Genomic DNA, 71719 nt, shown 5'->3' with positions numbered 1-71719 from the left:
TCCCTCCCTCTCGCTCCAACTCTCCCCTTGTCTCTCCCTCCCTCTCGCTCCAACTCTCCCCTTCTCTTCCTCTCTCTCGCTCCAACTCTCCCCTTCTCTTCCTCTCTCTCTCTCCAACTCTCCCCTTCTCTTCCTCTCTCTCTCTCTCTCTCCAACTCTCCCTTTGTCTCCCTCTCTCTTTCTGTCCCTCTCTGTCCCTCTCTCTCCATCTTTGTCCTTGTGTCTCACAGGGCTGGAGTAGTGCCTATTCCATAGAGTCTGTCATCATGCAGATCAACGCCACCTTAGTGAAAGGAAAAGCTAGAGTCCAGTTTGGAGCCAATAAGGTGAAGGTGATTTCTGATCCACAAACACCTTCTTCTTTTAACCAAACTTCAATTTGAGCACGCTTTTTGTTTTGTGGCCCTGGTTATTTATAACAGTATATAACATATTATTGTAGCATATACAAAATATTTAGAACATCTTGTTTTTAGGTTTTGTTTCTTTCATTTTGTTCATCAATAACACCATTTTTATAATTATTAGTAAACTAGGATGGATTTGAGACCATGCAGATCAGAAAGCAATCAAGAGTTTTAAAAAAAACACTGAATTATACTTTAAATTAGTGTATAAATGTATAAGTGTAAATGTCTTTGCATTTTGCCAACTTTGTAAACTGAGCAGTATAGTTTTCCACAAGTGTTTCTCTGTTTTCTTGACCCCTGTACCTGTGTGTCTAATGTGGTGGTGCCTCAGTCATAAATGCTGCGTTTTAACATTCATGTCCCCCTCTCTTACAGAACCAGTATAATCTGGCCAGAGCACAACAGTCCTACAAGTCCCTGGTACAGATTCATGAAAAGAATGGTAGGTCATTTCGAGGTTTGGATTTCCACAAGTGCTTGAGTAATACTCACCAGAATTGGGATAAACACTCATCCTAATGGATTATGCAGATCTTCATATAATGATCCTGATCTTCGCCGGTGCCTTGTGATTTTGTCTTTAACATAGACGTCCTTATTATGCACACCATTCTTTAAATGGCTTCAGTGATGAAGTTTTGCAGAGTGGAGTGTTTGTTTGAAATGTTAAATTGCTCACTTTTCGAATTCGTAAATTCGATATCTTGGGGAATGTTCACATCACATTATCAATAAACTCCTAAATAATCCTGAACTAAGAGGTTAATCATTGGGTTCTCTGGTGGCACGCTGCTGGCATTACAGGTGTTATTGTTGTTTGACTGTCATTTCTTGTCTTTGTCTCCTCCTCAGGTTGGTACACCCCTCCAAAGGAAGATGGCTAAAGTTAGGCCCTCTAGGAGCACAGGTTTTCAGGTCAAACCTTATGCTTCTTTTCTTTCAGTTTTGTCTTTCCTCTTTTCTTTTTTTTTTGTGTCGTATTTCCCTACTTCACTGACTCTTCACTGGGAGCGAGGGGACCCCCCCTCCCCCCTGCTGTCTCCATGGAAACCAACTTCCATTGTGTTGGTTTGAAATGGCTGCTGCTCTCTCGTCACCTCTGGCTCAAAGTGAGGGACCAGGCGTTTGGGCAAAGGTTCAGAGGTCAGACCTCATCTCCTCCTCCGCTCCTCCGCCTGGCCAGTATTCAGTAGCGACCGGGAGAGCAGGAGCTGTGGAGACCTGGCCGTCGTCCTCTTCCCTATCGACGTTTGAGACTTCCCATTTCCAGTGTGGGGCGGTGGTGGGCTTGGAGTGATGGCCACTCGGGTCGGGGAAAGAAGGTCACTGCCACAGCTCTGGATTCTCTCCGGTCTTCTTCTGGACGGCGGGGTTCACCGAGAACCAACGCTTGGGAAGCTGTGGGGACACGCTACAGTGGCCAGCCCCTCCCTCCAGAGACACTGGTCTGGGCTCCTCCGAGGCTCGGACCGTGTGTGAAATGTTCTGGTACATATTTTTGACATTGTTACGGGACTATTATATACTTGTATTGTACTCTCCATTGTCTTAATGATCATAGTGTTGACACCAATCATGAAGTGGAGAGAGCGAGAGCGAGAGGGAGAGGGAGAGAGATGGCGTGATGACTTCAGTTTATATTCAGTTGAGTAGCCGAAAGCTCATCTATTTAGCTTTTAGCATGTAGCTAATCCCGCAAAAACACACAAGCACAGGCTTCAGAAAGCTGAGTGTTGCATTGTACCATAGCTAAAAAGTACCCCTGCACAAGTGTGTGTGTGTTTGGCATTAATCAGATTTTAATAGTAATACTGAGATGGAAACGTGTGTGTGTGTGTGTGTGTGAGTGTGAATGTGTGTGCGTGCGTACGGAGAAAGGCTGGGAACCTGGCTACTCAGCTTCACAAGAGTATGCTTCACTCCTGGGATCTTCAGAGACTTATGGGCCTAGAGGCCGACGTTTGCGTCAGGCCTGGACACAAGCAGAGGAGGGTAGCTAGTTATAACCCTGTTGGCCCGTCTCGACGCGTTCGAATGTGGGATCTGTCTCATCCGTAGGCCGATCTAGAAGTCTCTCCATCTAGTTCTCTCACGTTCCATCAATAAGGGTGGAAGGGTGTGCTGTATCCTAATATTCATACTAATAGGCCAACTCATCACCACCTTAAACCTTCTCACTGGCGTAGTTCTGTACAGAAATATGGTTAAGCCGTAGGTTTTCTGTTTTTTGACAAGCATATCTGCTTACTGCACTAATCTCATACAGTAGAGTGGAGAGGATAACTCCATATAACAGGACACTTTTATCACAGTACAGTGTTAAGCTGTTAAGATGCACATTATAACAAATAACAATAACTTGTTACATTGCTGGGTTAGGTTTGTTTTAAGACATTAAAACGTACAGCATGCATCATTGTCGTTTTGAATTGCAGTTGGAGATGGAAAATCTTGTTGTTCACTGTTGCTTGGAGTTTAAAAGAAATCAAAAGACAAAGGAAAAAAAAAAAAAAAAAGTGTGTTGAGAAGGCCGTCTCTTCAGACACCCCTCCATTTTCTTCTGTAGAACCTCAGGAACAAGTTTAGCCTTTAAAAATGAACGCCATGCAAAGGGGTCTTCCTCATCTCAGCACGAGCCTGCTGTTGCTGTCCTCACTGGAACCGCACGCATACACACACACACACACACACAAACATACACACACACACACTCACACACTTTTACACACACTCACACACACACACACACTCACTCTCACACACACACACACACATACACACACACACTTTTACACACACTCACACACACACACACACACACACACACTCACTCTCTCACACACAAACCACACACTCTCACACACACACATACACAAATGTACACACACACACACACAAATATACACACACACACACACACACACACACTCTCACACACTTTTACACACTCACACACACACACACACACACACTCACCACACACTCTCACACACACACATACACAAATATACACACACACACACAAATATACACACACACACACACTCTCACACACACTCACTCTCACACACACAAACCACACACTCTCACACACACACATACACAAATATACACACACACACACACACACACACACTCTGGGGCTGTGTTGGCGTCGGCGTCCATGGTCTCAAAGATAACTATACTCTTCATGCTTATTTCTGTTTTTATTTCCAAATATGCTCTTGGACCGTGACCCTAGGAGTGAGAGGAATGTTAAGTGCTCTTGTTCCTCTGGATTGGTATTTGCACAGTATGCTAAAAATGTGCCTCTTAGGTCAAAGTGGAAGATAATGTCATATCCAAACACTGAATTTAACCTTGTTGTATCATATGAGTTAAGAATATAATGTCTGTTGAGCCGGGTGTGAAAAGCTGTTCAATATTTCTTAGTGAGCTCTGGTTGACATAACAACATAACATCACATAACCTCATGGTGATAACCAGCCAACAATGGCTGCCGGTTTGACCTTTGAACTGTTCCCCGTGATGATGACCTCTGAGTCTGATCCAGGAGGGATACGTCTTATGTGTAACTGGCCGTGTTAAGATGGCGGTTGGTGAAAGTCTTATCGATGTTAGCCAAAACTAGCTGGGCAGCATAGCCTGGTCTCCTCTCAAAGCTCTCTTTTCATTGATCACCTAATTCTCACATTTAAAGGTTGTGCACCCATCACCCTGATTTAAAGGCATATCAGCCAACCCCACAGGTATGTTGGACAGTCTGGGAAATGGACCAGATTGGATCTTCCTCCATTTTTCCCCCCCAAAACTTTCATACAGGTTCTACAAGCTCCTGAGCCGTGGCGGTCATCTGTAAGCCCTCCTCAGAGAAATATAGGTCCATTGCTAGCTTGTCTTTAGTACCTGGGCAGTCTCTCTTCTGAAGTCCATGTAGATCAATTATGGAATTCTGATCAGGTGCCATCTATTGATTGGTAGTTAAGCTGTTAATCTTTACACCGTTGGGCATGTTCTGGGTTTGGCTTGGTTATTTTCTTTTCCATTGCAAGTGAAATTTTGACCATGTACAGAATTTGTAAACTTGTATCAAGTTTATGAATAAAGAATTTTACGATGATTTGCTTGTTCACTGACTTTCAATGAAATGTAGTTTGTTTGTGAAATGTGTTTTTGATTTGATTTTGGTAAACAAAACTAAAGATTTTTTTAATTTAATTTTTTGTATTCATTCTAGTAGCTTATTTTTTTTTGAAAATGGATGGTTCCTGTAACCGAGCCATTGAACATTCAATGCTCCGGATTACAGTGGAATATAATCATTTCACTCTTCCCATAAAATTACGTCATTCATTGTTAATTACAGCACAACCCAGAACTGCCAATTCCACTTCCTTGAGAAGCCCAGCGTAATCTTCAGTTCCCTCTCCACTCCTCAATCCCATCAAGCGCAGTCCCATTAGAGACCACGAGACTGAAATAATTTGTCAGTCTTACCAGGCTTAGCTCTGTTAATGAGATTCAAATCAGTCTTGATGATCAGCAAGTCTGTCATGCAGACAAAAATCCCTCCCGCTGAAGAGTTGAAAAAAGAAAAATGTTTCATTCCAGAACACTCAGTATAATTTGTGTGCCCTGTCCAGCTTACTGTTATTATGAGGTTAAAACGGCAAGAAGTTAGGAGATGGCTTCACGATGAGCTGCCATACTTCAGCCCCCCCCCCCCCATATTATTTTGATGTAAATGTTGCTGTATATGATAGCAATGCAGCGCTACCAGCTAACAGTAATTTTACATTTACATATGATGTCCTTTAGGAGTGTGGATTAAAAGAATTGCAGGGAGGGAGTGCAGTCAAGATTTTTGTTCTGTGCCCTAGATTCCACTGCATCAGTGTCAGAGCCCTGAGTGTATTATAAGATACCAATGAACCAATGAACTCAGGTCTGTGCAAAAAGCGTTTTCTCATTGATGCTTAGGGTTTATAGATCAAGCTGCATGGCAATGTGATTTCATCCACATCTTTATCTGGTCAGAGGGTTGCATTTCACTTCAGTAAGGCAATGGAACTACTCACTGTCCTCCTCTGCCTGTCTCTTCACCTAGCAAGTAAGTGTATTTCTTAATCACCTGTTTCGCACATTAACGGCTATCTCGTGTTGCAGAAGTTCTGTAGTCTGTCATAGTTACTCGGACCTCTGAGGGGAATGATGCCATGATTTATCACGGTGATGTTTGAATTGTGAAAATGGGTGAAACACCACATTGGGTTCTTACGTGGCTTAACACATTTCTGTGTAATATGCAGTCTCACTAAGCTGTTGCAACCTGTAACAGCACATACAGGTGACTGACAGACAGGTGTGAAACGCCACATAAAGGTGACTGACAGACAGGTCTGTAACAGCACAAACAGGTGATTGACAGACAGTTGTGTAACAGCACATACAGGTGACTGACAGACAGGTGTGTAATTGCACATACAGGTGACTGACAGACAGGTCTGTAACAGCACATACAGGTGACTGACAGACAGGTCTGTAACAGCACATACAGGTGACTGACACACAGGTCTGTAACAGCACATACAGGTGACTGACACACAGGTCTGTAACAGCACATACAGGTGACTGACAGACAGGTCTGTAACAGCACATACAGGTGACTGACAGACAGGTCTGTAACAGCACATACAGGTGACTGACAGACAGTTGTTTAACAGCACATATAGGTGACTGACAGACAGGTGTGTAACAGCACATACAGGTGACTGACAGACAGTTTTTTAACAGCGCATACAGGTGACTGACAGACAGTTGTGTTACAGCACATACAGGTAACTGACAGACAGTTGTTTAACAGCACATACAGGTGACTGACACACAGGTCTGTAACAGCACATACAGGTGACTGACACACAGGTCTGTAACAGCACATACAGGTGACTGACACACAGGTCTGTAACAGCACATACAGGTGACTGACATACAGGTTTGTAACAGCAGTAGCACATACAGGTGACTGACATACAGGTGTGTAACAGCACATACAGGTGACTGTCACCCAGGTGTTTGTACTCCAGGTGGCCAGAGTGCAGAGGAGCGCCTCATAGACTGGCTTCTAGGTGGAGATCGCTACAGCAAGCTCATCCGACCTGCTGCCAACCACAGCGAGAGGGTGACTGTCAGCCTGCAGGTGTCTCTGGCACAGCTGATCAGTGTGGTAAGTTGCCACGGTGACCTCCCTCGCCTTCCTTCTGACGTCCTTAATTTTCATGCAAGGTTGAGTTTGGAAGGCGATTGTAATGATGGAAAGAACAGCTACAAAATGGGCGTTAAAAAAGGGCGTGTTACATTTGTGAACGTTGGGTTATTTCAGTGTATTTCAATTTCTTATATTTAATGTATTGGTTTTAGTAGGTGTCAATTTCAGTGTCTGTTGATTTTAACGTGTCAGTTTCCTGCTGTTCTTCTATTGTTTTTAATCTGTAGAATGAAAGAGAACAAATCATGGTAACCAGTGTCTGGCTCACTCAGGTTTGCATTTTGCTATTAATTAGCATTTCAATGTTACCTTATTTCCTAAAAGCTAATGTTAAATCATTTTTCAATAACCTACTCTTCTGATGAGAAATGATCTGTATGTCATACTAACCTGCCAACTGTGGAATGCTAATGGTTCATTTGTATTAGAGCTGGCAGGACTTCAGACTTACATGGGACCCCTCTAAGTATGAAGGAATCACAAAACTCAGAGTGCCCTCTAAGCATTTATGGCTGCCTGATGTTGTTCTTTACAACAAGTACGTTACATCGAGTACTTTCATTGTATTGAAATTGTATCTGGTTGCTTGTTCTTCATACTTTTTTGAACATACTTACTTGTTCTTCATACTTATATGAACATACTTCATACTATGTTTCTCCGTTTCTTCCCTCCCAGTGCGGATGGAGAGTATGAGGTAAGGGTCTTCACCAATGCAATTGTGTTTGCCAGCGGACTGGTGTACTGGCTGCCTCCCGCCATTTATAAGAGCGCGTGCAGGATCGAGGTCAAGCACTTCCCTTTCGACAGGCAAAACTGCACCCTCAAGTTCCGTTCCTGGACATACGACCACACGGAGATCGACATGGTCCTCCGAGACAGGATGGCCGCCATGGACGACTTCACCCCCAGTGGAGAGTGGGACATCCTGGCCTTGCCCGGGAGGCGCACAACGAAGCCCACCGACCCCACCTATGTTGACATAACCTACGACTTCATCATCCAGAGGAAGCCCCTGTTCTACACCATCAACCTCATCATCCCGTGCGCGCTCATCACGGCCTTGGCCATCCTGGTCTTCTACCTGCCGTCTGACTGTGCGGAAAAGATCACCCTCTGCATCTCCGTGCTGCTGGCCCTCACCGTGTTCCTCCTGCTCATCTCGAAGATCGTCCCGCCCACGTCCCTGGACGTGCCCCTTATCGGGAAGTACCTGACCTTCACCATGGTGCTGGTGACCTTCTCAATCATCTCCAGTGTGTGCGTGCTGAACCTGCACCATCGCGCCCCCAGCACCCACACCATGCCCCACTGGGTCAAGCAGCTGTTCCTGGTCAGCCTCCCAGCTCTGCTCTTTATGGAACGCCCAGAGAACTACACTGCTAAACAGCGTCTCCGGACGCAGAGGGCCCAGAAGGGTAGTCCCGCAGCGCCCGGGACAGAGAAGGATTCGTGGGACTCGGCGAGCACCACATCCTCCAGCTCGTGGTCTGATTCGCTCAGCTCCGCCACTGAGGTGGATGCCCAGGACCGCAGCTATGACGACATGCGGAGGTACTCAGGGTTTGCCGGAGAACCGATTAAGAGAACCAGACGTCCGCCGCAGCGTGGAAAGCCTGATCAGAACCCTACATTAGATAAGGCTCTAGAGGGTATCCAGTTTATTTCTGATCGTTTGGTCGGGGATGAGGAGGACGAGTTGGTAAGTTCCTTGAGATGAGAAAGAGATGTCCTGACAGGTTCCAAGTCTCAAAACTACTTGCCAGTGAGGAGTTGAACTTTTGATAAAACTAAATATTAAGGATTCAAAAACTGAAAAAGTTTTGTTGTTACACATGAGGTCCATACTTGGATTTTTAAGTTTCATGATAACATGATCAAAAGAATGAATAAAACATAGATACATACAATTAGTACACAGATGATTTTGTGTGTCCAGCTTTACGGGCTCTGTCTCACGCATTTCACTGATAGAGCAGATAGATGGAGTTGATATGAAACATGCTCAGAACCTTTCTGTACTATATTGACTCGGGAACCTTTGTGTACTATACTGACCCAGGAACCTTTGTGCACCATACTGAGCCAGGAACCTTTTTGGTGTGTTTCATAAGTACTCACTGGCTACCGTTATACTGACACGTCTCAACACTGCTCTTACTGAGCGAGATTCCTTCTCCTGTTATCCAAACTCTCCAGGTCATCCAGGACTGGAAGTACGTGGCGATGGTGGTGGATCGCCTCTTACTGTGGGTCTTCGTGATCGTGTGTGTGGCAGGAACCCTGGGCCTATTCCTGCAGCCCTTCTCCCAGCCGCACATCGACCCTCTTCAGTTGACCAGTGACTGGACCGACAGCACGTCTGAGGAAACCTAGCCTTGCGTAGTCAGACATACGTAGGCATACTGGTGCACAACTCTGGAGACTTCTGTGGTGAAAAGTTGACTAAATGTGGGAACAATTACAGAATTCATACCATTTTACATTGAGTTATTACGAGAGCTATTACACTTAGGGTTATTATGTAAAATAAGTACCACCTTTCCCATTTTGTTGACAATAATGACAAATTGTTTGCCCAGCATTCTTTGTCAAACTTGCGTGTGCTTGGGAGTGTTTGTTTTCCTCTGAGCAAGCAAAGCAAACAAGATTGACCTGAACGCTCACATGAGGCATATCTGTGGGAAATAACTGCATCATCTGATAACATGCAAGTAGCAAATGTACTAATCTATATAGATACACTTGTTGGTAAAATCCTGAGTCATATGATTTTGTATTTTCTTTACACTTCATTGATGGTTCTCTCCCCAAAACAGGTGTAAGCTGGATCATTTTCTATTATGTTGGAAGGTCAATTGAATTAGAAGTTATATCTAAGCTGGGGATTTATAAATAACATTTAGTCCATCTATGACTTCTCTGTTTAGTTAATTTACTGGAAACTCATCAATGTGATTGGATGTTGACATGATATGCTTTGAAGGGTCAGGAAGTGACGTTAGAGTGTGGAAAGTGAAAGAGTGAGAAGTGATCCATTAAACTGTTCAAAGGCATCCTTGTCTCCCTCCAGTTCGTCTAATAAGTAAGGATTTCACACCTAAACGAACCCAACACAAAAGGTTACACAAGTATAAATCAGTCAAGTAATAGCTTACTGCAACTAAAATATGATATCAATTATAGCTGACATGTATGAAGGTTTATTTTGATAGAAAAATAAATATGGTGATAAAGCTGTGCGGTGAATTTACGGGAAAACTTGTCCAATGTATAAAATGAAGCACGGTAAAATTGTACACTTAATCTAGCTCATTCTGATTTCATCGGTGAATTCTATCATGACCTGAATGCATAGATTGTTGGGTTGTAGGAGTAAATTTGGTATTACAAATGTCTTGTAGGCTATATTTGCAGCCCTGTTATTTCCAGTAGTATTCTCCCCTGTAAACCCACATGATGTGATCAGATCAGCACGAACAAACGATGGAAATAAGAAAGTAAATATTGAACATTTAATCTAAAAAGCGTTTTCGATTTCAGTCGTTTCACTCATTCTGCTCTCACTGATTCAAAACATGGGTTTTTAAACTTAATGTAGGCTATTCTCGTGACTGATGAGAAACCTGAAGTTTTATAGCGACCTGTGTTTTATCTCTTTTCGAGTTGCCATCATTTACCTACATTACATTCGGCGAATATCTCGTCAGAGCCTGTCACAGAGCCTGTTCAACCGCTTTCGTGCAGAATATCTGCGTCAGGGATTAGTGTACCTGAAGCATCAGCGCAGACAATTCCCGGACGTGTTTGAAACCATTCCCGCAGGAAGCGCCTGGTCATTACAGACTGACTGGTAGGCTAAACAGGGGAGGGCTGTACTTCCGTCAATGAAAAACAAGTGGGGGGCGGAGGTTTTCGTGTAGTTCAGTTTAAGTCATTAATACAATTCATCCTGAAAAACTCTCAAAAGTTCAGGCCTCTCTCCCAACGGACTCTTCTCAGTAGGCTACAGGCTGGCCTCTGCAGGGTGAGAGCTACACTTCAAATCACTTTCACGTCTGCTATCCTGTCCTCAAGGGGCTGGCTGCTTCACGGACGTTTTTGTTTATTTCGCAAACTGTAACTAACTAGTTTTTATAACTATGAGGTTAGCAAGCTCATTATTTCGCAGGGTTTTAATTCAAAAGTAGGAATTACACCAGCTATCACCAGCGACTAATTTTCATAGCCAATCGACGGGCAGTGGAGTGGTCACCGTGGGACCCTGAGGAACAAATAGACACACGCAACGCCAACACACAACATCTTACCAAGTATGCTAAAGGGCGCCATGATAAGTGCCAGGTTTCTTCACATTCAGTGAGATTCAGTGAACTGTTTAATATTGTTGACTCATATACATCAATGAAATGGCGAGTTTGTAAGTGGGAGGCCAAATCTGCAGAGATCGATATTAAGAGATAAACCAAAAATATAGATATAAATGCTTTCCAGTTTCATTAAAAAAGTAAGTCAAATGTCCATAACAATACTTCTTAAGTTTTCTACTAAAAATATCACGATAGCAGTCATAAAGTAAGTTTATTTATATATTTATTTTTTCCCACAAAATTGGCAATTATCTAACCTTACACTCAAGGAGCAAAACATCGGCCCGGATTTGCACCACTGTAAGCACAATGTCACACTTTTTGTAAAATATTACACACAGTAATTTGCAAAACACTAAACACACCTGTTACATTAGACAAGTATATCTAGATGTCACTTAATCCAAAACACTGACTGTCAAATGACCACACCTACAGTATGAGCCATTGGTAAAACACAGCCATCAAGTGCGCAAACACATGATTGCTTTATCGTAGACACAGCAAACAGGTTATAGAAATGCAGCAGGTGAGTTCACCTGTCTTCAACCAAAATGGAAAGAGTCAGAAGAAGAAGAGTGAGGTTGAGAGGGGGAATCCATGGAGGAGGAGAAGGAGGAAGAGGCGGAGACCTGAAGCAGGAGGAAAACTTGCTCAAAGAAGAAGAGGACCAAATTTATCAGATTCATTTGAAAGGAGGAAGTGGGTCCATATTCACACAAGAACAAGAGAGAGATCATAAACATGGTTTTGGCCAATAATGCTATCAGGGTCAGAGAAATTCAAGCCAACATTATCGTTGACCATGCCAATTTCAAATATGTCCATCAGGTCTCTCAGTCAACACTGGCAAGCATTCTGAAAAGACATCAGATTCAAATGAAACAACTTCTATCTGTACTGTATTTTCAGTTTTTTTCAGCTCTTTTTTCTTTTCTTTCACTGTAATTGTAACCTGTACTGTATACAGAATTTTACAATTGTCTAATATTTGCTGAGCTTACAGTGTTATGCACACTACTGTAGTAGCATGAAAAGTGGGACATGTTTTGTTGTGATTCTCTATGTTGACTCATTTGGGTATATGGAGAAAAATACATTATATTTTCATCAGTCTGCAGTATTGGTCTTGTCTGGTGTTTGGTGAATTTATTGTTTATTTGCACTTTCTCTGTGTACTTCACTTACACTACTCTGATCACTGAGAAGTAGAATTGCGAAAAGGGTTTTAAGTTTGCAACAGCAGTGGGTAACTGGTACAAACAGAATTAAGTCATATGCAACATGTGTGTTTCATATGGTAACAAAATATGTGTTTTTTATAAATAAGTGTATAGTGTTTCATTTTGCAAAGGAACTGAGGTGTTTTGCTAATTAGGTGTCTTGTTGTGCTTATTGTGTGTATTGTTTTGAAAAAAAAATCAAAATCGTGCTTAAACAATCGAGAAAAACTGTATTTGTTCTCAGGCCATGTAGTAACTGGTCATCTGTCTTATTTCCTTTCAGGTCGGTGAAGATGCATCACATCACTTGGACAGCCTTGCTGCTGTCAGTCACTCTGTCTGTGAGTTCTGGAGGTAAAGTGCTGGTGTTCCCGTTAGATGGCAGCCACTGGGTGAACATGAAGGTCATCGTTGAGGAGCTGCACTCCCGAGGCCACAGCATTACTGTAGTGCGAGCCTCAGACAGCTGGTACATTAAAGAGGAGTCTCCCCATTACAGTGCCATCACCATCCCATCCCCTGGAGGCTATGATCAGGAGTTATTTGGCGCCTTTGTGAAGAGACTTGTGCACATTAAGAGACAACAGCAGTTCTGGAGTCGAATAATGGTTGAGTTTGAAGCAATGGAAAAGTTCACAGAGATGCATCGAAAGATTTGTGACCTGACCACTATGATGTTTGAAGATGAGGCTCTCATGAAATCCCTCACGGATGGCAAGTTTGACGTCGTCCTGACTGATCCAGGGTTAGGTGGTGGGGTGTTCTTGGCCCGACGTCTCAGTCTCCCTCTAGTGCTTAACGCGAGGTGGACGGCCCATGGTGAGGGACACTTTGCCATCGCTCCGTCTCCGCCCTCCTATGTCCCCTACCCAGGACTGGAGCTGACAGACAAGATGGCGTTCTCTCAGAGAGTTCAGAACATGATGACGTTCATCTTTGCTTCATCTCAGATTGCAATGAATGTTGCTCCCCACTACGCCTCTCTGAGCCATCGTTACTTTGGTCCTGATGTTGACTACTTCTCCTTGTTCCAGGATGCTGATATCTGGCTCATGAGGAATGACTTCACCTTTGAGTTTCCACGTCCAACCATGCCTAATGTGGTGTACATGAGTGGGTTCCAATGCAGGCCTGCCAGAACACTTCCTGTTGACCTGGAAGAGTTTGTCCAAAGTTCAGGGGAGCATGGGGTCATCATCATGTCCCTGGGTAGTTTCCTTGCAGAGCTCCCTAGTGACATCACTGAGGAGATTGCGGCGGCTTTTGCTCAGCTTCCCCAAAAGGTCATCTGGAGACATAAAGGGGCAAAGCCCTCGACTCTTGGCAACAACACCTTACTAGTGGACTGGATGCCCCAAAATGACCTGCTGGGACACCCAAAGACTAAAGTGTTTGTAGCCCATGGGGGCACCAATGGTGTCCAAGAGGCAATCTACCATGGGGTCCCGATAGTGGGCCTGCCTCTGATGTTTGATCAGCCTGATAATCTGTCCAGAATGGTGGTTAGAGGAACCACTAAGGTAGTGGACATTGCCACTCTGGACAGAGCAGTGTTTGTGGAGGCGTTAAGGGCAGTGCTGTATGAGCCGTCTTACAGGGAGAACATGCAGAGGCTCTCCAGGATCCACCATGACCAGCCCATGAAGCCTCTGGGCCGCGCCATTTTCTGGATAGAGTTCGTCATGAGGCATGGAGGCGCCCCTCACCTGCGCACACAGTCCTTCAGGATGTCCTGGATGGCTTATCATTCTATAGACGTCATGCTGACTCTGCTGATGGCGTTGCTGCTCTTAGTGATAATTATGTTCCTGGTCATCAAGAAATGCGTTTCAGTTTTATTCAAAAAGAAAGTCAAATGGGAATAGCAATATTTTTTCAGTTTTCTACTAAAAATATCACAATAGCACTCATAAAGTAAGTTCATGTATATATTTATCTAAGCCCACAAAATGGTAACACTGAGTTTTGCATTGTCCATATTTACTGTCAGTGCCTGTAATGCAGTGTGCAAGGACAATTGGTAAAGCATCTCTACTGTACTCTGTTTAGGGGAAACGTGTGTTTAAACCAGTAGTAGGAGATGTTGGTAATTAATCTCTACTCCAGTGGTTCCCAAACTTTTCTGGCTCACGGCACCTCTAAACATATCTCTCTCCATCCACGGCACCCCTATTATCTATGTCATATTTGTACTTTATGCCATTTGATTTAGTGCAACACGGAGGTCCTGTTCAACTGACAGCCTTTGCCTCAGGTGTAGGAGGGATTGTGGACAGTGCAACACGGAGGTCCTGTTCAACTGACAGCCTTTGCCCTCAGGTGTTGCACTGTCCACAATTAACAAACTCTGCAGTCAAAGACGGGCACATGTGTCCCATTAAGTTTAGCATGGTTGTCCAGTTCTTTGCAAAATAAAGTTCTCTGTAAATTTGTCCTCATCCACATACTGTATCTCACGTTAGCGATCAGCTGGCAAAGGCCACTAGCATCAGTGGACTTGTCTATTTGAAGCGCAAATGTCCCCCTTAGCCGTAGTTTCTCACTCAGTAAGATTCCATGTTCTCCAACATATCATCAATGCGACGTTTGATCGTGTTTTCAGAGTGTGTGCTTTTTAGATTTAGCAAGCAACTCGGCACTTAAAAAACTAGCCTTTTGTGCCTTCTCAGACATACGCACGGTAGAAAGCGTTCGCTCTGTGTGGTATTCTGTGTTTTAAGTCTTTCAAAATATTCTAGTCTTTGTTCTGGTGTGTCGGATGCTTGGTCTCCAGGTGCCTTGCCAACTTGCTAGGCACCATGGCTGCATTAGCCAACGTCTCCCTGCAGAACTCGCCACACTAAGTGAACATGGAGGTACGGGTCGTTATAATGGCTCACTTTTCTATTTGCTAAATTCGATTCCGATGTCTGTTACTGTGGAGATGGATGCACTCTGTTTAAAAATGTATCCATTGCGCCTACCTTCACTCCTCCATCTGCTGTCAATACGGAATAACGAACAAAGCCAACGAGAGAGCTGTTGTTGATGTTACGCCCTGAATCAACTGTAAACTGTAGCCTATTGTTGTTTGTGCTGCAAATACATTTTGTTAATTGATATAATTACAATAAAATACATTTTGAAATTGATATATATTAAATGATCAAGCCTTGGGCCATTCCACGGCACCCCTGAGCATGTGTCACGTCACCCCAGGGTGCCGCGGCACCCACTTTGAAAACCCCTGCTCTACTCTACTGTTTAGGAGAGACGTGTGTTAAGATCAGTGGTACTAGATGTTGGTAAAGCATCTCTACTATACTCTGTTAAGGGTTGACGTGTATTTAGACCAGTGGTAATATATGTGGAAGAGTTGCAAATATCACTTCCTGTTTACATGCTATAGTTGCCTCTCTCCATCAGAAACATGCAGCTACTGGTTTGTGCCCTCCTCCTACTAGAGGCACTCTGCAGTCATGTGTTTTCCTTGAGAATTTCCACTTTCTTTGCCTTTGGTATCAGATAACAGCCTGCCCGTGTGAGTCGAACGCAGCAGTGCAGGAGATCGGACATGTGGACATGTTTTCCCCAGTAACTGCAACAAGGCGAGGTCATTACACAGCCGGCACCCAGTTGAGGGTTTATACTTTTGTGCACTTAAAAGTAGGAGGGTTTTTGTGCACCGATTTGACAGAGATTCCTGTGTAGTTTTGGCTAAAAGACTACAGTTCATCCTGAATAAGACTCTTCAGTCTGACTCCTGATAGTGCTGGAGCAATCTCCGGCTGGAGCTGACCTCTGCTGGGTGAGTGTTAAACTGAATACACATGCAGTCTTCCATGCTCACCTGTGTGCTGTTCAAGACGTGCTTACACACACATACAACATTTCGGCAGGCAGTAGGCTACCTGAAAAGATGTCAGAACTCTCCATAACTGCTCCTGATCGGAATGATGGTTTAAAAAATAACAGCAGATCAGGTATGATAACTATGAAGTACTCTCGGAGGACATTTTTGATTAATTAGTTACTCATGTGCTTGGCTTTTGTACATATATTGAGTGCTATTTAAAGTGAATGAATACTTTTATGAAAGTAAAAGGTTAATCTATTTTAAATGTATTGTTTTATTAGAAACAAGTATTAATCTACCTTCACCTTTTTCACATTCTTAACACATTTTGATACAGTGGTGTCCACTCTGCTTCCCTTTCTATCTGTCCAATAAAAACCATGAATAAATGTACAAAAGTGCAATTGAACATGTCTGTACAGAGCCTGGAAATGCTCCGAGTAGAGTTGCGAAAGGGCGGAACATTTCTGGAAACTTTCCATGGGAAGTTAAGATTGGGAAGTTTGGAATTTTTTCACAATTTCTTTTGCAAAAGTTAGCCTTTAACAAGGAACTTCAATTTAGTTGAAAACAAGACTAAACAAACCTAGCTCAGCTGGACCCTGAATGGAGTTGTCTGTCAGAAACGTAAACCTATGACTTTCCCATGGAAAGTTTCCAACTTTGAATATTCCCGGAATTTTGCAACCCTAGCTCTTAGTATCCAGGTACTCCATCTGGGCCAACTGCCTGCTGTGCATACCCACATTCACCCCTCATGGGCAGAGAGAGGCTGGTCTCTTGACAGGTGCTCCACAATGAGTGACAGCAGTGACGTCACTGCACTGTGTTTTGTGCACGTATGCATAAGCCACCGCCCTTACCTTTACCTGATGGCTGCTGATACTTTACCAGCTCTGAAAATGGCACGCCCCTCCAGTTTCACCGCATTGTTTAGTCTAGGATTTGTGGAATTGGTCTTAGCTTAGCATGCTTTATATTATATTCACAGGCCATTGACTGTTTTTTTATTTGAATCATTGAAGATTAACACTATTCACAGGCCACGTAGTAACTGGTCGCCTGTCTTATTTCCTTTTCAGGTTGGTGAAGATGCATCACATCACCTGGACAGCCTTGCTGCTGTCAGTCACTCTGTCTGTGAGCTCTGGAGGTAACGTGCTGGTGTTCCCAGTAGATGGCAGCCACTGGGTGAACATGAAGGTTCTCGTTGAGGAGCTGCACTCCCGAGGCCACAGCATCACTGTAGTGCGAGCCTCAGTAGGCTGGTACATTAAAGAGGAGTCTCCCTATTACAGTGCCATCACCATCCCCACAACTGGAGGCGTCAAGGAGGAGTTCTTTGGCACCTTATTGACAAGATTGCTGAATATACGCAAAGACCAAAAGTTCTTCTGGAGTCGCTTGATGCTCGACTTTGAAGCAATAGACGTGTTTTCAGGATGGCATCGGCAAATGAGTGAGATGATGGCAATGATGTTTCAAGACGAGGTCCTCATGAAATCGCTCACAGATGCCAAGTTTGACGTCGTCCTAACAGATCCAGCAATGGGAGGGGGAGTACTCTTAGCTCGACGTCTCAGTCTTCCGTTGGTGTTAAACGTGAGGTGGACTGTCCATGGCGAGGCCCACTATGCCATTGCTCCCTCCCCTCTCTCCTATGTCCCCTACCCAGGAGCTGAGCTGACAGACAAGATGACTTTCTCTCAGAGAGTTCAGAACATGCTGACATATGCATTTAGTTTATTTCAGATGCAAATTATGGTTGCTCCCCACTACACAGCTTTCTGCAAACGGTTCTTTGGTCCTGATGTTGACTACTTCTCCTTGTTCCAGGATGCTGATATTTGGCTCATGAGGAATGACTTCACCTTTGAGTTTCCACGTCCAACCATGCCCAATGTGGTCTATATGAGTGGGTTCCAATGCAAGCCTGCCAGACCACTTCCTGTTGACCTGGAAGAGTTTGTCCAAAGTTCAGGGGAGCATGGGGTCATCATCATGTCCCTTGGAACTCTGTTTGCAGAGCTCCCTAGTGACATCACTGAGGAGATTGCTGCGGCTTTTGCTCAGCTTCCCCAAAAGGTCATCTGGAGACATAAAGGGGCAAAGCCCTTGACTCTTGGCAACAACACGTTACTGGTGGACTGGATGCCCCAAAATGACCTGCTGGGACACCCAAAGACTAAAGTGTTTGTAGCCCATGGGGGCACCAATGGTGTCCAAGAGGCAATCTACCATGGTGTTCCGATAGTTGGCCTGCCTCTGATGTTTGATCAGCCTGATAATCTGTCCAGAATGGAGGCAAGAGGAACCGCCAAGGTATTGGACATTGCCACTCTGGACAGAGCAGTGTTTGTGGAGGCGTTAAGGGCAGTGTTGTATGAGCCGTCCTACAGGGAGAACATGCAGAGGCTCTCCAGGATCCACCATGACCAGCCCATGAAGCCTCTGGACCGCGCTATTTTCTGGATTGAGTTCGTCATGAGGAATGGAGGCGCCCCTCACCTGCGCACACAATCCTTCAGGATGTCCTGGATGGCTTATCATTCTATAGACGTCATACTGACTCTGCTGATGGCGTTGCTGCTCTTAGTATTAATTATGTTCATGGCCATCAAGAAATGCTTTTCAGTTTTATTCAAAAAGAAAGTCAAATGTGAATAGCAATATTTTTTCAGTTTTCTACTATAAAATATCACAATAGCACTCATAAAGTAAGTTTGTGTATATTTTTATCTAAGCCCTCAAAAAGGTAACACTGAGTTTTGTATTGTCCACATTTACTGTCAGTGCCTGTAATGCAGTGCGCAAGGAAGCTTGGTAATTTATCTCTGCTCTACTCTGTTTGGGAGAGACGTGTGTTTAGATCAGTGGTAGTTGATGTTGGTAAATAAAAAGTTGCAAATATCCCTTTGTGTTTACATGCTATAGTTGCCTCCCTTCATCAGAAACATGCAGCTACTGGTTTGTGCCCTCCTCCTCCTAGAGGCACTCTGCAGTCATGTGTTTTCCTAGAGAATTCCCACCTTCTTTGCCTTTGGTATCAGATAACAGCCTGCCCGTGTGAGTCGAACACAGCAGTGCAGGAGTTTGTGGACTTTGGACATGTTATCCCCAGTAACTGCAACAAGATCCAGCGGTCATTACACAGCGGACACCCAGTGGAGGGTTTTTACTTTTGTGCACTTACAGTAAAAGTAGGAGGGTTTTTGTGCACCCAGTTCACAGAGATTCTCGTGTAGTTTTGGCTTAAGGACTGCAGTTCATCCTGAATAAGACTCTTCAGTCTGACTCCTCATAGTGCTGGAGCAATCTCCTGGTGGAGCTGACCTCTGCTGGGTGAGTGTAACACTGAATACACATGCAGTCTTCCATGCTCACCTTTGTGCTGTTAGAGACGTGCTTACACACACATAGCATCGTTTCGGTAGGCAGTAGGCTACCTAAAAAGAGATTAGACAAAATGGTCACTAAAACTGATATACGTACATGTACATCTCAGCTCTCTATAAGTGCTCTTGATAGGGAAGATGGTTAAAAAATAACAGCAGATCAGGTTTAATAACTTTGAAGTACTCTCTGAGGAAATTTTGTATTAAACTGTGTACTACACTGACAGTTACTCATGTGCTTGGCTTTTGTACATATGTTGAGTGTTATTCATAGTGAATGCATTTGGTCAAGTGTTACTTTAATTTTCCAAAAATCTTAATCTCTTTTAAATGGATTTTTTTTCCGTAACAAGTGTTAATCTACCTTTACTTATGTCACAAATCTGCCTTTACATGAGACATTCTTAACACACTAATAAAAAGTGTTTATATACTGTACCTTCACCTTCTTAATACATTTTAAAACAGTGGTGCCTGTTCTGCTTAACTTTCTACCTGTCCAATGAAAACTATGAATAAAAGTACAATGGCAAATTTCTGACTTTTTACAAACATGTTTGACCAATTAAGTTGTGTGGGATTTTTTTTTAGAATCAAATGATTCTTATCCAGTTATTTATATGTTTTTTTTTTACCCTTTCCCACCACAGCTGATCATGGAAACCCTATTCCATTAACTTAATTTCAGTCCTCAATTGTGTTCTGTTAGATACATTTATATCAAGACCTTAATATTAATGAAACAGAGACCAGCAATCAGAATTTCAATCAGCGCTTTATCTTTTGCAAGGGAGGGAGAGTGTCACAACCAAATATATGAACAAACTCCAAAGATGAACTGGGCGCAGCCAGTGTAGTTCATATAGTTCCTCAATACATGTTTCATAAGCAGGCACAGGACATTATTCTGAGACAAGACGTTGACCCTTGTCTGATCAGTAGGTGTCTGACAGCAATAACAACATGTATCACTTCAGCAAAGTATCACAATCATTAATATCGCAAGAATTGGTTCCTTAATTCAGTACATGTAAGATTTCAGATTATAAATTATTCAGATTATTTAAAAGAAAATGATAAATCTATTTTATAATCTGAAAATGTACATGTACTGAATTAAGGAACCAACTCTTGCGATATTAATGATTGTGACAATTTTCTGAAGAATAACAATGTATTAAATTCCTCTATCAGTTCTCTACCCAGTGTTGATTTAGACGTTCTGCTGTGTGTACAGGTCTGTCTGTTCCCCTAGTACTGTTCTACACCCACATCACGGCCTTCTCCATTAGGCACATCGGCCTCTGACTGTCACATGATGTTTGAAGTAAAGCATCCCAATCAGCTACCTATAGCCCACACTGCCCTTCAACAGCTCTTAGAAGCTTTGTGTGAACCGAATGTCTACTAAACTGTAGAATACAGGTTTGGCAGAATTCAGCGATGAAACTGATTCACTAACAGTTCTCACTCAGTAGGGTACAATTAATGGTTAAAATAAAGTAGTGATTAGCATATCAGTATGTGAAACAGATAATTTAGTTGTGGTATTTGTTGTTACAAACATCATGTTAAAAAAAAAAAAACTCTGTCAGACCCGTAACCCCAGTAAACTCTGTTATTTGTAGGTAAACTGATGGTGTTTCAGTTTAAGAAGCAAGCTGGATTTCAGGTGGGCTAACACCAGTCTTTCAAAGCACTTGGCTGTGATGGGAGTGAATGTGGCTGGACAGAAGTCCTTCATTGCTGTGGAGTGCTTCGGCAGTGACGGGTAGTTTGTGGGTCCCCGGGTCAGGGGAAGTTTGAACCTGTCTGTACAGAACCCGGCCAGCTGCACTGCAAATGCTTTAAGTACCCGTCCAGGTACTCCATCTGGGCCAACTGCCTCCTGTGCATTCACACATTGACCGCTCATGGGCAGAGAGAGGCTGGATTATGTGCACGTATGCACGTATGCATCTGTTTGAGGGTTGACATCGAGGATTTTTAGGAATTGGGCTTGCTTTACATTATTTTCACAGGCCACGCAGTAACTGGTTTTCTATTTGAATACGTGAAGATTAACAAAATTCACAGGCCACGTAGTAACTGGTCGCCTGTCTTACTTTCTTTCAGGTTGGTGAAGATGCATCACATCACCTGGACAGCCTTGCTGCTGTCAGTCACTCTGTCTGTGAGCTCTGGAGGTAACGTGCTGGTGTTCCCGTTAGATGGCAGCCACTGGGTGAACATGAAGGTCATCGTTGAGGAGCTGCACTCCCGAGGCCACAGCATCACTGTAGTGCGAGCCTCAGACAGCTGGTACATTAAAGAAGAGTCTCCCCATTACAGTGCCATCACCATCCCCACCTCTGGAGGCTTTGATGAGGAGTTCTTTGGCACCTTTGTAAATAGACTACTGAATATACGGAAAGAACAAAAGTTCTTCTTTACTCGCTTGATGCTTGAGTTTGAAGTAATCGATAAGTTCTCAGAGATGCATCGGCAAATGTGTGAGATGATGGCAATGATATTTCAAGACGAGGTCCTCATGAAATCGCTCACAGATGCCAAGTTTGACGTCGTCCTAACAGATCCAGGGATAGGAGGTGGAGTGCTCTTAGCTCGGCGTCTCAATCTTCCATTGGTGCTTAACGCGAGGTGGACTGTCCATGGCGAGGCCCACTTTGCCATCGCTCCCTCCCCTCTCTCCTATGTCCCCTACCCAGGAGCTGAGCTGACAGACAAGATGACTTTCTCTCAGAGGGTTCAGAACATGCTGACATATGCCTTTGGTTTATTTCAAATTGCATCCGTTACTGCTCCCCACTACACAGCTTTCTGCAAACGTTTCTTTGGTCCTGATGTTGACTACTTCTCCTTGTTCCAGGATGCTGATATCTGGCTCATGAGGAATGACTTCACCTTTGAGTTTCCACGTCCAACCATGCCCAATGTGGTCTATATGAGTGGGTTCCAATGCAAGCCTGCCAGACCACTTCCTGTTGACCTGGAAGAGTTTGTCCAAAGTTCAGGGGAGCATGGGGTCATCATCATGTCCCTGGGAACTCTGTTTGCAGAGCTCCCTAGTGACATCACTGAGGAGATTGCGGCGGCTTTTGCTCAGCTTCCCCAAAAGGTCATCTGGAGACAAAAAGGGGCAAAGCCCTCGACTCTTGGCAACAACACCTTACTGGTGGACTGGATGCCCCAAAACGACCTGCTGGGACACCCAAAGACTAAAGTGTTTGTAGCCCATGGGGGCACCAATGGTGTCCAAGAGGCAATCTACCATGGCGTGCCGATAGCTGGCCTTCCCTTAGTGTTCGATCAGCCTGATAATCTGTCCAGAATGGAGAGAAGAGGAACCGCCAAGGTAGTGGACATTGCCACTCTGGACAGAGCAGTGTTTGTGGAGGCGTTAAGGGCAGTGCTGTATGAGCCGTCCTACAGGGAGAACATGCAGAGGCTCTCCAGGATCCACCATGACCAGCCCATGAAGCCTCTGGACCGCGCCATTTTCTGGATAGAGTTCGTCATGAGGAATGGAGGCGCCCCTCACCTGCGCACACAGTCCTTCAGGATGTCCTGGATGGCTTATCATTCTATAGACGTCATACTGACTCTGCTGATGGCTTTGCTGCTCTTACTACTCATTATGTTCATGGCTATCAAGAAATGCTTTTCAGTTGTGCTAAAAAAAAGAAAGTCAAATGTGAATAATCTTAGTTTCTTTCACTTTGTTTTTAAAAGTCAAGTAAAGTAGTATAATTTATGAATTTGTTCTGCCAATAATGTCACAATAGCACTGATGGAGTGCATACTTTTTATCTTAACCTACAAAATGGTAAAGGTTGTTGGATTTAGATGAATTTTATATATGTGAGACCATAACGTTACATACCAGACTGCATCTCAAATAAGCCTATACACCTAATATGTTAATTCTACATTATAAGAATTGTACATTTCTATAATGTAAAGAGAAGACTTTCCTCGTAACACAGACCTTTTTTCGCAGAAGAAGACCCTGCCTCGTGGCATGCGATTGTCTTCTACAAGGTTACTATGGCTAGTGTCGGAATAAACCTATTCTTTCGCTAAGCCCTCTTCCACAAGTCTCTTACTCCGAATTAGCTAACTTGAACAAGTTTGGGCCTTGGCGAATTCGTCAGGGAATTTCGCCGAAGTACACCAGACTCTTTCACGCTGAATATTGCCTGCATTTGGTTTTGTTGTCTGTAAAGCACTGGAATTGTGGAAATGTGTCTTTGGAAAACGCTACTTAGTGTTCACTCCACAAGGTTAAACAGAGGTTGAACTTTCTTAATTTCCCCATTTAATATACATAATGTTGTGGAAAAATTAATTACTTGTGTAAAAACGTTACCTCTCACTCATATCTTATGTGTTAAGTGTTAGGTTTCCTTTATTGAATCCACAGAAATGTATGAAAACTGGGGTAAATAATACAAAATATATAAAAATTGGGAAGCTGGATGATTCGTTTAAAACATATTGTAGACATTTATCATTTTGCATTTGATGTGTAGTTCTGAGTCACTCTATTAATCGTTCTGAGCATGGGTTTGTAATTGAATGTATTCTCCATTTACAGCTTCAAGTAGTGAGTAATGTGAACTTGTCTGATCTGTGATCTCTTTTCAAGATGCCCTCAGTCATCTCTCTCTACAAACACTCATCAACTAACACAGAGTCTGTTTCCTCTACACACACTTATCAACTTACACAGAGTCTGTCACTCAAAAAGGCAAATTGTGAAAAATATAATAATAACAAAGGAGGTGAAATAAAATACACCAAATGCAGATACTGGGCGTCTCCCATTCACACACACAAACACAAGAAGCACTTTTAGACTCATCTGTTTTCAGTGAAAATATCCACATCTATTGCCTTGGGGATCAGATTACAGCCTGCCCTTTGCCAGCTAATGCAGCAGCGCAGACAATATTTGTACGAGTTTTCACCCTGTAACGGCAACAAAGTTCAGCGGTTATTATTTAACCTGCGCCCTTGGAATGACTTGCACTTCTGTAATACAGAGGTTTTGTTAAGGCGATCTGCTGAAGTTTCCATGTAGTCTAGTTCAGTTAAGTAGTACAGTTTATGCTGAATAACTCTTGCCTTCTCTTCAAACAGACTCCCCTCAGTGCTGGTAAGTTCTCTAACAGCAGCTGAGATTGACGTCTGCTAAGTGAGCGTTATACCGACCAACACGTGTCTCATCTTGGATTTGATTTCGCCTGCTGCAAAAATGTACTTGTCGTGTTGGACATTATCTGATTGCATTTAGAGTTTCATTTTGAAATTCCTTCTTCATTTAGAAAACAGTATTCTCTAAGTACATATCAAAGACCAGTCTTTTACTAAGTAGCCTAAGAAGTATCTCTTAAAATGGCTTTAACAAGTATGTCTAAAAATGTTTTATAGAATAAGTCTTTTTTCTTTCACTGCATAAGAAGAAAGAAGCAAATAGCTCCAATCACAATAGCCGTGTACATTCCCGTTCACCGAGTGTATGCGCTGGACGAGGGTAGTTGGTGTAACCATTAACCACAGCTCTTGTGTAATAGCTGTGAGTCAAAGTCAACGTCAAAGTAGCTTTATTATCAATTACTTCAAATGTCAAGACATACAAAGTAATCAAAAGAACGTTTCCCACTCTACTACGGTGAAACATATAAAGTGCACAGGCACAACAGATAAGACAGGACCTTACCTTATACTAAATAGAACATACAGACAAGACATTACATAATACAAGTAGAAGCACAGTGAGACCCCCTCTGATCTACTCTAGTGGATGACACTGCAAACATGTTATCTTACAGAGCTCAGTAGCTGCTCTTCTATTTGAATCAGTGAAGATTAACACTATTCACAGGCCATGTAGTAACTGGTCGCCTGTCTTATTTCCTTTCAGGTTGGTGAAGATGCATCACATCACCTGGACAGCCTTGCTGCTGTCAGTCACTCTGTCTGTGAGTTCTGGAGGTAAAGTGCTGGTGTTCCCGTTAGATGGCAGCCACTGGGTGAACATGAAGGTCCTCGTTGAGGAGCTGCACTCCCGAGGCCACAGCATTACTGTAGTGCGAGCCTCGGACAGCGTGTACATTAAAGAGGAGTCTCCTCATTACAGTGCCATCACCATCCCCACTGCTGGAACCTTTGTTCAGGAGTTCTTTGGCACATTTTCCAAAAAAATGCTGAATTTACGGAGAGAACAAAAGTTCTCCTGGCCTCAATTGATGCTTCAGTTTGAAGTAATTAACATGTTCTCAGAGATGCATCGGCAAACGTGTGAGATGATGGCAATGATGTTTCAAGATGAGGTCCTTATGAAATCGCTCACAGATGCCAAATTTGACGTGGTCCTAACGGATCCAGCAGTTGGTGGTGGAGTGCTCTTAGCTCGACGTCTCAGTCTTCCGTTGGTGTTAAACGTGAGGTGGACTGTCCATGGTGATGCCCACTATGCCATCGCCCCCTCCCCTCTCTCCTATGTCCCCTACCCAGGAGCTGAGCTGACAGACAAGATGACTTTCTCTCAGAGGGTTCAGAACATGCTGACATATGCATTTGGTTTATTCCAGATGCAAATGATTGTTGCTCCCCACTACACAGCTTTCTGCAAAAGGTTCTTTGGTCCTGATGTTGACTACTTCTCCTTGTTCCAGGATGCTGATATTTGGCTCATGAAGAATGATTTCACCTTTGAGTTTCCACGCCCAACCATGCCCAATGTGGTCTTTATGAGTGGGTACCACTGCAAGCCTACTAGAACACTTCCTGATGACCTGGATGAGTTTGTCCAAAGTTCAGGGGAGCATGGGGTCATCATCATGTCCCTGGGAACTCTGTTTGCAGAGCTCCCTAGTGATATCACTGAGGAGATTGCAGCGGCTTTTGCTCAGCTTCCCCAAAAGGTCATCTGGAGACAAAAAGGGGCCAAGCCCTCGACTCTTGGTAACAACACCTTACTGGTGGACTGGATACCCCAAAATGACCTGCTGGGACACCCAAAGACTAAAGTGTTTGTAGCCCATGGGGGCACCAATGGTGTCCAAGAGGCAATCTACCATGGTGTTCCGATAGTTGGCCTTCCCATAGTGTTTGATCAGCCTGATAATCTGTCCAGAATGGTGGCAAGAGGAACCGCTAAGGTATTGGACATTGCCACTCTGGACAGAGCAGTGTTTGTGGAGGCGTTAAGGGCAGTGTTGTATGAGCCGTCCTACAGGGAGAACATGCAGAGGCTCTCCAGGATCCACCATGACCAGCCCATGAAGCCTCTGGACCGCGCCATTTTCTGGATAGAGTTCGTCATGAGGCATGGAGGCGCCCCTCACCTGCGCACACAGTCCTTCAGGATGTCCTGGATGGCTTATCATTCTATAGACGTCATACTGACTCTGCTGATGGCTTTGCTGCTCTTAGTGATAATAATGTTCCTGGCCATCAAAAAATGCTTTTCAGTTTTATTCAAAAAGAAAGTCAAATCTGATTAATATTATTGTCTTTCACATCGAGAAGTTAGAAGTCAAAGTTATTAAAAAATGTTTAAAGTTATTAAAAAGTTCAGTGAATGGTATTTTTTTCCGGCCATAATGGCACAATAGTAGGCTACTAATGGAGTAAATACTTTTCATCTTAACCTACAAAATGGTAACAATGAATTTGTCTGCATTTGGTTTCGTTGTCTGTAAAGCACTGGGATTGATCAGTCCCTCTTACAGTAGGAATCTACTAAAGCACATATATTTGATAGGAAGAGATCGAACTGGGAATGTGAAAATAGTAGTTTCAATGCAAACTTTTCAATTATACTGGACTTTCTGTGTTGGGGAACTGTGTTTTTAGCCCGCGCTACTCAGTGTCCAATCCACAAGGTTAAACAGAGGTTGAACTTTCTCCCTTTCTCCTTTTAATATCAGAATGTTGGGCTTCTTGTACAGGCACCGTTCGTCAAATGAATTACTTGTGTTAAAATGTCAACTCTCACTCATATCCTTATTGTTTACAGTGTTCTATTATTAGTCTATTAAATCCACAGACAGGTTAGGAAACTGGTACATATTAAGAGATTCTGAATTGGCAAGCTGGATGTTTCAGTGAACATATATTGTTAATATTGACAATAAACTGAAAACTAAATTTTAACTCCAAACTGTTTGCCGAGGTTTTCTACTGACGTTGTTTGGCTCACACCTTATTTTCGCCTACTCTGTGAAAACTCATTCATTTTTTTCATAGGGAATTATTTTTTCGTTGGAACCAGGAAGTGTTAAGATGCTTACACTATAAACTACAAACTTCTGGTCGACTCCCAAACTCTATTCTGTATTCTGCCTTCACGGCTTCAACTAGGGAGTGATGTGAACTTGTCTGACCTGTGATCTCTTTTCAGGTTGACCTCAACACACCTCTTTCTACACACACTTATCAACTAACACAGATCTGTCACTCAAGAAATCAAAGTGTGACAAATAAAATAATAACAAAGGAGGTGAAATTAGTACTAAATGCAGATACTGGGGGTGTCCCATTCACATAACAAACACAAGAAGCACTTTTAGACTCATCTGTTATCAGTGAGTGTGTCCACATTTACTGCTTTGGGTATTAGTTTACAGCTGGCTCTTGGCCATCTAACGCAGCAACGCAGCCAATCTTTGAACAAGTTTTTTATACCCTGTAACTGCTACAAGGTTCAGCCGTCATTATGTAACCGGCGCCCTCGGGATGACTTGCACTTCTGTAATACAGAGGTTTTGTTCAGGCGATCTGCTGAAGTTTCCATGTAGTCTAGTTCAGTTAAGAAGTACAGTTAAATGCTGAATAACTCCTGCCCTCTCTTCAAACGGACTCCCCTCAGTGCTGGTAAGTTCTCTAATAGCAGCTGAGGTTGACGTCTGCCAGTTGAGCCTTACACCGACCAACACGTGTCTCATCTGGATTTGATTTTGCCTGCTGCAAAAATGTTGGACATAATCTGATTCTATTTAGAGTTTAATTTAGGAATTCGTTCTTCTTCATTAAGAAAACGGTATTGTTACTGAGGTAAAGGACTGTATATTTTGCTTGCAGGTTGCTTGGTCGTATTGCTCGGCAGTGTCTGAACACTCGCGACAATCACGGCACTCTTCTTTCTCTTTAATTAGGCCATAGGCTAGCTTTTCTATTGTATCATTCCGTTCCAGTATTATGGGAAATAAAATCTCTCAACGTATTCTGAAAGTGTACTACACCATCCTGCTTACATGAAGTTTCCACACGCTGAAATCCTGTATTTATTTTGCATTTTGACTCTGAATATCGAACTACCTTATCTGCCGCGGTATGATTCACGTGAGTGTGAAGCGTCACTGATCCAGTTCTGACCAATGAGCGATCACGATTACTACTTTGTGATGTGAGTGAGTCGCGGTCTGTTGGTAAACAAAGATGGCGACACCCAGTCGAAAGCGGTTGCGTTCAGAGGAAAATCCTGCTTGCTGTATGCATATTTTAGAGAATTGTGACGAAAATACCTGCGTTTTAACTCGAACCAGATGGGACACATTCAGGAAGATCGCAAAAGAGTGGATATCGCTGAAAGGGAGAGAGAACAACGCCGTGTTGCCAATTGTACACATGTTGGACAGTGAATACTGTGAACTGGAAACACTCCCCTGCTATCATCCCTCCTGCTACAAACGATTACTGATAAAAGACAGCTGTTCCATGCCAAGGAGAGACTAGAGAAACAGAAGTCAGGTTGTACTGGTGAGTAGGCCTCAATTTATATTTGCTGCACGTTTTTTGTCAATAACAGGCGAAGCCTCAGTCATAATCAGTAAAACAGCATTTCTGTATGACTAGCCTAACTATGCCATATTATATAGAAAAAATCGAATTAAAAATATTATTGGGACATGCCATCATGTTCATTGTTATTTCCAGACAGTGCAGGTCCTTCCCCTAAGAGATTGCGTTCGAAAACAGAAATGCAGGGATCTTCAGCAATACTTCCTGAAGTCTGTTTGATCTGCAAGAAAAAGGAAAGATTTACAACAGTCAAAGGAACGAGAGTGAAGGATAAATTGGCCAAAGCAGAAACAGACAACTGCGGTAGTAAACTTAGTGTAATACATTCTTGGACTCTCTCGTAGTTTCAGTCTCATATTGCAGTGTTTGTAGCCTACTGAGGTTTATGTTTACTACTGTGTACAAAAATAGATCAAAACTTGTGATGTATACTTGTTTCTTGTAAGCGAGTGAGTCATATTTAGGCTTACCAGCATACTTTGAAAGCATAGTTATTGACTAGTGTAATTTCCTTGCAAACTAATCTTCAGTCTTTAATGCATTTTACAGTGGGAGAAGGTCATTATTTGATGCCTCATACAAGGTATTCTGTGATACTGTCATTGTGAAGAGGATTTTGGACAACCAAGAAGTTCTTCGGATGTCTAGCCTTCTAAAGACCTTCAAGAAAATTGTGCAGAAACATGAGTCATTGGATGCCTCCAATTACAGGTACACATAATTTTATTTCTGAGGGTATTACTGAATATACCTAACTGAATAGTAGTAAAGAAATATTTTTGCTATTGAATATGATTTTGATTTTTGGCTTGGGAAAAAAGCCCCCCTCTGCAAAGGCCCTCAATTGTAAGATTTTGTTTTGGACTGAATAATGAACTTGTGGGACCAAGAAAAAAAGCTCCTAATCCAAAACACAATGGAGGATCATTAATGCAATTCTGTAGGATTGAGCCTTGATCTGGGAATTTCGGAACTCTCTATTGTTTTTTTCTTTGAAATCTCATTCACCAGCATTCCACGAAATTGTTGTAAATCACACTTACCAGTACTTTTTAGGGGCATCAGTGGTCTAGTGGTTAAGAAATTGGCTGGACTGGAGGGTTGCAGGTTCAAATTCCACCTGAGACGCTGATGAGGTGCCCATGAGCAAGGCCCAAGGCCTCAGTGGCAGCACACTGCTCCGGGTGTCCTGATACTGATGTTGCAGTGATGGCCCTAGCACACAATGCCTCAGTACAAGCTGATCTGTACTTCCTCACTGGAACCAGAAACAAACTTAGGATAATCAATCTCCAAAGGATAGCCAACTCTTTGTCCTTAGCATCATGCCAGTCTCTAATTGGCCTCCATGTCTTTAGTGGCTGTGATTCTGTCAGTTCCTTCTATGGAAAGGGGAAGGAAAAAGCATTCAAGACTGCCTTCAGTGACCAGCAATATATCAGAGCATTTTGTAACCTTGGGGAAAGCTTTGATCTGGATGACAATACTCTGAGCACTTTGGAAAGGTTTGTCTGCAAAATGTATGGACAGGACTTAAAAAGTGTCAATGAAGCCAGGTACTGTGTGTTTCGTGTCGCCACGAAGTCGACTGAGCAAAGCTTGCCACCTACAGCTGATGCTCTGAAGTTACATGCACTGAGGGCAAACTATCAAGCTGCCATCCACCGTCGAGCTCTGCAGCCAAAAATGTGTGCACCATCACCAGAAGGCCATGGCTGGAATATCCATGATAATCAGCTGTCCATCAACTGGATGACTAAAGATCCTGCTCCTAGAGAGGTGCTAATGCTGATCAGCTGTAAGTGTAAAACGGGTGAATGTGCTACAAAACGGTGTTCCTGCAAATCATCAAACTTGAACTGTACTGACCTTTGTTGGTGTAAGAACTGTCAGAATGCTTCCAAAACAGCTGGTCAAGAGGACATTCTTGATAGTGATGACAGTGATGATGATTGATACACTTTAGCGTGAGTAGGCTTTTCTGGAGCGCTTAATCGTTTATGATGATCAAATTTGTGGTACATTATGATTACAATGGATGACCCACATGGTCGTAACAAATGTGTTTTCTGTTTTGCTCTGTGTCTTGTAGGTGGGTTGGTGCGCAGCTGTAGCTGGAGTTGGAGATGGGGGAGTCTGGCCCTGCACCTGGATTACATCTGTGTTTGTGTGTGTGTGTGTGTGTGAGAGAGAGTATGTGTGTTTGTGTGAGTGTGTGTGTGGGGGGATCAGAGAGTAGCAGCTCTCTCGTGTGTATGTGTGTGTGTGTGTGTTTTGTGTGTGTGAGTGTGTATGTTTGTGTGGTGTGTGTGGTGTGTGAGTGTGTGTGGGATCAGAGGGGGAAGGATCAGAGAGCAGCAGCTCTCTCGTGTGTGTGTGTTTTGTGTGAGTGTGTATGTTTGTGTGGTGTGTGAGTGTGTGTGGGATCAGAGGGGGAGGGATCAGAGAGCAGCAGCTCTCTCATGTGTGTGTGGTGTGTGTATTTCTATTTTTGTAAATAAATGATTATTTGTCCGTCCATTTCATTTTCGTTTTGTCATGTCCTAAAAGCCCTAGACAGGGGCGTGACGACAATATTGGTATATGTTTTATTTGATTCCATTGAAGGTATATGAAATTATTTGGAATTTATCTTAATATTCTGGTATTAATATCAGTTAAGGGGCCTATATAGTCTAATCTGAAATGTGGTATGTGAAAAATTACACCCCATGGTGAGCTTCTTGCGCCCGTGAAACATTTGCCAAACAGCTTATACTGGCAAACTTTTCGTGGGCGCAACCCACAAACTCAGCTCTGCAGCTCATCCTACGAATGCTTGTTCCTTGCAAATGTGGCACCATTTGAAAGGGGAGTAAACAGGCTTTCCAATGGTATATGGTTCATTGCCAAGAAGCATTGTTACAACAAAGAAATAATCTACCAAACACAAATTTCCTTAGTTTCAGTTTATTCTGGCACATTTTTCATGGGCACAACCCACAAACTCAGCTCTGCAGCTCATCCTACGAATGCTTGTTCCTTACAAATGTGGCACCATCGGAAAGGGAAGAAAGTAGGCTTTCCAACGGTATAAGATGTATTGCCAAAAAGCATTCATACAGCAAAGAAATAATCTACCAAACAAAAGTAAGTTTCCCTACTTTTTGTGCTGAGTTTATGTCCATACTTTCATACATTTCCAACTTCAAAAGGCGATTTACTCACTAACTGCAAAATTTCTGCCTGTGGAACTTTTTGTGGAAGAAGTTTAACTATTGTACTTGATTAAAAACAAAAAAAAAAGTATTTCCCAGGATACTGGAACGGAAGTCAATTTCTAGGCCCTTTCTGAGAGCTAGCCTATGGCCTAAATGTGCTATCATCTATTACTACATGACACTGCATGAGATGGTACATAAGGGTGTGGTCTGCAATGGGAACAGGGACCAATCAGCACTGCACTGGATTACATCAATGAATGATTCCTACACTATAACAATTACACATAACCCATATTATTTAGACACATATCATAGATCTCATTTGTATTATATTTACAGTATGAACAGTATGAACTCATCCTTATTGCATCAATCAATATAAGAGAACATGCTAATCGCTACTAGTATGCTATTATTATGCTAATCGCTAATCGCTTCTAATAGCAATGTAGAGCCCACTACAAACACTATACCTTCCTGAAACACACTAACTTGTATCAGGTACGCACACAATGCCTCACATACGTATTTGAACAATGATGATCGGCAAACTAGGCACTCAGTATGTTTAACACTTACCTATTGCTGCCACTGAATTGGCTACTAATGAAACTTATCCATACCTAACTGTCAAACTGAGGGAGCTGCTCGCGTTGCTAGGCAACGCTATTATTAACGGAGTCTTTTGTACCGGTATTCTCTCAGTACATAATTCACAGAGCAGTCTTTTACTAAGTAAGAAGTATCTCTTAAAATGGCTTGACGCTGCAAACATGTTATCTCACAGAGCTCAGTAGCTGGTTTAGCACAGCAAGACACACTGTGCTTGTTTCATACTGTAGTTCTATTTGCATAAGGGCTAACCCATCCCAAGCACCCCTCATAAGCCACAGTCACTGGTATTCTATTTGAATCAATGAAGATTAACACGATTCACAGGCCACGTAGTAATTGGTCGCCTGTCTTATTTCCTTTCAGGTTGGTGAAGATGCATCACATCACCTGGACAGCCTTGCTGCTGTCAGTCACTCTGTCTGTGAGCTCTGGAGGTAAAGTGCTGGTGTTCCCGTTAGATGGCAGCCACTGGGTGAACATGAAGGTCATCGTTGAGGAGCTGCACTCCCGAGGCCACAGCATCACTGTAGTGCGAGCCTCAGACAGCTGGTACATTAAAGAAGAGTCTCCCCATTACAGTGCCATCACCATCCCTACCGCTGGAGGCTTTGATGAGGAGTTCTTTGGCACCTTTGTCAATAGACTGCTAAATATACGGAAAGAACAAAAGTTATGGAGTAGTTTGATGCTTGAGTTAGAAGTAATAGAGAAGCTCTCGGAGATGCATCAGAAAATGTGTGAGATGATGGCAATGATGTTTGAAGATGAGGCTCTCATGAAATCGCTCACAGATGCCAAGTTTGACGTAGTCCTAACTGATCCAGGCATAGGTGGTGGAGTCTTTTTGGCTCGACGTCTCAGTCTTCCGTTGGTGTTAAACGTGAGGTGGACTATCCATGGAGAGGCCCACTATGCCATCGCTCCCTCCCCTGTCTCCTATGTCCCCTGCCCAAGAACGGAACTGACAGACAAGATGACTTTCTTTCAGAGGGTTCAGAACATGCTGACACATGCCTTTGATTTTTTTCAGTGGCAAATGATTGTTGCTCCCCACTACACAGCTTTCTGCAAACGTTTCTTTGGCCCTGATGTTGACTACTTCTCCTTGTTCCAGGATGCTGATATTTGGCTCATGAGGAATGACTTCACCTTTGACTTTCCACGCCCAACCATGCCCAATGTGGTCTATATGAGTGGGTTCCAATGCAAACCTGCCAGACCACTTCCTGTTGACCTGGAAGAGTTTGTCCAAAGTTCAGAGGAGCATGGGGTCATCATCATGTCCCTGGGAACATTGTTCGCAGAGCTCCCTAGTGACATCACTGAGGAGATTGCGGCGGCTTTTGCTCAGTTTCCCCAAAAGGTCATCTGGAAACATACAGGGGCCAAGCCCTCGAATCTTGGCAACAACACCTTACTGGTGGACTGGATGCCCCAAAATGACCTACTGGGACACCCAAAGACTCAAGTGTTTGTAGCCCATGGGGGCACCAATGGTGTCCAAGAGGCAATCTCCCATGGCATCCCGATAGTTGGCTTACCTCTGGTATTAGATCAGCCTGATAATCTTTTCAAAATGGTGGCAAGAGGAACCGCTAAGGTAGTGGATGTTGCCACTCTGGACCGAGCAGTGTTTGTGGAGGCGTTAAGGGCAGTGCTATATGAGCCGTCCTACAGGGAGAACATGCAGAGGCTCTCCAGGATCCACCATGACCAGCCCATGAAGCCTCTGGACCGCGCCATTTTCTGGATAGAGTTCGTCATGAGGCATGGAGGTGCCCCTCACCTACGCACACAGTCCTTCAGGATGTCCTGGATGGCTTATCATTCTATAGACGTCATACTGACTCTGCTGATGGCTTTGCTGCTCTTACTACTCATTATGTTCATGGCTATCAAGAAATGCTTTTCAGTTTTATTCAAAAAGAAAGTCAAATCTGATTAATATTATTGTCTTTCACTCTGTTTGTAAAGTTCGTAGTCAAAGTTATTACATTTTTTTCTTAAAGTTATTCAAAAGGAATGTCAAATGTGAACAATATTATTGTCTTTCACTTTTTCTAATAAAAACATGGGTTTAAAGTTATTCATCAAGGTGTGGTCATACTAAACTAACACTTCACCCATGGAAGGTGAAATATAAGACCAGTTTGAGGGCTGGCTGATGTTTGAGACATGTTAATAAAGTAATTTCTATTTTCCCTTTGACATGTTATTTAAGTCATTTCTATCTTCCCTGTACAGTTTTGACATGTTTTACACAATATTTATGTCTTCATCTCTTTCATGCCTCTGCCGCCTATCCTTCGCGGTTCACAGTGATTGACTGAATGGTGTAATCTGTCAACACGGTCACAGTCCATTTATTTTGTAAATGTCCCATTGAGACAGAATTGATTCATTCCAAACGACAATGTTCCACATATTTGGTGTTGCGATGTTAGGACTGTTATGTTTAAGACTCTTGCTTAAAAACTGTGTCAAACACATCTATCGATAAACGCAAGCCAGGTCTTAGTGTTTTACCAATATGGATTGTAATACGGGTGTAATACATGAATCCCAAGATACCACATTGATCACCTGTTGTGACGACCCCTCCACTCCACTAGGTGTCTTTTCCCTTTCCCTTGGCTCTTTTCCAGGTGTCTGGTTTGGAGTGGTGGGTCATCAGGCCTGATGAGCCACACCTGTGCCCGGTTTGGCTATATCAGGATTTCTACTCCAGTTCCCAGGAGAGATCCCTTCCCGGTTGCAGACGGCTGCTCATGATCTCAGCGACAGTGACATGACAGACTGGCGCTCCGTTGGGAATGAAAGCCCAAGGTGTGCTGCTTGAGCCATTCCACCAATGCATCTGTGTGTGAAGAGCATTTCCTTCGGAATGCACTTTGCCTCATTCTTACATCATAGGCGCATTCTGTCTGGGCTCTTGTGCTAGTGAGTTTTTCTTAAGTCCAACTCCACAGGAGATGATTGAGGTAATGCAATGGGATTTCTAGGGATACTTTTGTTTGGCCAGTTTCCATGTAGAAGGTTGCTAGTTCGATTCCCTGTCGAAGCGTCCTTGAGCAAGACACTGAACCCCTAATTGCTCCTGATGTGCAGTGTGCCATCAGTGTCAATGTAAAAATGTGTGTACATCCTTGTAAGTCGCTTTGAATAAAAGTGTCTGCTAAATGTAAATGTATCTGTCTCTCCGCAACAAACAACTGTTCCTTTCAGCTGACCTGTGTAAAGGTGTGCGACTCCCTTGCTTCATAGCCCTACCGTCTCTTTTTATTGCTCTCTACCTCAATGTCGGACCATGATCTGATATCAACAGGTCAATGGCTCAAATGTTTTTATTCATTCATTATTGTTCTCTGGACAATAAAGTGTCTTCTCACACTCAGTTGTCTAAAGGTGTACAACTGTTGACAGTATCACAAATTGTCAAACCACATGTCCAGCATACAGTTGTGGTGTTCAAATCGTACCCTGTTTGCACGGTGTAGCAAGACTGGCCCTTTAAAAATGACTTATCTGTATAAGGTGCAACGTTCAAGGGGAGTTTAGCAGGTGAGGAGTCACATCGCACCCAGGTCTTGAACAATTGGCATTATTCCTTGGTGTCACGCTAGCAGGTGAATCAGCACTAGAGACCTCTAGTGGGGTATTTTAGACATTGATATATATTTATATATTCAAAGATAGCTAGATATATATGTACAGTATATCAATATGGTGAACTTAATGCTCTTAATGACTGCATACAACAAATTCATAATGCCCAAAGATCTACTAAAGGGATATTTTTTGAAACACTTCTCCTAAAAGCTGTCTGAATGTGTAAGCTTTTTACATAAAGCCAGATATGACCTGTGGACATGTTGACCTTTGGACATTAGCCATATAGCTGGTGCTTAAAAGGCTCACAGTGACCACAAAGCGAGCTGCTCCCACTGCCCTCTGAGAAGGTATGTTTGCGTCCGTTGTTTGCTGTGTTCATTAGTGGAAAGCCGTGTGTTACGTAGGCTGTGCGTTTCCTCTGTATCTCTTAGTCATGTTGGGCTGACCTAGTGTTACTCCGAGACTAGAGAGTGTGTGGTGAGCTTTTTTTTAATACAGAATGACCGTGTAATCTTTTAACACTGCAAGGCGAGTAAGGGTTCAGAAAATACTATTCATTTGCTATGAGCAGGCAGATGTGAACAGAAGTAATCAGATGAAAAAGAGGGGTTAATGCAAATGTTCTTTTCTGTCCCCATAATTAATATTTCACTTTGATGTTTCTTATTGTTTTTTGTGCTAGGTACACGTGCTGGTGTAGGATGCTTCGCCTCGTGTTGTTAGCTGTCTCGGGGCTGTTCGTCTCACTCTCTGTGGCCAGAGGAGGTAAAGTGCTGGTGTACCCAGTAGATGGCAGCCACTGGGTGAACATGAAGGTCATCGTTGAGGAGCTGCACTCCCGAGGCCACAGCATTACTGTAGTGCGACCCTCAAACAGCTGGCACATTAAAGAGGAGTCTCCCTATTATACTTCACATACCATTGAAATGGGTCCATTTCAAGATGACGTGGTGGATGAACTGGCATCTGAACTTCTGCAGGCGAGGAGAAAAGGCAGGGGCTTTTTGAACGAGATGGCAATGGGCAAGTGGGTATCAGAATGGTTTTCTGGATTGCATCGGGACATGTGTACGATGGTGGCTTCAATATTTGAAGACGAGAGTCTAATGCAGACTCTGCAGGATGCTAAATATGATCTGGTTCTCACTGATCCTTCTTTTGGAGGTGGTGTGTTCTTAGCACACCGCCTCCACCTGCCGTTAGTGTTTAACGTCAGGTGGACTGTCCATGGAGAGGCCCACTATGCCATCGCTCCCTCCCCTGTCTCCTATGTCCCCTACCCAGGAGCTGAGCTGACAGACAAGATGACTTTCTCTCAAAGGCTTGGAAATGTTTTTGTATATATTTTTAGTCAGTACGGGCTCAGACAAATGGCTGATGTCCACTACGCCGCTCTGAGCCGTCGTTACTTTGGTCCTGATGTTGACTACTTCTCCTTGTTCCAGGATGCTGATATCTGGCTCATGAGGAATGACTTCACCTTTGAGTTTCCACGCCCAACCATGCCCAATGTGGTCTATATGGGAGGGTTCCAATGCAAGCCTGCTAGACCACTTCCTGTTGACCTGGAAGAGTTTGTCCAAAGTTCAGGGGAGCATGGGGTCATCATCATGTCCCTGGGAACATTGTTTGCAGAGCTCCCTAGTGACATCACTGAGGAGATTGCGGCGGCTTTTGCTCAGCTTCCCCAAAAGGTCATCTGGAGACAAAAAGGGGACAAGCCCTCGACTCTTGGCAACAACACCTTACTGGTGGACTGGATACCCCAAAATGACCTGCTGGGACACCCAAAGACTAAAGTGTTTGTAGCCCATGGGGGCACCAATGGTGTCCAAGAGGCAATCTACCATGGTGTCCCGATAGTTGGACTTCCCTTAGTGTTTGATCAGCCTGATAATCTGTCCAGAATGGTGGCAAGAGGAACCGCTAAGGTATTGGACATTGCCACTCTGGACAGAGCAGTCTTTGTGGAGGCGTTAAGGGCAGTGCTGTATGAGCCGTCCTACAGGGAGAACATGCAGAGGCTCTCCAGGATCCACCATGACCAGCCCATGAAGCCTCTGGACCGCGCCATTTTCTGGATAGAGTTCGTCATGAGGAATGGAGGCGCCCCTCACCTGCGCACACAGTCCTTCAGGATGTCCTGGATGGCTTATCATTCTATAGACGTCATGCTGACTCTGCTGATGGCTTTGCTGCTCTTACTACTCATTATGTTCCTGGCCATCAAGAAATGCTTTTCAGTTTTATTCAAAAAGAAAGTTAAATGTGAGTAATGTTTGATATAATAGTGCTGTAACAATGTAAGAACATCTAGTAATTACTAGTATCATTGTGCAGGTTGTATGCATCTTGTTAGGACAAAAAAATGCTTTTCAGTTCAATGAGTAATGGCGCTTTTCTGTAATCACCAAAATGTAAGAGAATTTTTATTTGTCACTATTTTGAAATTTTACTACTTTACCTTTAAGGATATGGTCTTTCTGAAATTAATACAGGTGTGACTAGGGATGAGGTAGCAATTTAGGCCCACAAATTGTCTCTGTCACTCACTAATAAAATCTACAAAATGGGCACCCTGATTTCACAGGTCTGATCCAAGGGCCATTGTGTTTTATTATGTTGATGGTGTTTTTCGGATCTATTATTCTTATTAATGGTTTTATCAATTTGTGTATTTTTCTTTAATCCTTCTCTTATTCTTCCATTGTATTGTTTGTGTCTGTCTTACATCTTTTATATGTTATATTATGTATTTTAATAATTTTGTATATCTAATATTCTTTTTTATTTTATACCGTCAATTGATTCACCTTGACTGGGAAGCGCTTTTTATACAACTCCTGTTGTTCTTAAACGTACAATATAAATAAATGTGATCTGATAAAAATCTGTTGACTGGGGACTGTTGAAACTTTAAGCTAATTATTTTGTGCAGAATACTGAAAGAAAGAGGCCAACTCTTACGGTCTTTATGGCTGCACAAGTGAAAATGTTAGATAACTGTGAGTGTTAACAACATATTTGAACAAGAGGTTGTGTTTGTCTAGTAATCTTTATCTGAAGTGTCCTTGTGTCAGGATAGTCCTTTTTTTAAGCTGATTTAAATTCAGTTCGGTTCCATATTATTGATTTATATTAACTTTAACAATAGACATAGTCTCGGAGCAGAGTCAAAGTGCTGAGATCACACACTGAGAAGTTGTCTCCCAAGCAGAGGTGCATAATAAAAACATGCAGTTTCCAAGTTTGGTCAGCAGAGGGCAGGATTGTGCCAGTGTTATAGCTCCAGCAGGCTGGCTTTGTATGCCCTCTGAGCAAGGTGTTGTGCACCACATTAATTGGTTATTTTAATTCAGTTTAAAAATATTGAAAACATTTAATTGTGTTCTGATGAAAACCTTTTCAGGATGAACCATTACTAATTTGCTCATGTTTAGCAATGAGGAATTTACAGTATCTGGTCAAGGCTTTTGGTTTTCGCCAGCTCAGAGACTTTTAGAGCAGCATTCATGGAGATATGAATCATTTGTTTTGCCTGGTAATAGTTTGGCTGAGGAGAACATTTGGCCATGCAGACTGGTGATCAGAGCTGTGGGTAAAATTGGATTATGGGAAGGGACCTGTGTTTGAGCCATTGGCTGTTGGTGAAGGCTTAGACAGGTGTCCTGAAGCCTGATCTATAAGTCCCTCTGACAACTGTGTTGGTGTCAAGAGCAAAGACTTGCTAAGCATGACATTTAGGTTTCTTTGCCATTCCCACTTGATTTCAAGCGTTACCCAGTTAAATTGTAATCGGCCAAAGATTAAGATAGGCCTAGGTGATTGTTTTGCAGAGCACACCAGTCTTCACTTTTCACATTGTTTACTTAAATGCAAGGTTCTTTAGGCGTACATGGCTACAATATACCATTTCACAAAACCAGGACATTTTGTTGAATAAAATAATTATAATAGTTTATCCTAACTTTATTCTGCTCATATTTAGGTTACATAGCCTTAGCTCAATTGATTGGTGCGTCCATCACGGAGGAGAGGACGGCACGCAAAGTCTCGCAAACCTTTACTTGCAATAGGATGTAATCTCGCGGGATTTTTGGGCAATGCAAAGAGGTGGCTCCTTCAAGTAAGTCCTTCGCTGCGATACACCGGGTAACAGTTCATAATTTCTCCAGGTGGCATCCTCCGCCTCGATTTTATAAAGGTGCGAATTTTATTCATGGTTTTCGAGCCGATCTGACGTTTTCCTGTATTTTACGTTGTACTGTCATATAATCCACTGATCTCTGAAACGTACCATATCACCAGATAGCCTACCTGCTCGCCACAGATCGCGAGAATGGTGTCCTGTCAAGGAAAGCCGGTGGCGATTATATTCGGAGCCTTGATGCTTCACATGGTGTCTGCTCAGAACGGTAAGCAAATTCAGCTTCTTTTGGTGCATGAAATACACATTCTATTGATTCATCTTTTTCTTTTCGTGTTTGAGGTTGGAGGCATAGCAAAAACAGATTCCTTCAGGTTAGGATGACGGGTGGAGATGACTGCCACCGGGACGCCCTCGTTCAGTAGCTTCAGCGTAACCTAGTTAAGCGCTCAAACTGCTGATTTCATAATAATAAGCTTGCAAGAATTTCATATTTGCCTTACAATACAGGGTCATCGGTGAACGGTGACGATGGAATTATGTAGACTTAAATATAATCAGTCCCATGTGCAACATTAAGCTAATGTTGCGTAGCTAGCCTATTATTAAAATTAATATGTGTAACGTACAATTGCCATTATATTTGCTGTCTTATAAGCAAGCTGAACGGCGAGGCAAGCGTTTATCACTTGATGCTCGCTCTGTGCTACTGAGTGATTGATGAGAAAGCGGAGTGCTGTCGGATGGGGGACTCGCTCATCGTTTGACAAGGACAGACTTGACCAGGTTCCGCAGGTGAAGGTTACGATAATAAACCGAGGCATTGGGCACCCTTCCTTGCATCATGTAACTAAACAAATACGACCGTCTCCTGACATTCTGAAATCTCAGCTATTTCTCGAAAGCGCCGATGACTCAAAAATGCACTTGTTTCCCACCTTTTTGACGTGTGCTGCTATTTATTTATTTATTTAATTATAATTCCTGTAGCCTTTTTCCACGCAGGACCAAAAAGCGGGTCGGTTCTCTGGTGTTTTACCAGCTGTGCGCGTGTATGCTCGGAACGACGCTGGTAGAGTCTAATAGAATGAGATTCTGGTCTGAATTACTAGTCCCTGCAGAGCTGTAAATAGCGCCAGTTCTCTCTGCTGCATGCTTCTATTAATAGCGCCGATGCAGCAGCGGGCTGCTTGACGTTAATGTCCTCCTGTGTGAGTGGACCCGTTAAAGTCTTAACAGTCGCAGCGCTGCACTGCTTCATGACATTGATCTCTCAAAATACTCATAATGAATTCACTCAGTCTAAATTACAGAAGGTTGCTGCGGTAAGCCGTAAAACCAGAGGACTCTGCTTGTGGTACCCTACAGGATGTGGGACTGGGGACAGCGACTGTGTAAGAATGCCTGTAGGCCTTCTCAATGTAGTTATCTGCTTCTCTGTGACTGTGGGCAGTGTGACAACCATGTACCTGCTCCCCTGAGTTTTTCCCAGCAACTCCATCTAGCTCCTACTTCACACAAAGGAACATTTTCTGGAGGCTAGGTTAGGCTAGTATCGGCTTAACTCTTATATTGATGATGTTCGCGTGTGATTGTACATGTGTGTGTGTGTGTGTGTGTGTGTGTGTGTGCGTAATATTATTTGTTAAATGTTTATGTGGGGGTATCAGCCGTATGCATAGCTCTTTGTGATGATACCTCAGTCAGTGTACTGTTGCGGACAGGCTCTTGTCAACTAGGCCTGGCTTTCAGTGTGGCCTCGTTCAGACAGAAGGCACATACATTCATGGCCGCTCATGCGTGGAGCCAGGGCCGTGTCTTCATAACTCCCCCTGTGGCTTCACACACCACAGATAGAGTGCAGCTTTTTAAAATAGGGACTGATTGGAATGAATTTCCTCGGGTGGGTGATGCTAACCGAGGTCAGGTGTGTGTGTGTGTGTGTGTGTGTGTGTGTGTGTGTGTGTGTGTGTGTGTGTTCTACTGAGCCAGTTCTGCAGCCACACACAGGTGTACCAGCACGTCTTAGTAGCTGTCATGTACACACTGTTGACCGGCTCTGAGAAACATTTGGGGTCTGATTCCTTTTTTCTCTTTTGCAAAAACTTAAAAGAGATGCTATAAAGGACTCATTAGAAGTCGACATAGTGCTGTGCTCCAGGGAAGATTCCTTCCCCAGATGTTCCTTAGCGTGCCGCCAGCGCTAATTGCCCCTGCCGTTTAACAGGGACATCACTCTGATAGAGCTGCACTATTTATACCCGAGTTTGCTTTTACACACCCCTCGCGTGGGCGCAATGGGAAACTGGACAAGTTTCCTTGTTCTCCTAATTTTTTTAGGGAAGTTCAGGTTCAGAGAAAGACTCAGGATAGCAGGGAGAACACACATGCTGAAGGGTTTCTTGTTTCTTGTGACACTCAATCGGCAAAGATCTAGTTTCTCATGAAATATTAAGCGTGCCGTGGTCCACTTCTGACTGGGGCTGTAACCCTAGTAGAGATGTTCTTTGTGGAACAACATTGTCAGGTAAAGATGAAATATGTGAGAAAATAAAAGCTTACGGTATGTTAGTTTTCCCCGCCAGCTCAGATTTAAAAAAAAAAAAACTAAGTTAAGAGTTCAATCAGTTCAGTTCAATTCAATTTTATTTATATAGTGTCAACAACAATTGACAATCAATGAAGAAGAACCCAGAGCGTGGATCCCCTAGGCGATGGGGGCATGGAACAAAATAAAAATAAAAAAATCCCTTTTAAAGCAACATTATTCAACAATTTGACCTGTAAATAACATCTTCAAAATAATTTTGGTGGTACATGGACTTGTAATACAGAGAATGGTATTGGTATTGCACTATGTAACTTTGGGGTACAGGGCATGAGACCTCTGAGGCAGAGGCGATGAAGAAACCGAGGAAGACGTTGTCGGAGGATAGGAATAGAAATAGAGCGTGTGACTAAGCAAGAGATCGAACAATTAATCGAGCAAGTCAGATGCCGAGCTGGCCTTCTTTCTGTTGGGCTAGTCAGTAATAACTTATCAGCTGTCATGCTATGTCTTGTGTTGCACTCGCTTGATGTTTGGCTGTGTTAGGAAAGTTGTCGACTTGCTAGTTTTCACCATAAACATAAAATAACATGTTATTTATTAAATGTTTCAAAGTAACAAAGTCATCGACCTCAGTCCCCTTTCAGGTAAGTATCAAAATAAATTCATCTTGCGTACATTTTTTTTCATTTTATTAGATTACACATTCAACCAGTGGTGGACAGTAACAAAGTAAATGTAATTCGTTCCTGTACTTAAGTAACATATCTATGTGTACTTTACTCAAGTATTTCTATTTGGTGAGACTTTATACTTTCACTCCACTACATTTCAAAGTGAAAATTCGTACTTTTTACTCCATTTCATTTAGTAAAGCCCCTCGTTCCTTTTTACCAAAGCGAATCAAATAATGAGAGGTCAAAGTGAGTTCACAATCACACCAATCAGGGATTAGCGCTATTTGCTCTGAGGCTGTTTTATGCTCAAGCTTAGCCTACGTAACGCTACATAAATGATGGAAGAAACATACACAATCAACGGAGTTTCTGCTCAGGCTCACATTTAAAAATGCTTGCCTTTTATAAGGGCACAAGATGTCGCAAACTTTTATTATGCAGTTCTTGACAAACTCCCTCGGTAAAGGTATCACTACATACTTCTTTACAGTCTTCGGTGCAGACTGGTATGCTCTAGCCTGGATACCAGCCTGAACTCCGCCCACAACATTTTTTGTCTGGGAGATTCAGTCTGGAGTCGAGCTAGTTGGGAGGGTTTAAACGGCCCCGAAAAGGGATCTGACCATTCAAATTGTAAGGGCGGGCTTTATACGTTGATGGACAGACATAGATAGAATACCGGTATACATCGAACAAAGATGGCGCCGTCTCGGGAGCTTAGTGGGACATATTTGATATGATTTAAGGTATCTACACGACTTTTTTTATGTCTACATTGACTCGGTTAGTTGTGTATACGCAACACCAATGTTGCCTAGGATTGTAGGTCTTAACTTATGCACTCTAGACCATTATTGAAAGGTTATGCTAACAGCGTAGACAAAAAAAACATTAGAACTAATGGTAGCTTCTAGCCTTGAGTGCTAATTAAGTAACGTGAGCAGGCATATCTCAACAGATATTGACAGCGCATTCATTTTGAAAGAGGAACAGAGAAACGCGATCAAGGCATTTGTCGATTGAAAAGATGTTTTTGCCGTCCTTCCTACGGGATCAGGTAAAAGTTTAATCTATCAGATGGTAATAATACTACGTTGCTCTGATTGGTTCTAGGTATCCAATTCAGCGAAGAGGAATTTTCTTTCCTGGTTCGTTGAAACACGCCCCATAATCACAGCCCAGTGGTCCGGTCTCAGACTCATATTCTGACTAGAATTATGAGTATGACATCGTCAGGCTAGGTATGCTCTGTAGTTTTGTGCAATTTATGCAAAGACTAGTTCCTCTAATGACATTTTTTTTCTTCACGTTTGATCTGAGGTCAAGTGTTTTGTTTTTGTACCTAGGGTTGTGTAGGGAATATCACTGCTATTACTAGTCTTCAGCACAAACTAGTATAACTAGGTCAAGTGTTGTTGTTTTTGTACCTATAGTTGTGTAGGGAATATCACTGCTATTACTAGTCTTCAGCACAAACTATTACAACACCACATGCATTCTCTGATTTTGTGGAACTAGTTCCTGTAATGGTATTTATTATTCAAACATAACTCAGGAATTATGAGTTTAAGGGTAACACAGACAGACAGATGTGATATAGTAAAGGAGCTTATGTTTAACTCCTCATTTTTTATAACTAAATGTGCAACTAAGTTACAAATAAATGTAAAATTACTTATCAGCTGTCATGCTATGTCTTGTGTTGCACTCGCTTGATGTTTGATAAACAAGCAATATACAGATTATTTACAGACAAGACACAATATACAAGCAATATACAGATTATATAAAACAAACAATATACATAAAGTGTAAGTGTATTGCAAACAACAATAATGTGCATCACATTTGGGACAGTATTTGTAGATGTGAAGCAGGATGTAATAACTGAGGAAGCAGGAGTAGTTTTGGCATAGAGATGATGCTGGTCAGCTGTTTATGAGGGCGAAGCATGAGCAAGGAAAGTGCTCTTGTGTTTATGAGGGGGTTGCATGAGCAAGGAAAGTGCTCTTGTGTTTATGAGGGTAGTTTTAGCATACAGGGTTGTGTAGCGCCTACAGGAGGGAGAGAGCTGAAAATGGATGTGTCCAGGGTGTGAGAAATCTGTCATGATTCCCCCTGCCGTTTCAATTTAATTCAATTCAATTTCTTTGTTTCGCCATGTACACAGGTACTAGGAATTTGGATTGGTTTTCTCCATGCAGGCTGGAGCATTACAAATAGAACAGAACAAATGGACAAGACAGAACAACAATACAAGAAAGTACCAGTATGATCATAAATAGGAATGGAGGTAGTGCAACAATAGAAATGTTGAATAAAGTGCTGTGAGGTGCCATCAAGCTCATGTGCAAGAGCTGTTTATGTTCCCTGGTCCTTTTGAAAGTCCTGCAGGGTGGGCAGGGGAGCTCCAATGACTCTTACACTTGTGTTATACCTCCAGCACTGACAGAGATGAATGGCACTCTGATGCATTAATATGATGCTGCCATGAGGTATGAAGGGTCAGCCCGAGAATTAGGATTAGGTGAACATATGTAATGGGATATGCTAGCTCATCAAGTAATACTTGTATTCAGAGAAACAAAACATGGCCACCTAATTGCTGTTAGCTATTTGTGATGGTAAAATAAGAGTTATATGAAGATATTTACATTTAGTCATTTAGCAGACGCTTTTATCCAAAGCGACTTACAAGGATGTATACACATTTTACATTTACACTGATGGCACACTGCACATCAGAGGAGCAATCTAGGGGTTCAGTGTCTTGCTCAGAACGCTTTGACAGGGAGTCGAACTAGCAACCTTCTGATTACTTAACGACTTCACTACCTCCTGTACCACTATCACACTCAGCTTGCTGGGTGAGTATGACTTTATAGTGTGATGAGAAAACCCTGATGGCCTGTTGGTGTTTCTAGTGATTGGAGGGAATTGTGTTTCTTTGTTTGGGTTGCATTTCATCGATCTGTGGCCTCTAGTCCACATAAGTCATCGGCAGCCGACCCGAGGAGCTCCGGTGCCACGGCGATATGTTTCTCTCCCCCCCGAACCGCATCAGGACCGGGGGGAACGGATGGTGTGTGAAGGCCTCTCTCCTCTGGCCTAGCATACACACACACACACACACACACACACACACACACACACACACACACACACACACACACACACACACACACACACACACACACACACACACACAACACACACACACTGGTCCTCTGGCCTAGCAGGAGACACATCCGATCACACCACAGCACACAAGACATTCCCATTTTTTTTGTTACACCCTCACCCTTGTGTCTGTTTGGATTGCTCTCTGTGCCTGGGTGAAAGGTATCTGAGCCCCACAGGGTTTGCGCTAGCCATGTTAGTCCTTTATGGAAAACTACTGACATGATTGGGTTAAAAGCAGAAGGACAATTTCACCGGCGTCTCATCAGCATGCTTGTGTGTGTGTGTCCTATGTCGCCGCCAAATGCATGTGTGTGGTGGTGTGGGTCCTGCTGTGTGATAATAAAACTGACTTTGACTTTGACTTTGAGAAGCTCACTGATAGTTGAATGATTAAATGATGATTGTTACTCCCAAAACATTGTTAAGCATTATAAGAAGTGTCTGTACTGAGCTGTTAGGCCTGCTTCTAAATCATGGAGGCTCACTCTGAGCACATATTGTTGAGCTTGTCTGTGTTATTGAGTGTGAAAGTGTGTGTGTATGTGTGTGTAGGAGGCAGATGTGTGTGGGTTGTGACGGCTCAGTTAGCACTTTTACTCACAGTACTACAGTATATAAGCGCCTGCTTGGCCTGTCTCTATGGAAACGGAATGCATCCATCACTGTGCGCCCACACCATCCCAGAGGACAGAGCACAGTTAGTACAGTCTATACCAGTTAAGCAGAAAGCCTGATGCTGCTCTGATACTACTGGTCTGGTATTGCATTGGTAGTGGTGTGGTAGTGGTGTGGTCATGGTCTGGTAGAGGTCTGGTAGAGGTCTGGTAGTGGTCTGGTAGTGGTCTGGTAGTGGTCTGGTAGTGGTCTGGTACTGGTCTGGTACTGGTCTGGTATTGCGTTGGTAGTGGTCTGGTAGTGGTCTGGTAGTGGTCTGGTAGAGGTCTGGTAGTGGTCTGGTAGTGGTCTGGTACTGGTCTGGTAGTGGTCTGGTATTGCGTTGGTACTGGTCTGGTAGTGGTCTGGTAGTGGTCTGGTATTGCGTTGGTACTGGTCTGGTAGTGGTCTGGTAGTGGTCTGGTATTGCGTTGGTACTGGTCTGGTAGTGGTCTGGTAGTGGTCTGGTAGTGGTGTGGTACTGGTCTGGTAGAGGTCTGGTAGTGGTCTGGTAGTGGTCTGGTACTGGTCTGGTACTGGTCTGGTATTGCGTTGGTACTGGTCTGGTAGTGGTCTGGTAGTGGTCTGGTACTGGTCTGGGTGGTCTGGTAGTGGTCTGGTAGTGGTCTGGTAGAGGTCTGGTAGTGGTCTGGTAGAGGTCTGGTAGTGGTCTGGTAGTGGTCTGGTAGAGGTCTGGTAGTGGTCTGGTAGAGGTCTGGTAGTGGTCTGGTAGAGGTCTGGTAGTGGTTTGGTAGTGGTGTGGTAGTGGTCTGGTAGTGGTCTGGTAGTGGTCTGGGACTGGTCTGGTAGTGGTCTGGTACTGGTCTGGTAGAGGTCTGGTAGTGGTCTGGTAGTGGTCTGGTACTGGTCTGGTAGAGGTCTGGTAGTGGTTTGGTAGTGGTCTGGTAGTGGTCTGTTACTGGTCTGGTAAAGGTCTGGTAGTGGTCTGGGACTGGTCTGGTAGTGGTCTGGTAGAGGTCTGGTAGTGGTCTGGTAGTGGTCTGGTAGTGGTCTGGGTGGTCTGGTAGTGGTCTGGTAGAGGTCTGGTAGTGGTCTGGTAGTGGTCTGGTACTGGTCTGGGTGGTCTGGTAGTGGTGTGGTAGTGGTCTGGTACTGGTCTGGTAGTGGTCTGGGTGGTCTGGTATTGGTCTGGTAGTGGTCTGGTAGTTGTGTGGTAGTGGTCTGGTAGTGGTCTGGTAGTGGTCTGGGACTGGTCTGGTAGTGGTCTGGGTGGTCTGGTAGTGGTCTGGTAGTGGTCTGGTATTGGTCTGGTAGTGGTCTGGTAGTGGTCTGGTACTGGTCTGGGTGGTCTGGTAGTGGTCTGGTAGTGGTCTGGTAGTTGTGTGGTAGTGGTCTGGTAGTGGTCTGGTAGTGGTCTGGTAGTTGTGTGGTAGTGGTCTGGTAGTGGTCTGGTAGTGGTCTGGTAGTGGTCTGGGACTGGTCTGGTAGTGGTCTGGGTGGTCTGGTAGTGGTCTGGTAGTGGTCTGGTACTGGTCTGGGTGGTCTGGTAGTGGTCTGGTAGTGGTCTGGGTGGTCTGGTACTGGTCTGGTAGTGGTCTGGTAGTGGTCTGGTACTGGTCTGGGTGGTCTGGTAGTGGTCTGGTAGTGGTCTGGTAGTTGTGTGGTAGTGGTCTGGTAGTGGTCTGGTAGTGGTCTGGTACTGGTCTGGTAGTGGTCTGGGTGGTCTGGTAGTGGTCTGGGTGGTCTGGTAGTGGTCTGGGTGGTCTGGTAGTGGTTTGGTAGTGGTCTGGTAGTGGTCTGGTAGTGGTCTGGTAGTGGTCTGGGTGGTCTGGTATTGGTCTGGTAGTGGTCTGGTAGTTTGATGAAATGTTGGTTTTAGTTGTGTGGTAGTGGTCTGGGTGGTCTGGTAGTGGTCTGGTAGTGGTCTGGGTGGTCTGGTAGTGGTCTGGGTGGTCTGGTAGTGGTCTGGGTGGTCTGGTATTGCATTGGTACTGGTCTGGTACTGGTCTGGTAGTGGTCTGGGTGGTCTGGTAGAGGTCTGGTAGTGGTCTGGTAGTGGTTTCATGATTGTTCAGATCTGAAATGGTTGCCATGGAGAAACTGACCTTGGGAATATGCCAAATGCTGCTGTTACAAATCATTAGAAATGCTGTGTGAGGGTGTTTGAGGGAGATAGTGTGTGTGTTTGTGAGAGAGAGAGAGAATTTGTGTGTGTGTTTGTGTGTGAGCGTGAGAGATTGTGGATGAGACTGTGTATGTGTGAGAGTGTGTGTGGCTGTGTCTCTGTGTGTGTTTTTGGGTGTATATGAGACTGTGTCCGTGTGTGTGATTGGGTGTGTGTGTATGTTTGTGTTTGTGTGTGTGTGTATGAGTAATGCTGCTTGGCCGTTGTATTACAGGCATCCTAATGCATATTTAGATGGCGTTAACAGACGGGTTGATCAGACAGGAAGTAACAGCTCATGGTTGTCTTCAAATTCCCACCTCTCTTCCTTTCAGCTGCAAATGCCAGTGAATGTTTCAGTGACTCAACACCTCAGCACTTGAACTGTGTGACACACATACACACACACACACACACACACACACACACACTCACACACACACACACACACACACACACACACACACACACACACACACACACACACACACACGCACACACACACACACACACACACGCACACACACACACACACACACACACACACACACACACACACACACACACACACACACACACACACACACACACACACACTGTGACAAGGTTTCACTTCCAGCCCAAACCACCTGCTCAAGAGGGAACCAGCCAGGGCATCCTACGCATACTGCAGCTCTGCACAATATCTCACAGAAGCCAGACAGGATGTGATGAAATCAGACGGGGCAAACCTCTGGCATTCTTGTGCAAGCACTGGCATCTTGTTCGGCATATATGGGTCGGGGTAATACATGGGTCAGGTTAATATATGGGTGTGGGTAATATATGGGTATGGGTCGGGGTAATATATGCGTCGGGGTAATATATTTGTATGGGTCAGGGTAATCCGATATGGGTATGGATTGGGGGAATATATGGGTTGGGGTCGGGCTAATATATGGGTATGGGTTGGGGTGGGGGTAATATATGGGTATGGGTCGGGGGAATAAATCGGTTTGGGTAATATATGAGTTGGGGTGGGGGTAATATATACGTTCTCTCCCTTTCACACTTTTCGTTATTTATCAGTTGTCCATATTTCTGTTCTGTCTGACAAATGTCATTCTAGCATGAGTATCTTTGCTTTCTGTCTGCTTATTGTTCTGGTGTGTTTTCTGTTACCTTTTGTTCCATGTTGTATATATCTGTTAATCTTTTGTTCCATGTTTTATATTTCTGTTACCTTTTGTTCCATGTTTTATATTTCTGTTACCTTTTGTTCCATGTTTTATATTTCTGTTAATCTTTTGTTCCATGTTTTATATTTCTGTTACCTTTTGTTCCATGTTTTATATTTCTGTTAATCTTTTGTTCCATGTTTTATATTTCTGTTAATCTTTTGTTCCATGTTTTATATTTCTGTTAATCTTTTGTTCCATGTTTTATATTTCTGTTAATCTTTTGTTCCATGTTGTTCCATATTTCTGTTAATCTTTTGTTCCATGTTTTATATTTCTGTTACCTTTTGTTCCATGTTTTATATTTCTGTTAATCTTTTGTTCCATGTTTTATATTTCTGTTAATCTTTTGTTCCATGTTTTATATTTCTGTTAATCTTTTGTTCCATGTTTTATATTTCTGTTAATCTTTTGTTCCATGTTGTTCCATATTTCTGTTAATCTTTTTTTCTTTTAATTGTTTTCCACCCTCGACCCTTTTCTTTGTCCTTCTTTTTTGGCCTCTCTTGCCCCACCTCTCTTGCCCCACCTCTCTTGCCCCACCTCTCTTGCCCCACCTCTCTTGCCCCACCTCTCTTGCCCCTGCATGCTGGCCTTCTGCCCCCCCCCCTGGGAACAGCGGGGTTTGTGAAATCGCCCCTGTCTGAGACCAAGCTGACGGGGGACACGTTTGAGCTGTACTGTGACGTGGTGGGCAGCCCCACCCCCGAGATCCAGTGGTGGTACGCCGAGGTGAACCGGGCCGACTCGTTCCAGCAGCTGTGGGACGGCGCCCGCAAGCGGCGCGTGTCGTTCAACACGGCGTACGGAGTCAACGCCGTCAGCGTGCTCGCCGTCACGCGCGTCAGCCTCGACGATTCCGGAACGTACGAGTGTCGTGCCAGTAACGACCCGCGCCGCAACGACCTGCGGCAGAACCCCTCCAGCACCTGGATCCGAGCCCAGGCCACAGTCACGGTCCTGGAGAGTGAGTCTGGGAGGTGGAGCGCCACCTAGTGTCCAGTAGAGATAGCGGCATTAGACTCCACCTAAACCCCATCCCCTGTTATGCCTTCATTTACAATCCTGAAGAGTGAGTCTATGAGGAGGAGCGCCACCTAGTGTCCAGTAGAGATAGCGGCATTAGACTCCACCTACACCCCATCCCCTGTTATGCCTTCATTTACAATCCTGAAGAGTGAGTCTATGATGTGGAGCGCCCCCTGGTGGCCTCATGGAGATAACAGGAGCTACCTTTCACCTGTGGCATCACCATGGCATCCCCATGCCCTATACTGGCAACATTCTACAGCCCTCTGTCAAATCATAGTGTGCAACAGGTCTGTGAAGTGGAGCCTCAACCCCCCCCCACCCAATACTCCCCCCCCTTTTGTCTTAGCTACATTTACATTTGTTTATTCTCTGTGTACTACGTCTGTGAGGGTTAGATCTCCTAATAGCCTCTTAGAGATAACAGCCCACGCACACACATACATACAGATACACACACACACACACACACACACACCACACACACATCACACACATACACACGTGCACACAGACACACTAACACACATACACACATGTACTCACACACACACACACACATACACACACTCACACACACATACACACATGTATTCACACACACACACACACACAGACACACACACACACACACACACATAAACATGCGCACACACACATGCACACACATCCATCATAAACCTGTCTCCTTCACTGCCCAGAGGAGGAGGCTAAATAATTACACCCTCCCAGCCGGCTGTCTTAATCTGTCGCTGCTGCTGTCAAGAAGAGTGGAGAAATGTCACACACACTCACAAACACACATATACACACACACACTCTCACATATACACGCTGTCAAGAAGAGTGAAGAAATGTCACACACACTCACAAACACACATACACACACACACACTCAAATATACACACTGTCAAGAAGAGTGAAGAACTGTCACACACACTCACAAACACACATACACACACACACACTCAAATATACACACTGTCAAGAAGAGTGAAGAAATGTCACACACACTCACAAACACACATACACACACACACACTCAAATATACACACTGTCAAGAAGAGTGAAGAAATGTCACATCTGCTGGCCTCTCCGAGCTGTTGCTTGGCCTACAGCAACATACACTGGTTAACTTCCTCTCTAAAACACGCACGAGCCACAACACTCACACACACTCGCATGACCAACACACAAAACATTTGCTGAGAAATTCTATCAGTCTGAGATCACAAACTTAACTGTATGTCTTTCCCTGCCTCTCCCTTTCTCATCTAGAACACATACATTAGTCTAAATGTTCCTTATGGCAGCATTTCCTCTGTGTAAAACATAAACGCTTTGTATGCGTAAAGTCACCTGAGGCTCTGACTGACAGTCCTAGATTAGATTGTGTGGTACTAGCCCCAGTGACCGTAACACACCGGTCACACGTACGCGTTGGAATGCGTTGATGCGTCAGGGTTAACGGATCGTGTCGTCATCCTTTTGCCGAACTGAATTGTGGCTCCGTTCAGTTCGGCAAAAGGATGACGTCACCTCATTCAACGTGAATTGGGATCCGTTAACCCTGACGCATCAACGCATTCCAACGCGTACGTGTGACCGGTGTGTAACAGTCCTAAATTAGATTGTATGGTACTATCTCCAGTGACCTTGGCTTTATGGTTAATTGGAAGCCTTGAAACTGCTCCCCTGACCACCAGCATATTAAACTCACAACTTGCACAACACTGACAGCCTGCCTGATCAGCTACAGTGCGTTATAGATGTGCATTATGCCGTCCTGGCTAAAAAACCTTAAGAATAATAGATGATAACCCAGGTCGGTAAAGAGCATGTTGTCTTAATGTTAATTTAGTTGATTTAGTTGTGTGTCAGATCTGAGTTGAGGCATTGTCAGATGGTAACGGGTTGATACTGAAGATATGGATTGCTGGTACATTATTGGGAGGAGGTCATCACCTCCTAAAAGCAATAAAGGCAGGCACCTGTGCCTCAGCTCGTCCGTTCGTCCCTCCTCTCCCTCCCCTCACCTCCCCTCGCTCCTCACCAGTGGTGTAGTCCAGGGTATACGCAGGTACACGGAGTATACCCACTTATTTTTCAGTCAGCATTCCATGTACCCACTTCTCAAAACAGGGCGTTTATCCTGTGCTGTATGGACTGCTTAAAAAAATGACAGTATACCCACTTCTCCAGGGACCACTACACCACTGCTCCTCACTGATTAATGCTTCCCTGTTTCCAGAGCCCACCATTGACGCATCTGATCACCTGATCCTGCTGAAGGAAGTGCACAGCCCCGCCGTCACGCTGCAGTGCAACCTGACGTCCACACACAACACACACTTCGACAGCTACTGGATGAAGAACGGCGAGGAGGTGGAAGGAACGCGCCAGCCCACCAAAACCACGGAGTTCAAGTATGACACACACCTGTGCTCTCTCTCACACCTGTGCTCTCTCTCACACCTGTGCTCTCTTACACACCTGTGCTCTCTTACACACCTGTGCCCTCTCACACACCTGTGCCCTCTCACACACCTGTGCCCTCTCACACACCTGTGCCCTCTCACACACCAGTTCTCTCTCATCTATGATGTTATGAAGACAGAGTTCCTGCAGCAGAACTGTCATTTGGGACCCTTCATGTGTGAAATGTCAGGCCCTCCCAAAAGCGAAGCATTTTTTATTTTCATTAATAATATTAATCTTCTCGTTTTAAAAAGGCATACTCAAAATCGATGTGTCATTAGCTTATTCTAGATGATCCCTTTTTCGTTCTGTGTTTTCTTGTATCTTCCTGTTTAGCATTAACTTCCCCCTGCCTCAGCTCTCATAGAGCAGCAGGGTTTTAGTTCTTCACTCCCTAGACGTGTTAGTCATCTGTCACAAGTGTGTAGCTAATTCTTCAGTCCGACTCCTAATCTCATCAGAGCCAAAACACTCTGGCCACAAACTCTGACCACAAATACTTAAACCAGGACCCACAAGGACTAACTCAAACAGATTGGCTGGACACACTTAAACCAGGACCCACAAGGACTAACTCAAAAAGACACACTTTAACTTTGATCCTTACAGACTTCCTAAAAGAGACACCCGGGGGTTTGTATAGACTACCTTAAAGAGATTAGCTGGAAATGTTGCTAGAACAAAGAGCTGTAGGGACAAACTCAAGCAGACACAGATCAACAGCTCAAGCAGATGTACACCCGTACATTTAGATTCAGGGAAGAACTACTGGCCACAAACTGTCAAGATCCTCATGTGTGATAAATACGTCACTTGTCACATGACAATGAGTCACGTGAGAATGTATTGGGAAAAGTTGTGATGAGTAGTGAAGCTGTGTGATGTGGAGGTTATTTATTGTTATCATAAAGGGGATGATGTGATAGCTGCTATATAATACTGAGTGTGAGACACTGGATGTTTGTTTGTGTGAGATACAGGATGAGTGTTTGTGTGAGATTCTGGATGTGTGTTTGTGTGAGATACAGGATGTTTGTTTGTGTGAGATACAGGATGAGTGTTTGTGTGAGATTCTGGATGTGTGTTTGTGTGAGATACAGGATGTGTGTTTGTGTGAGATTCTGGATGTTTGTTTGTGTGAGATACAGGATGAGTGTTTGTGTGAGATTCTGGATGTTTGTTTGTGTGAGATACAGGATGAGTGTTTGTGTGAGATTCTGGATGTGTGTTTGTGTGAGATACAGGATGTGTGTTTGTGTGAGATACAGGATGTGTGTTTGTGTGAGTTACTGGATGTGTGTTTGTGTGAGTTACTGGATGTGTGTTTGTGTGAGATATTGGAAGTGTGTTTGTGTGAGGTATTGGATGTGTGTTTGTGTGAGATACAGGATGTGTGTTTGTGTGAGATATTGGAAGTGTGTTTGTGTGAGGTATTGGATGTGTGTTTGTGTGAGATACTGGATGTGTGTTTGTGTGAGGTATTGGATGTGTGTTTGTGTGAGATACTGGATGTGTGTTTGTGTGAGATACAGGATGTGTGTTTGTTTGAGATTCTGGATGTTTGTTTGTGTGAGATACAGGATGTGTGTTTGTGTGAGTTACTGGATGTGTGACTGTGTGAGTTACTGGATGTGTGTTGGTGTGAGTTACTGGATGTTTGTTTGTGTGAGATATTGGATGTGTGTTTGTTTGAGATTCTGGATGTGTGTTTGTGTGAGTTATTGGATGTGTGTTTGTTTGAGATTCTGGATGTGTGTTTGTGTGAGATACAGGATGTGTGTTTGTGTGAGATATTGGATGTGTGTTTGTTTGAGATATTGGATGTGTGTTTGTTTGAGATTCTGGATGTGTGTTTGTGTGAGATATTGGATGTGTGTTTGTGTGAGGTATTGGATGTGTGTTTGTGTGAGATACAGGATGTGTGTTTGTGTGAGATTCTGGATGTGTGTTTGTGTGAGTTACTGGATGTGTGTTTGTTTGAGATTCTGGATGTGTGTTTGTGTGAGTTACTGGATGTGTGTTTGTGTGAGATATTGGAAGTGTGTTTGTGTGAGATGCTGGATGTGTGTTTGTGTGAGATATTGGATGTGTGTTTGTGTGAGATATTGGAAGTGTGTTTGTGTGAGATGCTGGATGTGTGTTTGTGTGAGATATTGGATGTGTGTTTGTTTGAGATGCTGGATGTGTGTTTGTGTGAGATACAGGATGTGTGTTTGTGTGAGATACAGGATGTGTGTTTGTTTGAAATTCTGGATGTTTTTTTGTGTGAGTTACTGGATGTGTGTTTGTGTGCCATACTGGATGTGTGTTTGTGTTACATACTGGATGTGTGTTTGTGTGAGTTACTGGTGTTTGTGTGAGTTACTGGGTGAGTATTTGTGTGAGTTACTGTATGTGTTTGTGTGCAGACTGAACAAGCCCAGAGCAGACGATGCAGGAGAGTACATGTGTGTCTTCACCTTCACCCAGACCCCGCCAGCCAACGCCACCATCGAGATCAAAGGTAAGAGGCTCTGAGCCCCGACTGCACTCTGTAGTAATTTACAGCACAGTGTCGTCAGTGTGTGCACTCCCTGGATATCAAAGGAGTTGTTAGCACACTGCTCTACCAGTTGAGTGCTAGTTGACTTGGTGTAGTCAGTGTCACGGTTTTGTGTTTTCGTTCACATTGCCATTTGCTTTAATTAACTTACTTAGTTGCTCATATGCTTTTGTTTTCCCAGTCTCTGTCTTTGCCTCTGTTCCTCGTGTCACTGTTCGCGCCCTACTCGTTACCTCCTGGTTTAAAAAAGGCATTAACGTATATGGGCCATTCTACCGAATTCGTGTAATATGCAGTCCCTCAACAATAAAAACTATTTACAAAACAATTAGGTATTTAGGCATAGATATTTAATTAGAAAATGTTATGGTCTATATAAACCCAATGCATTACATGAGATAGTGATAAGCTAAATATATACAAAATCATCATTTATAGGGTACTTTCTATTGGGAAGTAGCTGTCCCCAACCCTGACATCTAAATTTCAATGCCTTTAAATAACACTTTTCAATTTTTTTAGATTTTTTTCAATGATTTAATTTCAAAGATCTTTATGATTGGGTTGAAACAGAACTTGGAATATTTAGATTTATTGTGGGTTTAATTTTTAAATCAATTTTCTATACTCAAAAAATCATGTCCCTAGTTTTCATGTCACTACCGAAACACAAGAGTTTTAGTCCATTGGCTGAGCCTGTGTTTTAGCCACGACTCTGCATTTTTGACCATGCAGTGACACTGCATCTCTGACCCTCATGGTTGAATGGTAAGTAGCTAAATCCCATAGTTTTTATATAAATGTGTTCCAAAGTCTGAAAATCGACGTGTAACCTTAAGAATTGTCACTACCGAAACGCATGTTTTCTTCAATTAAGTAAACCTTTTGGGGTTTCATGGAAAATCTTATGTTTGTATGTGTGTTCACCTCTTCAAAGATGTGTTTGCATGCCGTGTGCTTGTTAGAATTCTTTATTTATGCTTAAAGTTAGCTAGAATTGTCCCTACCGAAACAGTCACTACCGAAACATATGGTAGTGACCTGATGATTTCAGTAGTGACAAAATGAATTGGTAAGTAGTTCAATCCCATAATTTTTAAATAAATGTGTTGTGTGGACTAAAGGGCGGCCCAGAGCACCTTTTGGAAGATTTTGGGAGAGAAATGAACATCCATCCAACAGTGCAGTCACTACCGAAACACTGGATGTCACTACCGAAACAGTGCAGCACTACCGAAACACAGGATGTTTTGTAAAAAATTAAGTATATTGAGTAATCAACTAAAATGTTATGATACTGATTGGATTAATGTATGTTCAATTTCATCAATGAACAACTCTGGAATCAATATGATCAGTATTTAGCATTTTACAAAGAAATATTGCACTTAGATTTTGATGAATTGTATAAATTGAACTTGAAAATTTGGTAAAAAATTCATTTTTATGGATTTCATTGTGAAAACCTTCAAGAAATATTTGTAAAAATACTCTTCAGAGAAGGGAAGGAAACACAATCTGAACAGGTCAATAATAATACTTTTTTACTATAGTAAATGTGATGTTTCGGTAGTGACAATTTTTGGAAGAGGAAAAACATTCCAACACATTCTGAAAATACAATATAAAAATTGACTGTTCTTTTACTAGATAAGTGTACTTTAGATATGGTACAATATACATACGGACAAAGTTTTGGGAATAAAACATAAAAAAAATCCAAATATTTCCGACCTGACTTTGCACCAATTCGGTAGAATGGCCCATATATCAAACATAACATTGACAAAAATCTAAAAATTAAATAAAATAAAAATCCCATTTTATCCCATATATAAGTTCTACTGCTTACCCACTAATGATCACGAAATGATGTATTATTTAGTATCAGCGGACCACTACAGGGGTGAGAGGGCAGACAGGACATGGTCATGGCTGCAGTTTGTGCCATCACACATCTACATTTATACTGCACATTTATACTGCGTTTAGTGACCCTACTCTACACTGAAACCCCAGAAAGGGAAATGTGATTTGTTATTACATTTTGTTATGTATTCACTTCATCTTTGGCATATTGGCCACTGCTCTGCTTTCCACTGCCTTTGCCTTGGTATCTGTTACTTTTTTCTAGTGGTTACTGCCAATGAGTACCACTGAAATATAGTATTTCTAAATTAGCCGGTGGAATTAGCAATACTAGAATGTAGTGGGAGACCTGAAGTTTTGTGTTGTTATGTTTAACTGCCTTCGGTCAGAATTGTGGGTAATCTTAATCCTTTTCCTAATGGAGCTTTTGAGGTTTTCCTGTGTAAACACAGCTTTCTGTATCTCTGTATGTGAATGGATGCTTTGGTGTGTCTGTGTGTGTGTGTGTGTGTGTGAGTGCGTGTGTGTGTGTGTGTGTGTGTGAGTGTGCGTGTGCATGTGTAGGTGTCAGTGTGAGTGTGCGTGTGCTTGTGAGTGTGTGTGTGTTTGTGTGTGGGTGTGTGTGTGTGTGTGTGTGTGTGTGTGTGTGTGTGTGTGTGAGGCCTGCAGCTCTGTAGGAGCAGATGGAGCTCAGTCTGAGGAGGGGGGATTATGCCTCCTGCGCTGAATCTGCTACCAGCCCCCCTCTCTCTCCCTCTCTCTCTCTCTCTCTCTCCCTCTATCTCCCTCTTTCATCCTCTCTCTATCTCCCCCAGTCTCTCTCTTTTTTAGCTCTATCTGTCTCTGTCTATCGCTCTATCTATGTCTCTCACTCTCCCTCTCCCTCTCTCTATATCTCTCATCCTCTCCCTCCTTCTCTCATCTTGTCTCTGTGTCCACCTGTTTCTCTCTTCCTATCTCTTCATGTGTCTCATTTTCTTTATCTCCCTCTCTCCGTGTCGCGCTCTAACCCTCGATCTCGTGTCCTCAAATGTGCTGTGTTCTCAAACGTATGGAACAAGGCATGACATTACCGTGATTGGGATTCCCTGAGTTTTTACCGAATACACAAGTTAATCATTGTGTTTGAAACGTTTTAATTCTAAATTGTTTATATAGAGGAGTTTTGTAGGTTGTAGATCTTGTTTATTTTGGTGAATGATATGGTAATAGGATGATGGGGATCACTGACGCCTCTCATGTTGTCGGTTTGAAGTTTAGCTTCCTCTGTTTTATTAGCCTCAGGAGTGACTGATTGTAGACTCCCCATCTCAGCACATTAACAGCATAAAGTAACAGTAAAGTGACTCAGCACATTAAAAGCATAAAGGAACAGTAAAGTGACTCAGCATCTTAGTACATTAACAGCATAAAGTAACAGTAAAGTGACTCAGCACATTAACAGCATAAAGGAACAGTAAAGTGACTCAGCATCTTAGTACATTAACAGCATAAAGTAACAGTAAAGTGACTCAGCATCTTAGTACATTAACAGCATAAAGGAGCAGTAAAGTGAGTCAGTCTCAGTCTCAGTTTCAGAGTTTCAGTCTCAGAGTCTCAGTCTCAGTTTCTCTGTCTAAGTCTCAGTTTCGGAGTCTCAGTCTCAGTCATAGTCTCAGTGGCACAGACTCAGTATCAGTCTCAGAGGCTCAGTCTTAGAGCCAGTTTCAGAGGCTCTCTAAATTATTCCTCATTGCACAGGAGTTCCAGATTCTCACTCCCCAAGGCTGTGCCATCTTAAAATAGTCATGAAACTGCTATGAATTTTTAATTTTGATGTCATCAAAAGTAGCATGTGCAGAGCCAAACTCTCACTGTCACTGTAGAGTCTGTTTCTGTTGAACTCAGTCTATAAATACACTTTTAAACAATTAACAATAATAAACAAAATGACGGGATCTTGGTCTTGTTGGCCTTTTCCAACACACTTATATTTGTATTGTTATTTACTTAGTATTTTAATTGAAATACACCAGCAGCATTAGCTGGAGTATGTACAGGTTTCATTAGGTTAATTTGTCACAGCATTCTTCAGCATCCACACCATGTGTTTATCTCTGTGTATTAAATATATTGTGAGGTTGTTATCATATACATGTGAGATAAATATAAACTTATACTTATATATATTTAAGCTCTTAATGGTACGCATTGTTGTACGTGTGTATACATGTTTGTTTAGTGCATAGTGTGTAGGGTGTATGAGTGAACATATATATGAGTGTGTGATAAGTGCATATCCGTGAGATGTGCTGATGAGTGTGTGTGTGTGTGTGTCCTCCAGCTGCCCCTGACATCACGGGGCACAAGCGCAGTGAGAATAAGAACGAGGGTCAACAGGCCGTGCTCTACTGTAAGTCCGTGGGATACCCACACCCCATCTGGACCTGGCGCAAGCTGGACAACGACCTCCCCCTGGTACGTCTGTGTGTGTGTGTGTGTGTGTGTGTGTGTGTGTGTGTGTGTGTTTCGGGTTAGGTAAAGGCCTTGTGTGCTAATACATGTGTTAACCTTTTCTCCCCTCCTGAATAATACACAATGCATAGAAATAACTGCTGTGTGTGTGAGTGTGTGAGTGTGTGTGTGTGTGTGTGTGTGTGAGTGCATGTGTGTGCTTGTGTGTTTGTGTGTGTGTGTGTGTGTGTGTGTGTGCGTGTGCGTGTGTATGGAAATAGCTGCTGTGCTGTGGGCAATAATATGTGATTCACACGAGTATTTAGCTCCTCCCACTTTCACCTCATGCCTCTGCTTTCCTTCTCCTCCTCTCTCTCTCCTTTCTCCTATCATTCTTCCTCTCTTTCTCTCTTCTCTCTCCTCCAATTCTTCCTCTCTCTCTCTCTTTTATCTTCTCCTGTTCTTCTTCTCTCTCTGTCTCTCCTTCCCTCTTATTCCACCCCTTTCTTTTCTCTCTCTCATCTCTCCTCTCTCTCTTGTCTCTCTCTCTCTGTTCTCTCTATCATCTCTCCTCTCTCCCACTCTCTTTTCTCTCTCTCTCTCTCTCTATCTGTCTATCTCTCTATCATCTCTCTCCCTCTCTCTCTTCTCCCTCTCTCTCTTTTCTCTCTATCTCTCTATCTCTTTCTTCTCTCTATCATCTCTTTCCCTCCCCCTCTCCCTCTCTCTCTCTCTATCTCTTTCTTCTCTCTATCATCTCTTTCCCTCTCCCTCTCTCTTCCTCTCTCTCTCTCTCTCCCTCTCTTCTCCCTCTCTCCTCCTCCCCCGGCTCCTTCTCCTCCTCTGCAGGACATTGATAACACCACTGGCCGGTTCTTCATCAGTAATAAGGACAACTACACGGAGCTGAGCATCATTAACCTGGACATTTCCGGCGACCCCGGCGAGTACCAGTGCAACGCCACCAACGCCATGGGCACCACCACCATGACGTCAGTGCTGCGCGTTCGCAGCTACCTCGCCCCCCTGTGGCCCGCTCTGGGAGTGCTGGCCGAGATCATCGTGCTCGTGCTCATCATCGTCATCTACGAGAAGCGCAAGAAGCCCGACGATGTGGCTGACGGTGAGCCTCCACTCATGCAATGATGATGATGATGATGATGACGAAGAGTGTGGCTGGTTTATGGAACAGAAAACTGGGTGTATGTTTTTCAGGCTGTAGGCTGTGATGGAAGTAGTTTAACCTTTGTGGGTGTAACAATCATAGTAGTTTAAGGTAATTTTAACTTAATGCTTCTGACCATTATCTCCATATAATTAGCCCTGGGTCGGTATAATTAGCGTGTAGCGTGTGTGGTTATATACCTCAGTGGTTAGAGGGTTTCTTGCTAACAGGAGCAGAGTCACACAAAATCACACAATAAGGTGTTCATAACAAAATCACACAATAGTGTTTTCATAACAAAATCACACAATAGTGTTTTCATAACAAAATCACACAATACTGTTTTAATAACAAAATCACACACAATTGTGTTAATCTCTGTAAACTACAGCTGCTCATCCCTGTAGGGAAGATCAGGGATGTACTAGATTGTTTGATTACTCCCAAAATCAGACATGTGTGTGTGTGTGTGTGTGTGTCAGAAATGAGTGTCAATCTCAGAAACAGAAACAAGTGTGTTTGCCTCAGAGTGCTGGCCTTCACACACACTCACCTGGCCTTCCTCTTCCTCATAGTTGCCTCTCAGGGCAAGATCAATGCAAAAATGTCCCTCGTCATTTGATACTGTTCAATAATCCCACTCAATAATTTAGAACCAAACAGTCTCTCTTTCTCTCTCTCTAACACACACACACACACACACACACACACACGCACACACACACACACACACACACACAAACACACACACACACACACACACACACACACACACACACACACACACACACACACACACACACACACACACACACACACACACACACACACACACACACACACACACACACAGCAGGACCCATGTTGTAGGGATTAACAGCCCTGATGTGATATTTATGAGGTGTGTGTGCACAGCACACAGGTAGGACAGAAGAGCTGCGTTCATTATTTATGTCTGTTCAGGGAGTTCACCTGATCCCGAGCAGCGGGAATAGAACTTCACTAGGAACCATTTCTTTCTCTCTCTCTCTCTTTGCTTTCTTTCTTTCTTTCTTTCTCTCTCTCTCTCTCTCTCTCTCTCTCTCTCTTTCACCTACTCCCTCAATGGTACAACACTAGTACACTGAACATAAGGAAACGACCTAATCACATTTATACATTTAGATATTTACTAAAGAACTTGTACACCTGGTAAAGTAGAATAGAACACCTTAGAGCCACTGAGTGATTGTGAAACATTATTCAGTATTAAGGCAGGTAACTGTTTCGGAGAATGTGAGTATTGTGTTCAGTAATGTTCAGTTCACACACAGCTAAGCTAATCAGCAGTTAGGAAGGTTACCGTTTTGGAGAATGTGAGTATTGTGTTTGGTAATGTTCAGTACACACAGCCTGGTCTTACCTGAGCATAGTTAGCACTAGAGCTGTTTGAGTTTCCTGTAGACTGATAGGCTGATGGGGAAAGGAAGCTAAGTGAAAGGAAGCTTTTAATAAAAGGAAGCTTTAACGAACTCTGTTCCACCATGTTTCTTCCCTCTCTCCCGAATGCTCTGCGTCTGTGGTAAGTGAGAACTGCATGCCCCCACGTTTGACCTCAGCTGGGCTTTCTCTCAACATGTCCTCATTAACTGTCATTACACGGGCATTTTCTGTTGACTGGAGAAGAAATGACGTCTAGCGGCTCACACCGCCCATTGGGTGACACTCTCGTCACACACACACACACAGTCGTTTGTCACACACACACACGTGTGTGGCCGAGCTGTAGAGCCCCGTAGCAGGGGGGCGGCTGGATCGTGTGGTGCTCACCGAGGTGTTTTAGTCACACACGCTGACGTGGATTACTGAAAACATTTAAACATGTTTACGTTCAAAACACTGTTATTTCCACAGAGAAACACCCTTTAAGCGTGTATTCAGTCAACAAATGTATTTCTATACAGAACGTTTTTAAACATGTTTGCATTCAACTTCAAGCTGTTATTTCTACCCCTTCAGTCATATCTGTTTAATCTCCTGCTTGTATTTGGAGCAGCATGAGAAAATGGCCTGTAATGAACATTGTGTCGACAAGACTGTTATCCCTTCTATTGTTGCATGGCATACCGATACTGAAAAAGTACCGTGGTACCAGAGTTTTGAGAATGGAACGATACCACTGCAACTGTTTTAAAGTGTACCAGTGCAAGCGCTGCTTTAAAGTATAACAATGCAAGCGCTGTGTTAAAGTTTATCAGTCATGCTTTAAGGTGTTTAAAAGAGTACCACTTCTGCTTTAAAGTGTACCAGTGCTGTTTTAAGTCTACCAGTACAAGCACTGTTTTAAAGGTTACCAGTGCTGCTTTAAAGTGTACCAGTGGAAGCACTGTTTTAAAGTGTAACACTGCAAGTGTTTTAAAGTGTACCAGTGCTGCTTTAATGTGTACCAGTGCAAGTGCTGATTATAGTTGATAAGTTCACTCCGCTTTTATGTCCATGAAAGAACTACAGAATGGTCGAAAAGCCTCTCTGCGGTAGTGATTTACAGTACGTGTTCATACATGGCCTACATACTTCCGTAATGCTTAAAGGGTCGCCATGAAAGTAATGATGTCGGAGAGTCACCTAACTGCGGAGAGACTTTTCGATTGCGCACATGCCCCAAGCTAGCAAAGAGGCGTCACAACATCCCCTAACCCACAACATGCCATATCCCACAACAAATGAATGAATGCACATGTGAATCTCTACATAGCGAAGTCACAAAGGCCCATGTACTGTTTCAAACATACTGTATGAAGACAGCATTGGGAACTTTTATCTTCTCTTCTGTGCAGCATTAGCCTACAGGATGACAGCCTAACCTTCTCTTAGATTATGATAAATCTACATTTATATTTAGCAGGCGCTTTTATACAAGGATGTATACACATTTTACATTGATGGCACACTGCACATCAGGAGCAATTAGGGGTTCAGTGTCTTGCTCAAGGACGCTTCGACAGGGAATCGAACTAGCAACCTTCTGATTTCTAAACGGCTTCTCTACCTACCTCTACCACGAAGCTGCCATTCATACAATGTTAGAATCTTTCACTTGTATTCATTTCTGGATATGGGCTTCATTCAAAGCAGATTTCCTGTCATTACAGTGTTTATTTATTTGTTTACTTGTGAGTATGAGTCATTCTCACAATAACTCCCCTGGCATTGGTAGACATGACTCATTCAGACAGGAAGTGGATAAAACCTGGATCCAGCACTAGACTCTCTATGCAATGCCCCTGAGTGATGGTGGGTTGGTCTAGTTTGGATCTGTGTGTTGTGACTGTGTGTTTCGCTGGTCGTCATGGCAAATTATTCTGTGCCATGATGGCAGGGGGCTAAGTGGTGTCATGGCCGCCTCCTGCCCCCCCCCTCCCCTCCCTGCTCCCCCTTCCCGCTCTGTCCTGCCCTTGCGTGCTGCAGTGACCAGCGTCTGTTTCAGTCTGACCGTTTGCCCTGACGTGTGTGTGTGTGTTTGTGTGTGTTTGTGTGTGTGTGTGTGTGTATGTGTGTGTGTGTGTGTGTGTGTGTGTGTGTGTGTGTGTGTGTGTGTGTGTATGTGTGTGTGTGTGTTCGTATGTGTGTGTGTGTGTATGTATGTGTGTGTATTATATATGTGTGTGTCTGTGTGTGTATGTGTGTGTGTCTGTGTGTGTGTGTATATATGTGTGTGTCTGTATGTGTGTGTATGTGTGTTTGTGTGTGTGTGTGTGTGTGTGTGTGCATGGGACCCACTTGTGTTCTGAGACAGTGCATGGCCTCATTAAGTCCACATCTCCATAATGTACAGTCAAGAGAGGAATGACTTGATCCACCTGTGTGTGCTCATACTATACTCTTAAACACCAACTAACACTTCAATGTCTTTCCTCCCATTCTTGCTGAAGATGATGAACCAGCAGGACCAATGTGAGTGTTTATTATCTTCAGTTCCTGCCTCTCTGGGCATAACGCTTACCCATCATGCTCGGCAATGAAGTTTCCCATCTGTGTGTGCGGCGCTGTGCCTGTAATGGTTACTCTAAGAGCACTTCTGTAGAAAGATTAGGATCCATCAGTGATCTGTGTGAAGGGCTCAGCATCTGTTGGAGTGGCTCGAGCACTTCGCCTGTTCACCTGCTGTGTCTGAAATGGACCAGATTTATTTGGATATCTTAGAGGGGTTTCTACATCTTTTCCTTATTGTCTGTCTGAAGGAGAATTTATGTTAATTAAACATATTGCATAGAGTCCTATTTCCACTTTATTGTTTTTCTATTATATTATAGTGTATTGCAGTCTTTTCTAGTCCAGTTCTATTTTAGTGCACTCCAGTCTAGTCTAGTTCTATTATAGTGTACTCTAGTCTAGTTCTATTATAGTGTACTCTAGTCTAGTTCTATTATAGTGTACTCTAGTCTAGTTCTATTATAGTGTACTCTAGTCTAGTTCTATTATAGTGTACTCTAGTATACTCTAGTCTTGTCTAGTCGGTTTTAGTGGCCTTCTCCTTCCTCCTCATTCTGATTGGTTCTTGCGTTGTCTCCCTCTCCTCTTCAGGAAAACCAACTCCACCAACAACCACAAAGACAAGAATGTACGCCAGAGAAACACCAACTGAGTCCCCACATCCACCACCCAGGTGCCCCTCCAGCGCTTACCCTCAGCAGGGACGTGCACAGGAATTTTGAAGGGCAGTTGCTCTGCCCTGGAAAAAAGGGGCAACACATTCATTTTTGTCACCGCCACTGCCACGCCCCCGTCCCCTGATCGCAAATTTTGCCAATATAATTTTAAACTCTCACAAACCGCTGCTGCCACGCCCCCGTCCCTGATCGAAAATGTTGCCAATATCATTTTAAACTCTCACTAACCGCTGCTGCCACGCCCCCGTCCCTGATCGCAAATTTTGCCAATATAATTTTTAAACTCTCACTAACCGTTGCTGCCACGCCCCCGTCCCCTGATCGCAAATATATATATTTCCTTCGGAGGGGCAACTTCAGTTGAGGAGGGCAAACGGGCAGTTGCCCGAGCAACCTTAGCCCACTCCTGTGCACGTCCCTGCCCTCAGCAACACAAACCCAAACTCACAGAAGGAGAACTAACTCTGTTTAATTAGACCCTGCCCAGAGTCTAGCGCCGTTGCCGAGATACTTTTTGTCCCTGTTGTAAATATTGCTGACACACACAGACAAGAAACTGGAAACTAGATGAAGCCATGGGAAGGATAAGAAATGTAGAGTGGAGTTATTTACAAGAGCAGACAGATAAAGGACACGTTGCTGTTAGTGGTTAAACAGATAGATAGATAACTGACCTGTTGCTGTTACTGGTTAAATAGACAGATAACTGACCTGTTGCTGTTACTGGTTAAAAGAACAGACTGATAACTGACCTGTTGCTGTTAGTGGTTAAAAGAACAGACTGATAACTGACCTGTTGCTGTTAGTGGTTAGAAGAACAAACAGATAACTGACCTGTTGCTGTTACTGGTCAAACAGACAGATAACTGACCTGTTGCTGTTACTGGTTAAAAGAACAGACTGATAACTGACCTGTTGCTGTTAGTGGTTAGAAGAACAAACAGATAACTGACCTGTTGCTGTTACTGGTCAAACAGACAGATAACTGACCTGTTGCTGTTACTGGTTAAAAGAACAGATAACTGACCAGTTACTGGTTAAACAGACAGATAACGGACACGTTGCTGTTACTGGTTAAAAGAACGGATAGATAACTGACCTGTGGCTGTTACTGGTTAAACAGACAGACAGATAACTGACCTGTTGCTGCTACTGGTTAAACAGACAGATAACTGACCTGTTGCTGATACTGGTTAAACAGACAGACAGATAACTGACCTGTTGCTGCTACTGGTTAAACAGACAGATAACTGACCTGTTGCTGTTACTGGTTAAACAGACAGATAACGGACACGTTGCTGTTACTGGTTAAAAGAACGGATAGATAACTGACCTGTGGCTGTTACTGGTTAAACAGACAGACAGATAACTGACCTGTTGCTGCTACTGGTTAAACAGACAGATAACTGACCTGTTGCTGTTACTGGTTAAACAGACAGACAGATAACTGACCTGTTGCTGCTACTGGTTAAACAGACAGATAACTCACACTTTGCTGTTGTTTCATTTGCAGACCAAGACATTCCTATCATGACCTTCTGAACGTAACCCATGACTGCGATCTCTTTCATTGTATATCTGAGTTGGCGGTTAAGACGGAGACCAATAAATTGATCACGACAGGCCTGGCATTGCGCCTATTGACCCCCTGGGACAGGACAAGCAAAGACTGAAGCGAGGGGTGGAGAGGACAGATTTCCCTTTTCCTTCTGCTGCATGATTGTGTCGCTCTTTATTTCATATGTTTTTTCTTATATCCAAGTTTTTTTCCATGTCCTATAAATAAGAATAATGCATGCGAGATAGTGACTTACTGTTTGTTACAGACGAGGCTTCATTTGGGGTAGGATTGTGCCTGTCAGGCTGGTTTCATGTAGATAATATTTACTGACCCTTCAACTTTAAAGCAAGGGGATACTGTGTAAGGGATAATATGACACGACCATGTTCTGGTATGACCGTTTTTTGTATAGTTAACCATTGCACTGCATACCATTTATATAAGGAGACATTCAGTATTTTATCAGTTATTTTAAGTTAGGGGCTTATTATTAATTTATTATTAATTCATAAAGGGCTTTGCGTGGCCCCTCACCGGTTCTTTTCTACTCATGACTGTACTGTATGTATGTATTAATGTACGCAATCACTGAAGGTAACTATAGTATTTGAATGTTCCTCATATGGTGCACTTAAAGTGTTGAGAAAAATGTTGGAGCACCTGCAAAACTTAATTTTATAATTCCATGACTTGTCCTCAATGTAACCGATTGCTTTCTATCAATGTGTATTGTACAGCATGGCTTTTATTCTATGCAATATTTATTCATATAATATATATACATCTATATTCATATATCCAGATATATAGATATGTTTATCAGACATTAGGGCGTCATTTATTTTTGGCCGCATTGAAGCTTTAAGATCACGTAGACAGCATCTCGCAATGCCCCACACAGATAGATTACAGATCATCATCCACTACTGCATGACAGCATATGAAGTACTGCTAGTATAGCCGCGCAAGAGCACCAGGAGTGCAGACATGAGGCTCGGGCTCTTGAGTGTTGTGAGGCAAACCCAAGTCATTTTTACTAATAAAGACGTTCCATGTGACTCATCTGGACTTTTACTCACTTTTACCTCTGCTTCAGAGCATCACAGTGAATTGAGTTAGTGTTGATCTTTACAGTAGACTAAAGTAAAAAATAGACACACACACACACACACACACACACACACACACACGTATACTGGTATAGTCACAGTTGTTTGAAATGGTAGAAGTGCACCCTCTAGTGGAGTACCTTCATATTGCATCAGAGAGTATATTATATATTCTACAGGGTATTTATTCTAGTTGTGTCATGAACAGTGACACAACGTCACTACAGCTGGGGTTGTGTAAATAAATCAGTAGTTATCATGAAGACACAACAGGTACCTTTTCAAGCAGCACATCTGTCTTCGGTTATTTTCAGGCAAAACATTGGCGACCCTCATTGCGTCAGTTTCTTTCTGTCATGTTAGCGTCAGGGTTTTCATTCATAGCGCTCCTGTACCGCACCCCCGTTTGTTATGATGGCCATAAATTCTGCTCGTAACGTATGACAAATTATTAAAGAAAGGACGTGCTCGATACAGTGAACTGAAATGGATGTGTAATGACCAGGGGGGGCGCTGTTGACAAACACAAATCTGCTGGAAGGATTAAACGGCACTGTTTGCCTGCGGCGCAGCTACAAATCCAATCTTTGGCTTGGTTGGGCTCAGGGTACTCCCATGGGTCTGTGACCGAGGTGAAGCTGCTTACAGTCCAACTCTTCATCAGCACCTAACAGTGAGAGGGAGAGCTTGAGGAGAGATGGCAGAGTGTGACAGGCCTTCATTCCCGGCATGTGGGTCCTATCAGTGACGTGCGGTGAGGTTCCTAGCTGATGAGGCACAGAAACCGGAAGTGATTACGTCATTCCGATCTCTAGTTGTTTAAAAAAAAATGTAAATGTATACATCACACATGTAAAAATGCATATGGTTTAAAATCATCTGACCAGGACTGAAAAAACGTTATGTTTCATTGTCTAATACTATTACTTTTAAACGATCGTTTTTTTTTTATTATAAGAAGTTATGCGGCTCAATACTTAACTGACTTGTTAACCTAACTTTTACAAGGCTTACAGCTAAACGTACAACCGGTGTGCTAATTGAACTTTTACACCCTGTCAAATAAGATATTAATAGTATCAAGCGAGCGTATGTATCCCTCCCACCAATGATGTGGCTCATTTTATTTTGTCTAGGGACAATATAACTACGGTTTTGGGATGCTAATTTAAATGACTCGGACAGAGTTTTGAATTCGCAGTTTAGACAAAAACAATTGCATATTTATTAACACAACATATTCACAAGCAAACAGTTAAACACCGCAGACATAGCACACAATACCAAAATGTTCTACTGACCAGTATAATTTAAAGTTGGTGCACTTTTGTTGGAGCTCGTAACCGTCAATTAGAGGTGAAACAAACGTAATCCACTCACGAATGTCCGTATAGTTCAGTGGAAATCCGTTGTCTTCTCCCGCAATTTCCCTCCTCTTCTTGAGCGAATGCAGTCAGTAGTTTAGCTCAGGAATAGCAACTATTCTGCTCACAACTTCAAGGCATTTTTCTTAGCGAGGTCCGTGTTTCGCACGAATATGTAGTCCCGTTGGGAAACGTGAAACACTCCAATACCTTCTGTCCCGTCGTTTG

The 71719-nt window shown here is 43.2% G+C and overlaps 8 protein-coding genes and 1 pseudogene across 12 annotated transcripts in view; all 9 read left to right on the top strand.

The window, feature by feature from the left end:
* LOC308372090 (ubiquitin-conjugating enzyme E2 Q2-like) overlaps window positions 1-4531 on the top strand; it is a 17117-nt gene extending 12586 nt beyond the window's left edge. For 2 of the 4 annotated variants that reach the window (XM_080847197.1, XM_080847196.1), the window contains exons 11-13: window positions 231-326; window positions 786-852; window positions 1263-4531. In XM_080847197.1, coding sequence (XP_080703323.1) covers window positions 231-326; window positions 786-852; window positions 1263-1294 — 195 coding nt within the window. In that variant the 3' untranslated portion in view covers window positions 1295-4531. Of the gene's footprint in view, window positions 1-230; window positions 333-785; window positions 853-1262 lie in introns of all 4 variants that reach the window. The other 2 variants (XM_080847195.1, XM_080847194.1) reach the window with 1 other exon arrangement.
* A 1955-nt stretch (window positions 4532-6486) lies between these two features.
* LOC308372403 (neuronal acetylcholine receptor subunit beta-4-like) lies at window positions 6487-9052 on the top strand (the record flags this gene model as incomplete). Its single annotated transcript, XM_080847556.1, has 5 exons — window positions 6487-6634; window positions 6904-6948; window positions 7105-7214; window positions 7355-8378; window positions 8876-9052. The coding sequence occupies exons 2-5, from the start codon at window positions 6922-6924 to the stop codon at window positions 9050-9052; spliced, it is 1338 nt and encodes a 445-aa protein (XP_080703682.1). The 5' UTR covers window positions 6487-6634; window positions 6904-6921.
* Window positions 9053-12562: 3510 nt separating this feature from the next.
* LOC308372648 (UDP-glucuronosyltransferase 2A1-like) lies at window positions 12563-14134 on the top strand (the record flags this gene model as incomplete). Its single annotated transcript, XM_080847897.1, has 1 exon — window positions 12563-14134. The coding sequence occupies one exon, from the start codon at window positions 12563-12565 to the stop codon at window positions 14132-14134; it is 1572 nt and encodes a 523-aa protein (XP_080704023.1).
* A 3062-nt stretch (window positions 14135-17196) lies between these two features.
* On the top strand, window positions 17197-18771 carry LOC308372647 (UDP-glucuronosyltransferase 2A1-like; the record flags this gene model as incomplete). The annotated part of the gene is made up of 1 exon (XM_080847896.1): window positions 17197-18771. One exon carries the CDS (start codon window positions 17197-17199, stop codon window positions 18769-18771), a length of 1575 nt encoding a protein of 524 aa, XP_080704022.1.
* Window positions 18772-21624: 2853 nt separating this feature from the next.
* On the top strand, window positions 21625-23201 carry LOC308372646 (UDP-glucuronosyltransferase 2A1-like; annotated as a pseudogene). Its single transcript has one exon. The product of its transcript is annotated as a UDP-glucuronosyltransferase 2A1-like (transcript).
* Window positions 23202-25435: 2234 nt separating this feature from the next.
* Window positions 25436-27010, top strand: LOC308372645 (UDP-glucuronosyltransferase 2A1-like; the record flags this gene model as incomplete). Its single annotated transcript, XM_080847895.1, has 1 exon — window positions 25436-27010. The coding sequence occupies one exon, from the start codon at window positions 25436-25438 to the stop codon at window positions 27008-27010; it is 1575 nt and encodes a 524-aa protein (XP_080704021.1).
* Window positions 27011-29894: 2884 nt separating this feature from the next.
* LOC308372644 (UDP-glucuronosyltransferase 2B16-like) lies at window positions 29895-35072 on the top strand (the record flags this gene model as incomplete). The annotated part of the gene is made up of 2 exons (XM_080847894.1): window positions 29895-30020; window positions 33491-35072. The coding sequence occupies exons 1-2, from the start codon at window positions 29950-29952 to the stop codon at window positions 35070-35072; spliced, it is 1653 nt and encodes a 550-aa protein (XP_080704020.1). The 5' UTR covers window positions 29895-29949.
* Window positions 35073-35252: 180 nt separating this feature from the next.
* On the top strand, window positions 35253-39015 carry LOC308372402 (UDP-glucuronosyltransferase 2C1-like; the record flags this gene model as incomplete). Its single annotated transcript, XM_080847555.1, has 3 exons — window positions 35253-35259; window positions 35842-35953; window positions 37422-39015. The coding sequence occupies 3 exons, from the start codon at window positions 35253-35255 to the stop codon at window positions 39013-39015; spliced, it is 1713 nt and encodes a 570-aa protein (XP_080703681.1).
* Window positions 39016-41078: 2063 nt separating this feature from the next.
* Window positions 41079-67432, top strand: nptna (neuroplastin a; the record flags this gene model as incomplete). Its single annotated transcript, XM_080847070.1, has 8 exons — window positions 41079-41154; window positions 51910-52257; window positions 54573-54747; window positions 57208-57302; window positions 61534-61667; window positions 62493-62766; window positions 66720-66741; window positions 67372-67432. The coding sequence occupies 8 exons, from the start codon at window positions 41079-41081 to the stop codon at window positions 67430-67432; spliced, it is 1185 nt and encodes a 394-aa protein (XP_080703196.1).
* Window positions 67433-71719: the final 4287 nt, after the last annotated feature.

The sequence above is a fragment of the Sprattus sprattus genome, assembly GCF_963457725.1.
Source record: "Sprattus sprattus genome assembly, chromosome: 11".
Lineage (NCBI taxonomy): Eukaryota > Metazoa > Chordata > Actinopteri > Clupeiformes > Clupeidae > Sprattus > Sprattus sprattus.
This window is presented reverse-complemented; position numbering and strand designations above follow the sequence as displayed.